Raw genomic sequence first — 66,402 nt, 5'->3', positions numbered from 1 at the left:
TATCCAGTTTATTTAGGAAACCCAACAACAGAGAACCAAAGACTGCGTCTGAAATAGAAGAAGACCTTCAGTATTGGCTCAGGTTCATAGTTTCCAACTCGAGAAGAGCAGTCCAACAATGCATGCTACCAAATGTAACTATTGTCCTCACACACTATGACAAAATCAACCAACCCTCCCAAAACTTGCAGGCTACTGTAAATTCAATCCAGAGACTGCGAGACAAGTTCCAGGGGTTTGTTGACTTCTATCCGACTGTATTCACAGTTGATGCAAGATCATCTGCATCAGTCAGTAAACTCACTCATCACCTTCGGAAGACTAGCAAGACGATTCTCCAAAGAGTCCCTCGAGTTTATCAACTTTGCAATGATCTGATACAGATTTTATCAGACTGGAGATCAGAGAACTACAATAAGCCAGCAATGAAGTGGAAAGAGTTTGATGAGCTATGCCAAGTTAAGGTTCCGTCATTAAGATATAGATCAAGACATGATAATAAAGAGAAGGTAGAAATGAGGAGGCGGGCTATTGCTACTTGTCTTCATCATATGGGAGAGGTCATTTATTTTGATGATCCCGGCTTTTTAATCTTAGATTGTGAGTGGTTCTGTGGTGAAGTGTTAGGCCAGATGATAAGATTAGATGTTAGAAGGCAAAGCTCTGTGGAGAATAATGGATTCATCAGCAGGAAAGAATTGGAGAAGATTCTAAGAGGAAATTTACAGAGCCAGATTCCTGGAATGGGTTCAAAGGTATTCGAGAACTTAGAGGCTAGTGACCTTGTGAGGATGATGCTGAAACTGGAACTCTGTTATGAACAAGATCCATCAGATCCAAATTCTCTGCTATTGATCCCCGCAATTCTGGAAGAAGGCAGAGAAAAGCCACAGAGATGGCAGTTAAGCACACCTGACTGCCTTTATGCAGGACGGCATCTTGAGTGTGATGATTCAAGCCACATGTTTCTCACACCAGGCTTCTTTCCTCGTTTACAGGCAAGAAAATCTCTCTCCATCACCACCCTTCTTTTTCTTTTTCATTTGTTACTTTACTTTTTTGTTTTAAAATTTTTCCTCAAACTATCTTTGTTTAATTCCTTCCGGTTATAGATTATGCATCAATCCATTGTTATGCGCTTTAGAGTAGGGAATATAATAGCTACAGACACACAGAAAAACTGAACCTTTTTCTCTAATGACTTCATTAGGAGTCTATTCTATGTCACTTTAAGAAAAAGGATTTATAGACTTTGGAGTTAAAAGTAAGACAATAAAGCAAATAAGACAGTTTTTAGATCATAGCAAAGCATCGATTGAATTTTGCTTTTAGATTGTTTCCCTTTTCCCTTTAGTATTGAATGAACACTTAGGTTTATGTACCATGAGAGAATCAATGAGATGAAATTCCCCATAATTATCTCATGGCTCGATTTTCTAATCAAAATTTATTTGTCGGAAACGCAGGTGCATCTCCACAACAAAATCATGGGGTTAAGGAACCAACATGGAGCAACTTACAGTCTTGAGAAGTACCTCATCTCAATAAGTATCAATGGTATCTACATCAGAGTAGAGCTCGGAGGAAAGTTGGGTTACTACATTGATGTCCTTGCATGCTCGACCAAGAACCTGACAGAAACCCTTAGACTCATCCAGCATCTAATAATTCCGGCAATTCAAAGCCTCTGCCATGGGATCACCTTGACTGAAAATGTCATGCGGCCGGAATGTGTGCAAAACCTGACACCCCCCAGATATAGGAAAACCCAATTTGCGTCTCTGCAACAATTGAAACAGGCACTACTCTCGGTTCCTGCAGACAGCATGTATGATTATCAACATACCTGGAGTTCAGTATCAGACTCGGGCAGACCTATTCTAAGAGAAGGTTTTGATTTGGCTAGAGAGTTATTATCAGATGATGACTTTCGGGAAGTACTGCATCGAAGATATCATGACCTACACAACCTTGCTGAGGAATTACAAGTCCTACCTGAAAACAACTCAGATGGACCAGATCATACTTTATCCACAAGTGATGAACCCGACAAAGTTGAACCAACATTTGGTGGTATTGCCAAGGGAGTGGAAGCAGTTCTGCAGAGACTGAAGATCATTGAACAAGAAATCAGAGATTTGAAGCAGGAGATCCAAGGGTTGAGATATTATGAGCACAGACTCCTCACTCACCTTCATCACAAAGTGAACTACCTAATTAACTACAATGTCCAAGTGGAAGAGAGGAAAGTACCCAACATGTTCTATTTTGTTAGAACAGAAAACTACTCAAGGAGATTGGTCACAAACATAATTTCTGGGATGAACGCACTCCGGCTTCACATGCTATGTGAGTTCCGACGAGAAATGCACGTTGTTGAAGATCAGATGGGCTGTGAACTGATGCAAGTTGATAACGTGGCAGTAAAGAGTTTGGCTCCATACATGAAAAAGTTCATGACACTGTTAACATTTGCTCTTAAGATAGGAGCCCATCTAGCAGCTGGTATGGGAGAAATGATACCCGATTTGAGCAGGGAAGTTGCCCACCTAGCTGACTCTTCCCTTCTTTATGGGGCAGCAGGAGCAGTTGCAACTGGGGCTGCAGGGGCTGCAGCTATGGGACGTGTGCAGGGGAGCCGGCATAGAGGCTCTAGGGGTATTCAGCAAGACCTAAGAACAGCACAGCAATGGGTCGTGGACTTTTTAAGGGACAGGAGGTGCTCAACTGGAAAGGACATTGTAGAGAAGTTTGGATTATATAGAGTAAGATACAGGGACGATGGCCAGATTGCTTGGATCTGTAGGAGGCATATGCACATCAGAGCAAATGAAATAATTGAAGTCCCCATTTGAAAGTACGCCAAAACCTTGAGTAGGATACGAAAGTGTTTATTTTCCTTTTCATTATCTGTGTTGTTCCCTATTGTAAAGAACTTACGATTGTAGAAGTGACTTCAATGCATTTTTAACGTGTATGGATCTTGGTTTGCAGTAGTGAACTTTCACCTTCGCAATTTTATCAGCCAACATTCAAAAGATAACATGATATTCTGTTTCTGGATAGACATATTTACATTTTATCAAAGATTAACAGAGCTGGTAAAAAATTGTGGAATTTCAAATATACACCGGCCAGTCAAACTCAGATGAAAATATGGATAGAGACTTACAAATATAATATGTTAAATGGCCGAAAGCAAAATCATGGATGCTTCGGCCTCGCTAACTTTTAGCTTTGAATCACCATGTGAATGTGGGACCAACACATCATTCTTGATGCAAATACATGATTAAACTATAGTTAGATGGAATTTGATTTCATAATAATTGGTAGTTGAGGAAGACAAAATCAGAATAGTTCATATATATGATAGCAGCTGCGATAGAACAAAGCTTCTAAAGGGGGTACAAAAGTGTCATGATTTCCTGCCATCTATTACATCTCAACATACAAAGGAAAACATCACATTACATAACACATTATTACACCTCAGTACTAGGTATTAGTCTTCAGTCTAAATCTAAAGTCACCTGTCTGTCTTCCTCCGCACCACTGTAACAAAAGCTTAGAAGAAAGCCCTACTGCCATAAAACACACGGGAACCAGTGTTCTTTGATGCCTGTAATTTCTGGTCAGAGCTTGAATTTCCTGAATTGGTTGGTCCATTGTCAAGGTCCAAAGGTAGCTTCATCTTTGCCAATGACTCAGTAAACTGCTGCATGCTTTTCATGTACATGTCCACTATGTCCTGCTGCACCACCTTTTGTTCTGGCTCAATATTGACTGCGACAACAGGCTTTGTTGGCACCCCACCAGAGGAATCACTCTCACCATCTTTAACATCTGCAGAACTCTCTTTTGGAGCAGAATCACGTTCCTGATTCGGAGATTTTGATGCTTCCAGAGCATCAGAAGACTCTGAGCTTGCAGGGTCCGAAGGAGAAGAAACCCCATTAGTTGACACACTGCTCGGAGGAGAATCAATCTTTGAATGCTGGATAGATTCAACTGTACCAGTTGAGAAGCTTTCTACAACATGAACACCCACCTCTGAACTGAGATGGTTTTCTGCATCAGAAGCTGCAAAGCTCTCAGAGCTCTCAGAGTCCAAACTGTTACATGGTAACGCAAAATACTCTGAAACCATCAACTGATCTTCATTATCAATCTTAGGATCTGGGAACTCAATCTTATCAAAATCACTTGGGAGTGACTCAGATATCTCCGTGTCCTGCTCAGTTGCATTCGTGGCCAAAGCAGTTGAAATTGCAGGAATAGCCATTACTTCCGGTGAAGCCCCACTATAGGAGAGAGACAACTGAACAAACCCCGCTGGGGAATGGAGCAGATCAGTTGAAGATAAAGAGAACTCTTTCTCCAATTTCCCATTCTTGAGAAGGACTTCAGATAACGGCACCAAAGCGAACCCCAACAACTGATCTTCAAGATAATTCCTGACCCTGCTCAACATCCATATCTCACATTTGAGCGAGGAATCAATAGTCCAAACATTGAGACGGACATTGTCGTTGAAGACTGGATTCCTCCCACCACCATTAATGGTTTTGGTGGAGACTGTGTTTTCAGGATCGCTAGTCAGGCAAAGCTTAGCATAAACATCTTGCTTGTGGTATATGCAGATGTTATGGATGTCCCTAGCCTGATGTACGTAGACATCAAGAACACCAATGCAGTCCTCTATGTTAGACACCAGAGCTTCCTTGCTGTTGACCTCCATTCCCTTTGATAAGGGACCAGGGCTCTGTATGAAGAAGTCGGATTTCCGCATCTCAGACTCGGCAACGAAGGAGTTCTTGAATGGTGACACAACAGATTGTGGGGAGTCCATGATATCTCACCCAGAAGTTAAACCTGGAAAAGCACAAGAAGATAAATTTGCAAAAGTAAACGACCTCAAATTAGACAAGTTAAGACTTTCCTAAACAGTCCCAAAGACAAAAAGCTCAATAGAAAACGAAAGTGAAGACAAATATTGATTCTTTGAACTGAAAACCAAAAGCAAAGAACCAATCACCAAATCAGAAACTCTTGATCTGGTGAAAACCTAGGACATCAGATCCTATACCTAAGCAAATTTGTGAACCGCCCTGATGACTAAAACTAAAAACCAAACCGAGAATTAAACAAAGTGACACCCAGCCTAAGCGAAAACAAGAGTAAATTCTCAAGCCCAGGAGCAAAAAATTTACAGAACAAGGCCTTTCACATGAACTACAAAACCTAGCCCGAGCTACAAAGAAAACAAAATTCTCAAACCACACGCCAAAACCCCACGATATGGGACCTTCAAGATGAACAACTTCAAAGCCTAGGCCCAACCTTAAATCAGACAAAAGCCAGTTCTGAAAGACAATCCCAAACCCAAAACCAAAATTGAGCTGAAACTTATAGCTGTTATCACAAAACCCCAAAACAAAGAACCCCAGAAGTGAAACTTTTACATCAATTACTTGAAAACCAAACCTCAAAGCAAAAAATCAAGCTTGAGCTCAAGAGAACCAAAATTACCAAAACCCCTAAAAACTGAGACTTTCCAGTGAGCAAGTTCAAAACCCAGACCCCCAAACTTTAAAATAAGCAAGACCCTTCAACAGTGATCCCCGCAGATATGAACAGTTTCCAATAAAGCTACCAACTTTTCCTCCACAGAAACACAATTAACCGGAATCCGAGGGAGTGAAACAAGGAGAGCAAAAAGAAAAAGCACAGTAACCCAGATCGTGTCAGAGAATTCTAAAACATACCCACTTGGAATTTCTCCTTCAACCCTCAACAACACAAGAAATACAAAGAAACGACAGGGACAAAAAAAATTAAAATCAACCGCACAAACAGATAAAAATAGAAAATAAAAATCTGAAATGGGTGTTGTCTTTTTCTTACCCTTGGCTCTAAAGTCAAACCGATTTGTCTACAACCTGTGGCTCTAAGCGAAGATCCGTTAACGACCCAGTTCGTAAATCGAGGTGGTGTTGGAGAGCTCAAACCGTGAACTGCTTGTGGACGGATGAATATAAAGAGAACAGCGCAAAAATCTATCACACTGAGAATTTCAGGTGCGTGTGCTGAACTTTGTCGGAAGGTGAGTATTAATATGAGTATCTGATGAATGCGTACGTCTATTTATGGGGATATTTTTGTGTGTGTGCTTTTCATGGAATGCTATCTCCGCCTTTTGGCTAAGATCAATCAGTGTGTGTGTTTAGTTTAATTGGGATATTTTTATTTGTTTTTGGGGATGGAGACGATGCGGTTGCAGATACACCGCCCCACGCGTTGGCCTCAGCCGGACCAATCAGATAGGCTGTTGGTGCGCTTTGTTGGTGGGACATGGAAACATGGGGTCACAGACACACACATGTACCGTTCCGACTCTGGAGTTTGTCATATTCTCAGCAGGCTATCCTTTTCAGGTTGTATTTTTGGGCTTGCAATCATGTCATGTGGACATTTTTGATCGGTTTCATGGGAAAACTACTTTTACTTTTCTGTTAATTCTCATGTTTATTTCAACAAAATTGAGTGAAATGGAATGGATTTGGCTCAAGGGTACTAGGACTCTTACCCTTATAAGTGGATGGACATTACCATTGAAATGTGATGTTCTTTGGACTTAATATTGCTCCTTAATAGTCCTTATTGTTTTTAAGATGACTTTGGTTTGTTTCATGTGTTGGTGTCACAAGACACAAGTTCGGGGTGTTATGCCTCTCGAAGATATATATATATCTTCTAATGGATACAGTTTTAGTCAAATTCTGTCTATTAAGCTTATATTTATCTTTAGAATATGTGATTTTTACATGCATTTTGTGAGAATCGTATGCTCTATGGATAGATTACAGTTTATAGGTTGAGTTGAGAATTTTCTTCAACATTCAAAATGCAGGTGAGAATCGGTGCTCTAAGAATATATGTTAATTTAATAAATTAGGTTGAGAATAATTAATTGAGATGAAACTTTGCCCTTTTCTAAAAGAAAGGTAAGAGATTTATCCATTATTTGCTCTCAACACATGGTTGGAGGAAAATGCTATTCAAGCTACATGAAGATTTGAACCAACGTAAGTACAAGCTGAATTCATAGAACAACCAATTCTTTTAAAGGTGTCATTGGAAATAGGAATGTATACGCGGGTGTGGTTATTGTCAATAATTATGTTCACATTCGCATTATGTGATTATCACTTTTAAGTATCTGCATCCGTATTATACGATTACTAGATGTTATCTGCACGATTATTGCTATTATTAACCTTGTCCGCATATTAGGCAATAAACATTTTGGGCCTATTTTAGTCTTTTAAGCTTTCTTTCTTTTCCCTTTTTTTTTTTTTTTTTTTTTTTTTCTTTTAAGCTCTATTACAGTGAAAAGTGAAGTGAAATGAGAGAGAAATGATAAAATATTCAATAGCTCATGAAATTTGTGAGCCAAATTTGGAGTGAAATTTTGACAAAAGACAATAAAGAAATTATAGAGAGTTTGTTGAAGTTGATTTTTTTAAGTTTTTCAACAAATTTTGGTAAAAATTTTGAAATGGAGAGCTCATTAGAAATGCTCTTAAGAGAGTTAACCTATTGTGTACAAATTCAAAAATGAAAAAGAAGAGATGGAGAGAGAGAGAACATACATTCACTTTTTCTTTATGGATTATGAGCCATAATCACTCTAATTTATGCCTATAATAGATCAAAAACTTGGATTGGTCGAAATAATAGTCACTCATTTTGTCCCACAACTCATATATATATATATATATATATATTATGATGAATTTGTTTATATATACCTTTAAACTGTTATCCGCATTTGCATATGCGGTTAGTGATTTTTACTATTCTTAAAACAGATAGCAGATAACAGTTATTAACAGTTAGTTGTTAGTTGCGATTACTATCCGTTCGCATGTAAGTCCTAATTAAAAATGGACCATTGAGGAAGTACTAGGAGTAGCCACACTCAATAGTCCTTATTGTTTTTAAAATGACTTTGGTTTGTTTCATGTGTCGGTGTACACAAGACACAAGTTCGGGGTGTTATTCCTCTCGAAGTGACATTTTCAACTTATATTACTTTAGTTTTTTTTAAAAAAAAAAAATAAATAAATAATATCTTCTAATGGACACAGTTTTACTCAAATTCTGTCTATTAAACTTATATTTATCTTTAGATATGTGATTTTTACATACATTTTGTGATAATCGTATGTTCTATGGATAGATTACAGTTTACATGTTGAGTTGAGAATTTTCTTCAACATTCAAAATGCAGGTGAGAATCCGTGCTCTAAGAATATATGTCAATTTAATAAATTAGGTTGAAAATAACTAATTGAGATGGAAACTTTGCCCTTTTCTAAAAGAAAGGTAAGAGATTTATCCATTATTTGCTCTCAACACATGGTTGGAGGAAAATACTATTCAAGCTACATGAAGATTTGAACCAACATAAGTACAAACTGAATTCATAGAACAACCAATTCTTTTAAAGGTGTCATTGGAAATATGAATGTATATGCGGGTGTGGTTATTGTCAATAATCATGTCCATATCCGCATTATGTGATTATCACTTTTAAGTATCTGCATACGCATTATACGATTACTAGCTGTTATCTGCAAGATTATTGCTATTATTAACCTTGTCCACATATTAGGCAATAAGCATTTTGGGCCTATTTTAGTCTTTTAAGCTTTCTTTTCTTTTCTTTTTCTTTTTTTTTTTTCTTTTTTTTTTTTTTTTTTTTTTTTTTTTCTTTTTTTTCTTTTAAGCTCTACTACAGTGAAAAGTGAAAAGTAAAAGGAGAAAGAAATGATAAAATATTCAATAGCTCATGAAATTTGTGAGCCAAATTTGAAGTGAAATTTTGACAATAGACAAAATAAAGAAATTATAGAGAGTTTATTGAAGTTGACTTTTTTGAGTTTTTCACCAAATTTTGGTGAAAATTTTGAAATGGAGAGCTCACTAGGAATGCTCTTAGGAGAGTTAATCTATTGTGTACAAATTCGAGAAGAGAGAGAGAGAGAGAGAGAACAAACATTCACTTTTTCTTTATGGATTATGAGCCATAATCACTCTAATTTATGCCTATAATAGATCTAAAACTTGAATAGGTCGAAACAATAGTCACTCATTTTGTCCCACAACTCATATATATATACATATTACAAATCCAAAACATAAATTAAGTCTAAATGTAACACATTCAAAATGATGTCATTTTGATGAATTTGTTTATATATACTTTTAAACTGTTATCCGCATCTGCATATGCGGATAGTGAATTTTACTATTCTTAAAACAGATAACGGATAACAGTTATTAACAGTTAGTTATTAATTGCGATTACTATCCGTCCACATGTAAGTCCTAATTAGAAATAGACCATTGAGGAAGTACTAGGAGTAGCCACACTTGTAGTATAATTCTTCATTTCTCTCTTCTTCTTTTTTTACTACTACTTAGTAAAAAATACCAAGGGCCTCTTGAAGAGTACAACACAATCAACTTAGCATGAAAATGCCTCATGTACTTTATTTGTGAATAGTAATGTATTATCAATATTTTCACATGTAATCCTTCATTTGATCATCATATATCACCCTAGGCATTTTTGTTCTTCAAAGAACACAGCTCTGTTATTGCCAAGATGAGTGGCATGAAGGGGTCAATTATTAGGTGGATCTAGACTATTCTATTCTAACTCTTCTTGAAATTTTGAAAAAAAAGAAGAGAAAAGAAGTAGCAAAATTGTACCCAACTGCCAAAAAGGCTCCGGTGGAGGAAAATTGCAAAAAGACAAATGCACTGGTGTTGAGACTTGAGAGATGGTTCATTTACCATCATTATGATAAGATGGTACCATACTTTTGTTAAAGCAATGTCTCCAACACATACTATATAGTAGTATATGCGTATTTTCCAAGGATTATCCTGATCATGACTTTACACAAAAAAACAAATTAATATATATAAATATATATTGCTGATTCTTCTCTCCTTTTCCCCATATGATAATTTTCTTGGCTCACCGACAGCAAGACAATTATTAGGAGGTTCTTTTTCTTTTTTTTTTTTCTTTTTTTTTTTAACAAAATTTAACTGTAAACATTGTAAAATTGATAGAGCTGACAATTATTCGAATTCGACACAAATTTGGTAGTGGGTTACGATTAAAGGGTTTGACCCGTTTAATTTAATGGGTCGAATTATAGTTGGCGTATATAATTTAATATTCATACGTCGACACCGTCCGAACCCGACACATGAACACAAATTACCACTCCTACTTAAGACAATCTTTGCCGTTAATTTGAACTTCTTTTTTTTTTTTTTTTTTTTGGAGGTAAGCCAAACTCATGTTATAATATATATTTGTTTAAAAAAGGTAGGCAGAATTTTAGATGCTAGTTTAATCAAGAGCACCTAAAAGAAAAGGAAAGGAACGTGGAACTTGGGAGAACTACCACTTTATATATAGTAGCAAAAAATTTCCACCACTAAAGAGGGTGAGAGCACTTAGCTTTATTTATTTATTTTTATTTTTGTTTTTATTTTTTATTTTTCCATTCTTTATAGTGGGGCCTATTGTGTGTTTCTTTCGAGGTATTGTTTGTACACTGTATTATTCAAACTAAAGTGAGGGTTCCAAAGCCAAATAATAGAAATAAAAGGCTAATAATATGGTGGGTCCTTGCTTTATTAATTCAAATATGACTTTGTAGGGTTTCACAACTTCACTATTCAATGATCTTAACTCCCTTTTGAAATCATACAATCCATCCAACAAAGTGGACTTTTGGGTTTTGAGGAGATGGCCTACAAAGAAGCCAAAAGGGACCCCCTTTCCCTTTTCTCAAGGTGAACCTTTGGCCGATCAGAGTCTCCCCCCATGAAAGGGAATAGGGATAGGGATGGGAGACTCTCCCTTTCTTCTTTGTTTCTTTTTCTTTATCTCTTTGTTGGGTGATGGAGAAGGATGAGGGCCATGAGGCCCAGATGGGAAGTATTTCACGAACAGCGATGCCGTAATTAGCGTATACTTTTGAAGACTGCGAAAAAAAGAAGAAGGAAATGTTGGTTTTAGGACAAAAATACCTTTGTGGGTGGCGGTAAGTTTCTTGGCGACCTGGCCCCACTCTTGTGGATGTGATTCATGGGGGCCCCTACCCCATAGAGGTCGTTACTGGGGGGGGGGGGGGGGGGGGGGGGGGTGTGTGAAAGATGGTGGGTCACGAGGACCCCCCACCCTGCGAGTAGGCCACCTTTGCAAGGTGGTCACGAGGGATCCTCCATCCTCGCGACCCACTTATAATTAAGGGGAGGAAGTAGTCACGAGCGTAGAAAAGTTCTTTGTGACCCATCGTAAAGAGTCAGAGGTGGGTCGCTGGGAACTTCCACACACCCTACGACCACGTCGTCAAGACATCAGGAGGTGGTCATAGAGATGAGGGGGTCTCCATGCATAAACCACCTCCATGAGGATAGCGTTGGGTTGTCCGGAATCCCACCATCGTCTACCGATGTGATTTTTCATACAACCATTCCTCTCTCTTTTCTTTTTCTTTTTTAAAATGATATATTGATGTGTTACATGGCTTTTTGTACATGTAACAAAAATTCTGTTGCTATTTTAGACGGCAGCACGATTATTAAATTTGTCACTTCTAAAAACTCATAAACTTTTTGATAAAATGATAAACGTACCACTTGGATCAAAATTATATTTAACCCAAGTATTAATTATTAATCCATCCACTAAACTAGTTTCCAAGTCTAGAAACGTATATGGTGTCCACTAAACTAGCTTTCAGTTGAGAAAACTATGATGTGGTCCTTTGAAAATTCCTTCTTAGCTTGGATGGTGGGGATTAGATTGTTGAAGATCAAAATGCTACTTATTTTTTATTCTATTTTCCACGTGATCTTAGAGAAAAAAAAAAAAAAACAAATAATCCAACTCATTGCAAACGTCAATGTTGATCATAAAATTGGTCCCTAAGCCGATTCTAGAACTATTGGGTAAAGTTTTTTAACAATTTTATTAATGAAATTGTTTAAAATTCGGACAACAAATTATTAGGTATCGGGATAATTCCAAGCCGTTTAATAATGGCTTTATTTGTTAAACTATTCTCATTTTTATTTTTATTTTTTGTTTTCAAAATAAAAACATTAGAGTAATGTTATTTACAACATTTTTTTCCCACAATTATTCTATAGTGTCGATGTGTCAATTCTAATCTACTAAAATATATTGTCGTATAATCATAATTGTAATCCTTGTTATTGATTATCAAATTATTGTGATTGTGGCAGTCCCAACCTGTTAGAATACATTTTATAGAAATATATTCTAACATAATTAACCCTTGATTATTATTATTATTATTATTATTTTAACAATGATTTATCTAAGGGTTGGTTGAGAAACGGCATTAACTGTTTGGTGCCATTTATATGGCCTAAAACGGCACTAAATGTAGTTTTATTATTATTATTATATTGCAATATTGTGAAATAGTGGTAAGATAAAATGTATTTTCTAGAATTATTCAAAACATTAACAAACAAACTAAAACATAAAACAGTCAAAATTATTTTTATGTTTATTTCACATCAATATATATATATATATATATATATATATATATATATATATATATATATATATATATATATATATATATATATATATATATATATATATATATATATATTTTGAAGAAAAAAAATTAACAAAAAGGATATGCATGGTTTTTGGACATAGCTGGTGATATTCATGGTCAAATTGAGATTTTTAAATTTTAGAAAAAAAAAATTCACAAATAATAATAATAATAATAATAATTAAAAAGAAAAAAGAAAAAAAGAAAAAAGGGAACATCGAGACAAATAATTGAATGGGAAATGTCAGCAAATCTTGACTCTTCATGAACTCGTTTCCCAGATGACACCTGGGAATCATGAGGTTTAATCCTATTTTTGGTGTTATTTAAATGGTGCCTTTGACTTATTTTACAGCCTTGCCTCCTTGATTAATTGTTCACCTAATCCCACATTCCCTGATCTTAACAGGCATATATATATATATATATATATATATATATATATATATATATACACGATTAAACAATTTTCAGATCATTCCATCACAATGCAAGCCCTTAAAAAGATTTAGAAAATCGTAATTGGGTTCTTTCATAAGTGGATGCCCCAATGAAACTCAAGACAATTAATACCAATAAGATTGAAATCCCTTAGCAGGAAATCTGCAAAAAGTTCCATATGGAGTGTCCCCTAAGCAAAACAGCGAATTAAACTTGCTCCACTATGCAAATTGAAATATGCCATATCTGTTGGAAAGAGACTTCCCTACTTTTCTATCCAATAAAAAGTGGAAAAGGATGTCACTGTTGAAGATGCTTATCCAATCTAGCAAATATATGACCCCTACCATGGAATAAATTATATTCCATTCGATCGAACATGCCAAAAATTTACCCCCCATTTTGTTTTTCGTCTTGTCTAAATAAGGTCGACGGTATTTGCAGAGAAATCTAGAAGAAATGAGAATCTTTCCGTTGAATACGGAGGGATGAGGATGAGATAATTATATGAGAAATATTATGTACACTCTAACGTGACAGTGAAAATCACTACTAAATAATATGCACTTGAGAGCTTAAAAATGGGTGTGTACCATTTCTCTAATCATATTGACAAACTCACAATGAGACAATGGGTTCAGGCCTAAAGTTGAGAGGCCGTGGATATGTTCTCCATACAACCATGAATTGGATCGAATTTCTTGAAAATTCTTGCAAGAGAGGGCTGGTGTGAGAGTTGAGTGCCTCAGACAAATGAACCCGGCATCATGGACTGCCCGGGGCATCTGGGCTCCGCGCTCATTTTCTATCATCTTGTTCGAATCACTTAAAATTCGGGCAAAAATTTCAAGAATCCTCATTCCTAATTCCTTGTTAGTGTTGCATGTAAATTCTAACATATCAAAAAGTGGACTCAAGATGGCTACAACTTCAAGATTTATGTACAAAGTCAGTCACTAGAAACTACACTAATTTATCCCCCCAAAATTTCCTTGTTATTTGAATTCATCTGCACAAGCATGAACAGCTTGAATAGTTCAAGAGAAGGAGTGAACAGAAAAGAAAAAGAAAAGAAAAGAAGAGGAAAGACAGCACATGTGAACAAACGCTTAAGACCGGCATTGAAAAGGTGGCATATAATATTTGGAGAAAAGGAAAATGGAGAACAGCTGGTGGGCTTTTTGAAGGTTCAACTGGCGAGGCTTGAAGAAACAGTGCAATAGACTCTTGTGGTGGTTGCTACTTGCTAGTATATGCTAGAAAGAGGAGCTTTTTGGCAGGATTAAGCAAGGGATTGCAGGGCCTACAATTTTAAAGATTTATAGAATTAAAGAATTAGTTAATCGCCCGCCAAATTTGAAGAGAAAATGACAGTTAAGCTTAAAGTGTTATGTTAGAGAGTCATTCGATGTTTAAATCAATGCCGGTTTCGAAAAGGCAACAAGCCAATAAAAATTGTAAAAAATTAAGTGTTTGGCTAGAATAATACGTATGTCGTGAGTGATCTCATTTGTCTCTCTTTATGACATGTCTTCTCATGCTTCGTCGATTAAGAAGAGGGGTTTATAGGGTAACTAATTTGATTCATTCACTTCATTACGCAAACATTTCTTTAGCCTTATAGAATGAAGGGGCGTTATCAATCTAGATGGCAATAGTCAGAATATTATAGATACGACTTCTCTTTATTATTTGTGCACCGGTCCATCTTGGCCTGATTGAGTTTGGTCTATCCATAAGACTTGTCATAAATGGGTTTTTTGGGCTAACCAAATGAGCTGAAGAGGCCTACTTATAGAGATTTATTATTGAGTACAGCGTAAATAGTAAAATAATAATAATAATATTAATAAAACGAAGCTAATTGGTTGTCGGAATTTTTATTTTTATTTTTATTTTTTAAAAAAAACAAAAACTCTATAATGACTGATATGTTAAATTTCTAGGGCAAATTGTGAAGGAATCCACATAGTTGGGTTCAAAGTTTGTCTCATCTCAACCTTTAGGAGGTAGGTTGCCTACCGTTGTGAGTTTATAGGGGCCCTCATGGATTCAGCCTGTTATCACCTAAATAAAGAGACAGCTGCGGTGAGCGTACCGTTAGATTAATTAATTAATAGTCGGCTCCGACTTTTGCCCCACCGGCCACAACGGCTAGTTTTTTTTTTTTTTTTTTTTTCTTTTTTTCTTTTTTTCTTTTTTTTTTCTTTTTTGAACGGAAACGGCTAGTTTTTTTTGAATCTTCTGGATGGACTAATTAATTTGTCACCGCCTCTGAACCACACATCGATAGCATGTAAACAATGTGAGTTCAGGTGAGATTTCAGAATATTTTTCTAATTTTATTATACCCAACAAAAACTATCAAAAGTGGTATATTATTATTATTATTATTATTATTATTATTATTATTATTATTATTGGGTTTCACATACCCCCACTAAAATAATTACAAGATAATTTTCAGTAATTTTTTTAACCGGAAGCAATCCAAAGCCATTATTACTCCTCTTCCTTTGTGTGAATGAGCTACATGTACTTAAACTTTTATAAAATGAGTCTTACTGACTGATGTTGAGCTTATGGAGATAATCAGAATAATTAATAAAAAGAAATGTTATGTGTACTAATGAATAAGCTCAACATCATCTTAATAAAGCTCAATTTGTAGTTTAAGTACATATAGCATTTCTTCAACCCATTAAGTGATGCTATTGTTTTGTGAAAGTGCATCCGTCAATTTTCAATATCAAGCTTGCATTATGTTGATTTTCAAGCACCTAAAGATGCTTAGAATTAAATTTTATTTGGGACGTGTTTGGTATTACGATTTTTCAGACAAAAAGTACGATTTTAAATCAAAGTATCAAACTACGTAAATATATCGTTTGGGAGGGCCATTTTTTTTAAAAAAAAAATATTAAAATTTGAAAAAATATATTTTTAAAAGAAAATTCTAATTTTATCGATAGCAGAAAAAGAAAAATCTTAATTTTTGAAACTTGAATGTTCAAGAATCAAGGAGCGAGGCCACTCCTGATACAGATGAAGTTTATCATACCTTGATCCACGTTGATCTGTGATCATATTAGTTTTGATGGGTTTGTTTTGGACATGACTCGAAATCACTTGGCAGTGTTACGAGATTAAGATGTAGGGTATCTTGAAAATTTTCATGTTTTCAGCTTAAAATTGTAAATTTTTAACTTTAAAGGTATGATTGCAAAAATATTAAAATACCATGAGTAAGTAAAATTTCCATAAACAACCCCATAAAAATTCAATTTTGATGCAAGAGAGGGCTCCAGAAATTTTCTTTTATATTGTGTAATTTTTCTAACATTGAATCATTTAATAAATAAAATTTTAATAACTCTATCATGAAGTTGAATTTCTGAAGACCTCTCAAATAAAGAAATCAAAATGAAAAGAAAAGAAAAAAGAGAGAGAAAGATGATAGCCATAGGTAGGGCATTTAAATCATTTCATAACATTTGAAAACCAATTTAGAGATTAAAAAGAATCCCAAATTCTCAACGGTCATATCAACATCCTCCTCCTCCAAAACGCTCATCTTCCATTTCCCTCTCAACCAACATTTGAATCCAAACTCCCTCTCTCTCTCTCTCTCTCTCTCTCTCTCTCGATCGCTCGCTCAGTGAAGCATGAGGCCCAATCAGAGCACAGAGGCCACGGAGAGTCGGTTCCTGGGGACCATATCGACCTCTTCGATCCGGAACCTGCTTCCCAGATCCATCTCCAAGCGCAAATCCAACTCGTCAAACCCTAAACTCTCCAAATACAACGCCGAGAACACTCCGCCAGCCGATCCGAACATCGGGACCACCGATCTCCAGGTCTCGCATTCGGTCACCAAATTGTCACCGTCCAAACTGCGAGAAGCTCCGGCGCCATCCGATCCGCCCGTGAAGGTAGAATTTTTGAAATCATATTATTTTGTATCCACAAAGAGGTATTTATTAAGAAATAGATATATAATCCTAAAAATAAAAAATTTCAGGATGAGATTGTAGGATCGGACAGTCAGTGTGAAGTATTGGCACCTCCGGAGCCACCGGTAAAGGTATGGGATCTGAGCTTTAGTCATGAAATTTTTATTTTCTTTTGAATTTTAATTTTAGTGCTGGGGATGATAGTGATATAATGTGATTATTGTTAAATTTTATTTATTTTTTTATTTTTTATTTTTTTTCTATTGTAGGTTGTAGTGAGAATCACACCTGTTAATGAGGGGGATCGGACAGTAAAGAAGATCTCTTCGGATACATTGTCTGTTGGGGAACGGAAATTTATTTTCGATTCAGTTATTGATTCCAATGCGAATCAGGTGTGCTACTTGATCCTGGTGTTTTTATTTAATATTTATATTGCATTTAACGTCGAGTAATGCCTTGCTTGAATCCTAACAAGATTTAGGAAATTTAGAGAAGTTTAAAGTCGTAATCTGAGATTATTTGTTATTGGAACACTTTGGGTTGAGAAATTTTGGATTGAGTAGTTGAAATTTTGGAAACTACACTGACATGAATTTGAGATATACAATTTGATTGTTCCTTTTGTTTTCCTTAGCTTTCTTCGTAACCAAATGAAGGGTAAGACCCTTTTTTTTATTTATAAGATTTTATTTTTTGGTTCAAACCAGGAAGATGTATTCCAGTTAGTTGGAGTCCCTTTGGTGAAAAATGCTTTAGCAGGTTACAACGCTGCAATTTTGTCATATGGACAGGTAATTTATAGAATGTGTTTCATCTTTTGACATTTTCATGAAGTAAATTAACTTACAATGTAACTAGCAATATAGTAACTTTTCTAGGGTTGCGTCCCTCTGCGCTTTTTATTGAATTCTTACTTACAAAAAAAAAAAGAAGTAACTTTTCTGAATTCTCACTAGACTGGAAGCGGAAAGACTTACACAATGTGGGGTCCGCCAAGCGCCATGGTTGAGGATCCCTCAAGCAGTAGTCACCAGGGCATTGTTCCTCGCATCTTCCAAATGTTATTCTCCGAGATTCAGAGAGTATGTTTTGCTTCTAAATTTGGTATTGCAAGTGAAAATAAGCAATGTTAATATTTGTTTCGTGACTGTTTGGTTTGAATTGTTATGTATAGGAGCAACAGAACTCAGAAGGGAAACAGATAAATTATCAGTGCCGTTGCTCTTTCCTTGAGGTATTTGCTTTTTCTGAAAATCTACAACTGGTATCTGCTCTTCTTCCCTCACTTACAGTAAGATGTTTTGTCTAATTGATTTGTTATCCACAGATATATAACGAACAAATTGGGGATTTACTAGACCCCACTCAGCGAAACCTTGAGGTGGAGACTTGCTATCCTTTATATTTTTAGATGTGTCGCTAATATTTGATTGTAATAATGGGTTTGGTAAAAAACTGTTCCAGATAAGTGATGATGCAAAAAATGGATTGTATGTTGAGAATTTGACTGAGGAATATGTGACTAGCTTCGAGGATGTAACACAAATCCTCATCAAGGTATGCAATACATTTTGAGAAGCCCGCGTCTCTTCTTGCAGTGAATATATTGGCATAATTCATTGTTTTACATGCTAAAAATGATTTTTCTTTCATGCTTTATTTGGTTAACGTGTCCATGTATGATGCAGGGGCTTTCAAGTAGAAAAGTTGGAGCCACTAGCTTAAATTCTAAGAGCTCGAGGTCCCATATTGTTTTTACTTTCATCATCGAGTCTTGGTGTAAGGTATCGTTGGATATTTCCGTCAGTTTTCAGTAAAATATTTAGATAATTGGGTTCACCTATCAAAAAGTTCGGTAAAATATTTTATTCTGCAAAAGAGATCGTTTGCTTGTGATATAACTGCCCACGAAATGACTATTCCTTAGGGCAGAAGGTGGTCTTAACATTTAATGGAACTATATGTATATATGCGTCATTGTACCCGTTATCCATGTTAGAGTCCTTGACTTGCTCTTACTGGCTGTCATTATCCCTTTATTAGTTCCATTTTACATGTGTTGTTTTATCAACTGATGCCACAGGGAACCTCATCGAAGTGTTTCAATAGTTCAAAAACAAGCAGAATCAGCCTTGTTGATCTTGCAGGACTTGATAGAAATAAAGTTGATGATGGGGATAGACAAATTGTAAGGGAAGGCAAACATTTGAAGAAGTCCTTGTCACAACTTGGGTATGATGATGCCACGAGCCTCAACTTAGAGATTTTTCTTTTTCATTAGAAGTGTTTTATGCAGATTACTGCTTAGATGGTGATTCTACCAGTGCAAATTAGTCTATTGCCCTTTTTACATTTTATGCCGAAAGTGTTAGTATGACTGGATAATACCTTATTTTCTAGTCATGCTGACACATCTGTACAATGAAACAATGAACACATGCTTGGTTTGAATTGCCAGAGTTTGTCAACTATTTATCTGTCACTTGGAGTAAACTACAGATGCTATCAAGATGTCAAGTACATAGGCATAGCCATGGTTCATAATCACTGTTTTCCTATATTGGTGCAGGCACTTAGTGAATATTCTTGCAAAAGGTGCTCAGTCTGGAAATTCGGAAGATATTTCATACAGAGGTTCCTGTTTAACTCATTTACTGCGAGAATCACTTGGCGGCAATGCCAAACTCACAGTTATTTGTGCCATCTCCCCAGAAAACAAGTATATGACTTGAACTACTCATTTTTTTTCTTTTTGTATCATAGAATCAACAATTATGTGAACCTTTACAATGTTAACAGTTTGATGCTACATACTTATCATTATGAGATTGAATTATTTTCATATCATAGTAATTTTAGAACATATTTTTAACATTCTCTTGAAACAATAATTGAGATTTTGGTTTTTTTTTTTCCAGAAATAAAGATTCCGCTTTTTTATTGCAGAAATAGCGGTGATACACTGAGAACTCTCAGATTCGGACAGCGAGTAAAATTTATTAGAAATGAGCCAGTAATAAATGAAATCAGAGAGGACGATGTTAATGATTTGAGCGATCAAATTCGTCAGTTGAAGGTATTAAGTTTTCCTGCAGGAGTTATAACTGAAATCTTATTTCAGAGACTGTTGCTATCAGCAAGCTGAGGTTTAAGAAATTTTTGTTTTTTCGGTTTCAGGAGGAACTTATAAGAGCGAGGTCTAATGTCTGTACATCATCAGGAAGCCAAAATGGATATTTTCAAGGACGAAATGTACGTGAAAGCTTGAATCAATTGAGAGTAAGCCTTAACCGATCTTTGATTCTAACCCCCACAGATAATGATTCTGATGAAGAGGTAAATGTTGATCAAGATGATGTAAGGGAACTTTGTCAGCATCTAGATAAGTTGCATAGTTCTGAGGAGAATATTACAGACACATCTGTTAATAGGGATTCCATCCAGTTTTATTCAATGGAGGAAAGTTGTGAGACAGACTTGATGAGTTCAGAAAGTGAGTTTGAAGAAATCAGTGTGGGAAAACCTTGGAATGAACTTCCTGATAAGGCCAATGATGCGTTAGAAGATAATTTTGTGAGTGCTCTTAACACCTTAACAGCTGTTGATCATGCATCCAGAAGGAGCATTTCAATTAGCTCGTGCTGTCAGTCTCCAATTCTCCAAGACCCACCATTGTCTGAATCTCCAAAAATTGGAAATATACAAAGGAAAAGCATGAATATGCCAAGTCATTTAGCAAGTCTGACCAGTGTGTCTGAAAGTTCCAAGTTCAACTTGGATGTGTTAAGACAATCACTTAAACAGAGCGAGCACATCCGATCTTCTTTGCGGTCAAGCAAGACGTTTACAGGCCCCACTGAGACCTTGGCTGCTAGCCTTCACAGAGGCTTACAGATCATTGACCATCATCAGCGGAACTCGGCACCAAATAAATCTTCAGTTTCCTTCTCCTTTGAGCACTTGACATTGAAACCTTGTTCAGAAGTTGATAAGGCCAATGCTTCTATTCAGACACTACCAGAAGAGAAACCATCTTCAAATGGACCATCCGCTTCTTTCCTATGTGCATCTTGCCGACAAATAATATCTGAGAAGGATTCCAATGACGCCCAGGATAGCTTGAAGACATGGGTTTTAGCAGTCAATGAGGCAGAGAATCCTACCCAACGGATGGACGAAGTGCCTAAAGTATGGCAAGACGTAATTTCCACTAAAGTGTAATTAACTCTAATCCATTTCTGCTTTGTAATTAGTTTTATGTTTCTGCTATTTCAGGAAACCTGGAATGCTATGATAAAAACAATTAAGCGAGAGGAGCTTGAAAATGTTTGCATGGAGCAAGCTGCCAAAATTGAGCAGTTGAATCGACTGGTAATTAGAGTTTTCTGACCTCTATAAGTTCTTGGGATCTTTATAATGTGGGTTTCGTTATTGACAATTTGAGATTGCCACAGGTAGAGCAATGCAAACTCGAGAAGGAAGAAATGCACGATGAAGAAAGCAAAACATTTTGTCTTGAGGCTTCAAAGAATGAAATAGTGTCATATAAGGATCCCAAAAATGATGATTACCGTTTACTGAAGGATGACAAGGTCAGTAACTATTTTCCCCTGTCAAATCTTTCATTTCAAAATGTTGGGAAATTCTTTCTTACTTTCTTCCTGGTCTGGTGGTTTGTGCAGCTTGTGAGGTGCAATTCTATTGAGAATAATCAGCCAGAGATGATAAAGGAAAAATGTGAAGTAAAGGAAGTCGTGGAACCTGGGTTTGGGAACAGATATATTGATCTAAATGAGAAGGAAGCACTTCTTAAGGAAATTGAAGGGTTAAAAAACAAGTTGCAGTCATATTCTGATGCTTCTCATAACAAATCTGTTGAAAAACTCAGATCTTCTTTGTTGTCCCGATCAATCCAATTACGAAAAAGTGGTGTAGATCATCTAGATAATAGCAAGGAAGAACTAGAGAGCGAAAGACAGAGATGGACAGAAATGGAGAGTGACTGGATTTCCTTAACTGATGAACTGAGAATTGATCTCCAATCCCACCGCCGACGTGCAGAGAAGGTCGAGATGGAGTTGACATTAGAGAAGAAGTGCACCGAAGAGTTGGATGATGCACTTCACAGAGCAGTCCTTGGGCATGCTAGAATGATCGAACACTATGCTGAACTGCAAGAGAAGTATAATGACTTGGCTGGAAAGCATCGTGCAATCATGGAAGGGATAGCGGAGGTGAAGAAGGCAGGAAAAAAGGGTCATGGCTCTCGTTTTGCCAAATCCCTTGCTGCAGAGCTTTCTGCATTGAGAGTGGAGAGGGAGAGGGAGAGAGAACTGTTGAAAAAGGAGAACAAGAGTCTTAGAACTCAACTTAGAGACACTGCAGAAGCTGTTCATGCAGCTGGAGAACTCCTTGTTAGGCTGAGAGAAGCTGAACAAACTGCATCCGTTGCAGAGGTAGCTCCTTTTTCGCTTATACAAAAGATATTTCTTAATATTTTTCTAACTTACCTGTGTTTAACCGAGTTTCTTTTAAGGACTATTCTGTCTAGATTAGCTTCACAGTCTGACTAGTCATTGGTGTTTTCTATGCTACCTTTGTTTGGTGCTACCTCAAATAAAGGTCTTGTCTCTTGGTCAGGGCTTGCTTGTGCAGTGCACATGGGAAGCAAGCTGGGGCTGTCACATGTCTCCAATTACTGATGTGGCACCCTTAGCTTGAGTCTTATGCGCACGACACAAGACGCAAGCCTTACTTCACAATGTTAAACGCTTAGTCCTGAACCACGTCCTACTATAAGCGATCATTGTCAATTTTATTGATGAATACAGAAGGAAGGGATAAAGTGTAGATAGTTTCTGATTCATTGCTCATGCTTATGATTTTCACATCAATGCAGGAGAACTTTGCAAAGGTTCAAGAAGACAACGAAAAGTTAAAGAAGCAAACGGACAAGCTTAAAAGAAAACACAAGATGGAGATGATCACCATGAAGCAATATCTTGCAGAGAGCAGATTGCCTGGATCTGCATTGCAGCCACTATACCGCGAGGAGGATTCCGACATAGCACACAACAACCCAACAACCCCATATTCAGATGATGATCAGGCATGGAGAGCAGAATTTGGAGCAATATATCAAGATCACTACTGATTCTCCTTTTGAAGTTCAAATCAGCTACTGAGAGAGTTGGAGGTGGATGAGCATTCTTGTGTGATGGATGGCTTGAATCAGACCCTACTCGGGTCCAGGGATTATTTGTTGTCGTATAACATTTCCTCTGTGCTTTGTATGTTTGGTATGCGATTGAATATTCATTCTTTACTCATGATTGTGGATGCTTCTTTGGCTACTCATGATTGATTATTCATTCTTTACTCATACAATATATGTGGAGTGCAGTTACTTGATTGCTAAACCTGAGTAAGCTGATTACGTTTGCAACCTACTTGATAGGATTTCTTAAATTTTAGTCATTATTTTTAGGGTTAAATACCTTTTTAGTCCCTGAGTTTTGACAACTTTATTTTTTAGTCCTTGAGTTTTAATTCGCATCACAAATGATACATTAATTTTAGGAAATGACCAAATTAGTACCTCGGTTAACTTCTTCGTCCAAAAATTAACGGTCCGCCACGTGTCAACCTCAGAAGTTGACACGTGGCACTATATAAAAAAATAAAAATTAATTAAAAATTAAAAAAAAAATTGAAAAAACTAAAAAAAAAAAATTCGGGTTTAGGGTTTGTCCTTGGGGGTGGAGGGGCACGGGGGTGGTTCGGCCACCCCCAAGGGCAAAACCCTAAACCCGAATATTTTTTTTTTTTTTTCTTTTCTGTCCAGGGGGTGGCCGAACCACCACATGCCCAGACCGACCGGCCACCTCCCTGGCCAAAATGGGGGGGCATGGTGGCCAAGCCACCCCTTTTTTTTTTTTTTTAGTTTTTTTAGTTTTTTTTAGTTTTTTTTTAATTAATTTTTAATTTTTTTATATAGTGCCACGTGTCAACCTCAGAAGTTGACATGTGGCGGTCCGTTAATTTTTGGACGGAGAAGTTAACCGAGGTACTAATTTGGTCATTTCCCAAAATTGATGTATCATCTGTGATGCAAATTGAAACTCAGGGACTAAAAAATAAAGTTGTCAAAACTCAGGGACCTTAGAGGTATTTAACCCTTATTTTTAAATGAGTAATGCGAGAAACCACACTTTTATTTCACAACTATCTTAGTATATTGACGTGGCAGTGCCAATCAGCCCTTATTAAAAGAGTAATACTAAAAACAACACTTTTATCTCAATCCCATTCCCATATTGGCACCCTACTTATGTGGCAGTGTCAACAAATCATTAGCTTAATTAATATATATTTTTTAATAATGGCCGATCTAAAAGTTGATGTGTGTGATAAAATTATGGTTGCTAGAATTACTCTTAACTCAATGGCTGATTGACACATCATGTTAACAAGATGAAATAATTGTATGATAAAAATGTGATTTCTAATTCTAGAGTTTGTTTGGAAAATAGAGCTTTTTTAAAACTTTTTTTAAAAAGTTTCATTTTTAAACTTTTTTCGAAAGTGCGTTTTAGCCATTTTTAAAGCAAAAAAGTCAAATAAGTGCGTTTGGAATTTTTTTTACCAAACAGACAAGCTTTTTATTTGACACAACTTTTTAACTAAAAAATATTTTTTAAGCTCTCTAACGCAATCTCAAACATGCTTTTAGTCTTTTTAAATTAAATGGTTCAAAGTATGCGCCTCAAATATACTTGCAACTTAGCTGGTAAAATATATATAGCTTCACCATAATACTTTTGATTACTTAAACATTCTCTTAAGGCGACAATGTACGACTCGATCGCCTAAACAACTTAATTAATTAAGTAATAAACTCTGTCTCATTTTTACTTAATCATTAGATGACACATAAACTCATATAAATTCATCATAAAATTAGTGAGTTATGATTGATGAGTCTCACCCGTTTAATCAAATAGGTTGAGTTAAAGTTAACTTTGTAATCTTGTACTCATATTTTAATACAACCTGAACCTGAACGTGATAAAAACCGTCAATTTTTAACGTGACTTGCAAACCCGACTTATCTTATGCACGTGTTTCACACGACCGAACCTAATATGTATTTGCCAACCCTTTGGGCTTACAGTCAGTCCGTCACCCACCAGGCTGACCATACGACGTCGTGTGTAAGATATCTAAAACTAAAAGATTCTATACAAATCAGATTCGATACTATTATACAGTCTGCACAGGGATAGAGAGCAATACACACACGGGGGGAGAGAGAGAGAGAGAGAGTGCCATGGCAACGATGGATTCTTCGAAGAATGATTCCGATACGGAGGTGGAGACCAATCCAAACCCTAATCCTGATGCTTCAGACGCATTGGTACCAGCCCCTAACACTGCCTCTGTCTGCCTCGTTAGGTTCGCCAGCGATTCCATCGGTGGAGCCTTTATGGGCTCCATTTTCGGATACGGTCTGTCTGTCTCTCTCTCTCTCTCTAATCTTGTGGGGTTTTTGTATGGAATTTTGGGTTTAGGAAGTTTTTTTTTTTTGATTAATTAATTGGGAAATGGAATTAATTTGGTCTCATTGCTGATAGAGCTTAAATTTATGCGCTTTAAGTGGATATAATTGAAATTTTGAACATCAGTTTGTGATTTCCTTTATGATGGAATTTGATATTTCTTTTGATCAATATTAGGGTTGGTGTAGTTCTTGCAGACGGACTTTTGAGTGTGTTAGAGACATATCTGAGCTGTTAATTTTTTTTTAGCTATTATAGTTTTAGTTTCTTTAGGTTAACTTGAAGAATGATGATACGTAATTTGGCAATTGTGTGAATTATGTCACAAGTTCACACTCTGAGAAGGGTCAATGGGCACATGTAATTCTATGCAAACTTAGGTTGCAGATGCTGTGGGGGAGAGAAACGGGCCAGATTGTGAAGGGGAGTAGTTATAGTTGCGGTTAAGTTCCTGATGCGGATGTAAATATGGGATTCTTCTTTCTAGTATTGGGTTCTGGGCTACATTAACAAGATGTTGGAAGAGGGGGTGGTTATGGTGAAGGCAGATAGCCTTATTGGTTTGTGGTCTTTTGCTATGATCAAGGCTTAGTTGTTGATCAGTTTCGTGTGTAATAAGACATTTTTTATTCTCTAAATATGTCACATAGAAGTTTAGAACCTTTTGTTTTAACTTATATGAAAGAGATGATATATGCTCCAGGTGCGGGACTGGTTCAGAAGAAAGGCTTCAAAGGATCCTTTGCAGAGGCGGGATCTTCCGCTAAGGTATGAAATCTCAGAATTTTACTATAATTTGATTAACTTGATGGAATTGTTGGATATTTTTCTACTTTGCTTATGACTTATACTCTGAATTTGTACTAAGGCTTCTATTTTCTGCCCTTGTCCTTCTCAGACATTTGCAGTTTTGTCGGGAGTACATAGTTTGGTTGTCTGCATTTTGAAGAGGCTCCGAGGAAAGGATGACAGTATGGTACCAAATAACTTGTACTTTCACGTTATACATTCATTTTTCATCTAATCATGTACTATTTATCTACAGTTATTAATGCTGGAGTAGCAGGATGTTGCACTGGTCTTGCTCTAAGTTTTCCAGGTATCCAATATCCATTGTATGCATTAATTAACAATACAGCTTGAATATTTAGTTTCAAGCAGGTCATCCTCCCCTCTAAAAAATGAACTTAGCTTTATATTGGATAGAGTCTTGAATCATAATTGATTTTTATGAAGCATACTTGGCCGTATTTCATCTAGTATCATAGACATTGTATTTGTGTTTTTTTTTTTTTTTTGGATGAATCACATTGTATTTATGTTGCTGAATACTTCCTCTTTCTAATTTGCTTATATTGTACCTTTCCTTTTGAAAGAGGGCTGTGTTGTTGTTGTTGCTGGCCCTGCCGGGGGGGGGGGGGGGGGGGGGGGTCCTTTATGCACCTTTGTGTCCTCATCTTGTCAACCTCTCTATTTCAAATTTTCCTTGTTGCTGTACCTACAAGTTAGAATTTCTTAGCTATGAATGGTTGGCTAGTGAGTGTTAAATAGATTGCTGTTAGCTAGGGGTGGTTACCGACCCCTTGGGGTCAGAGATTCATCATAAAATAGACTAACAGTGTTGGCGTATGCAAATTTATATAATTCCTATGTACAATTTAATGTATGTGTAAGGTAGTAATTGAGCCTTGTTTCCACTCTATATGATTCTGCAGGCGCTCCCCAGGCTCTTCTACAAAGCTGCCTCACTTTTGGGGCGTTCTCATTTGTCCTTGAAGGGCTTAACAAGCAGCAGCCAGCCCTTGCACAACCATTTCCCTTAAGAAAGAAGAGTGAGCATTATGGTGTACGTCCACCTTTGTCACTTCCCCTTCAACTTCAGCTCCCTCTTCCAGATGAAATGAAAGTGGCCTTCTCTGCATTTTGCACATCCTTGAAGAACCGGAAGAGGAGCGCTTTTCCCACGGCTCACTAAGAAATTTTGGGAATTTTTTTTTTTTTGATCTTCTACATATCTTTGGGTGTCACCGAAAGACGTGGTTATGATTTAGCCTGTAGATTTGTAGTTGCAATTCTAATGTTCGTTGCAAGTTCAGTTATAAATTGTTGCTTAGCTCATCTGACTTAGTTCTCGATTTGGTGGTTCAAGTAAAATGGAGATGAATATTATTTTGTTTTATTATATCTAGCAGTATACATTTTAAATTTTAAGGTTTTGTTTTGTTCGCGGAATAAATCTCCGGAATGGAATAATTATTCTCATGGAATAGTTATTCATTTATTTGGTAGAGATCTATTCGATAGAATAATTATTAATTCATATTTGAATAACTATTTTTTTATGAAGAGGAATACATATTCCTCTAAAAGCTATTTAAAAAAAAAATTGGACTACATTTTTCAGAAATGGTACGAGCTATTCTGTGGGTGGTCAGTAACTACCACTTTTTACGTTTTCTCCTCTCTTTTTTTTCTTTTTTTCTTTTTAATTTGATGAATAAAACAAATAATGTTGAGATTTTCTAGTAATTTTGATTCGAGTCCAATTAAAATATATGCGTTGTCTTCAAATTAAGGAGTATGAATAACTATTCTATATTTCACTCTCTTTCATTCCAAATAATAACTCTTTTCAAAAAAAAAAGTTAATAACTATTCCCTTTTCCCGATTGAAGATTCATTCTGCAAACTAAATGAGACTTAAATTAAATGATGCGACAACAAACATATTATTATATCTATGAAATTTAATATAAACCATAAAATAAAGATCAAGTAAAATAGAGAGGGTCCATTTCACATATCTTTATATGTTGACATGTTATTTAAAAATTTTAAATAACATGATATTATATATACCATTAAATGCAACAAAACAAAATATAAACAGTAAAATAGATCCCGCTGTATTTCACCTATTCTTAAATGGAGAGGATCCTTATACAGGAATTTATATCGAGAATGTCCCACAAATTCTTCCATAGCAATATGTTAAATTTGTCATTGAAATTTTCCTTTTTGTCATTGACTTTCCAGGATTAATACCAAATCTAAAAGTTTCCATAGTTGGTCCTAAAATGAACGCAAGCTATCACGCTGGCCCATATAACATATTGCTCAGGAAGAATCTGTGGGTTTAGATGGTTTATAGGTCCATTTATTTGAGTCCAGCCCAAACTTGACTCCTATATTTGCCTATCGCCCAACTTCAATGGCGAATAGGGCTGGTATTGAACGGAGCCGAGGTATAAAATATGTGTTCAATTTCGGCTCGTTGGAAGTTTAGGCAAGCTCAAGCTTGTTGAAAATATCATTTCAGGCCGAGCCAGAGGAGGATTAGCTTGGTTCAACTCGAGCTCGAGTTAGGCTATTAAATTTTTTAATGTGTGATTCGATAAGCTCGAGTTTGTGACCAACATCTATACATTACCTATAGTATAAATATATAATTGTAATCGAGTTCGAATTGAATTTAAACGAGTATCGAGCGGGTTGTTGAACATACTGATTTATTTATAGTTATAATAACGAATAACACATGGTCGGTAAGAGAAAATAAGAATTAGTCATTGGTTTTTTACCTGTTTAAAAATCAGCAAGAGTATGTAGTATGGTCTAGTAGTAATTGGATCATCCATATATATATATATATATTAAAGGTATATTAGACCTTGCTACATCAACTATGATATATAGTAATATTACTCTTCTAACAAAGACTGATTTAAGGGTCATGACAACCCTATCAACATTGTGAGATTATTATATAATAAAAATGTAGTTTTTAGCATTATTTTTTCTTTTATTTTTTAGGACGAGCTGCTGTTTAAGGTTGAAATTGGATATGATTTATGGCAGTTGTTTACTGACAATTGAAGAATTTTGTTTTGCCTTTTCATTTGTTTTATATATGTTTGTTGTATTTTTTTTATTTTTTTTTTTTACCTGTTTTAGTGATTTGTGGATGATGACAATTAAATATAACTTTCAGATCAAAAGAGAATTTGTCAGCTTGCAACAATAATAAAGATTTTATTTTAATTATTTATAATAATACGAAAAAGTAAAATACTCCATCTTTTGTCTTTTTATCTATCACAAGTCTATAAAAGAGTAAATAACTCTTTTTATAGGGATCATCCAATGTAAAATAGTGTCCTATATACATATAGTATCTCAGCAATCAATATGCCTTTTCTTTTTTTTCTTTTTTCTTTTTAAAGGGCTGCAAATGCAAATTGTCCCACATTATATAGGATACAATTTTTCTCTAAACTGGGTCTGAATTAAAATAAATTCCTTCAATTTATTCTATTAAACTCACACATATTTTTTAGAGGATGTGATTTTCAATACATTTTAATAGGGTTATTAAATCTGAAGGAAGCAAATAAAAACTACATCAGAGATTGTAAAGGTGGTAAAGAGGCCCACCTCTCGTTCGGACACGATTAAAGTATTTGTTGTTCAAAAAACTTAAGTTAATTAATACTTTAACACTCCCTTTATATGTGGGTCGAAATTTTTTCTTAGCAAGCGAGACCAACACAGAGAATTTTTCATTAAAAATAAAAAATGAATTACGAAAATAAAATTCAAACTCCTAACTTTTTATGTGCACCCAAGCTAAATTAATATAGGAATGTCAATTGGTGGTCCTTTTCCTAGGAGTTTTTCTCGGACAAGGCTTTTTATGGTAATTGAATATTCACATTAATTTCTTGTTAATCCAACTCCACCAATCACAAAACACCAAAAAAAATAAAAAATAAAAAAAGGAAAGATTTGTGGAGGATGAGATTGGTTGAAAAGCTTGATTCTTCCAATATACTGATTTTCAGAACGATCTCCACACCAAATGAATGCCCATGCAATCCTTAAAAGATTACACTGCAGAAATGGAAAATATTATATATATATCTATGATCATATGCAATCTTTTTAGATATATTGGTCACTCTGAAAGTTCCATTTTATTCTTCAACAAGCAACGCCATTTTCTTGATTAGGGTTTTGGATCAAAGAGCGAGACACACATATTTTTTGTTTAGTGTTCTCAGCCAAAGTTTGATTCAATGGAGTCCTCGTCATTTGTGGTACTAGTTTTCATGGTTTAATGGTTTATTGCCTTCTTTCTAGCTACTCTTTTTGATTCCCTTCTCTATTTTTATTTTTATTTTTATTTTTTTTTGTTAATTTTTAAACAGAGGTGTGCTTTGAAGGTGGATACCCAGTCTGATGGATGGCAAAAGTCAATGGACAATGTGTTGAGTAGCATAGAAGGTATTTTATCATTCTCCATTTTCATCATGCATGTTATGCTAGGGCTTCATTTGCTAAGAAGTCGAGTGTCTGGTTAGTTTAGTAGTTTTAAAATGTATGGTTTGAAGACAAACGTTATTATTGATTACGTATGCTCCTTGCTTCGAACCGTATTTTTTTCAAACGCACTCTCAAACGAGATACTTTAGCTTACAAAATCAAAATCACGTTTTTACCTAACACTTGACTGTGTTTTTTAAAATCAAAATCACGTTTTCATTAACTGCGTTTCGAAATCGTGCTGTATGTTTTGAAACCGCTAAACCAAACAGACACTCAATTATTATTGTGTATAACATACACACCTGACACCCCCTTGCCTTGAACAATCAATTTTTTTTCAAACGCAATCCTAAACAAAATACTTTAGGCTGCAAAATCACGGGCCGAAACACACACTAAATTAATATATTTATAATGTAACCAAAGATGGTGTAAATTAATATATTTATATTATTCTTTTTATTAGGTGTATCCTTCAACATTGATTCCCAAGAAGGAATTGCATATGTATCGGGTAATATAGACGCAGGCAGGCTTATGAGAAGGCTATCAAAAGCAAAACATGCAGAACTCTGTTGGGTTGATTCTAGACGTCAAAATAAGAACAATCCTGTAATGCAAGGAGATGGTTACTACGATGAATATGGTCAATATAGAAGACTAGGCTATGACTATGTAAATGGCTATAGTCTAAATCATCAATATGGAGCTCTGGGCTATGGCTATGGAAATAATCAGTATGGAAGGCTGGCCTATGTGGATGAAAACTGCCAACGCTCTGAGATGGTGGCTCAATCCTCTCCGCATGCGTCGTTGCCGGTGGTTGATAGACAAACACTACCACCACCTCCGGCGGCGGCGGCGGCTCTCAAAAAGAGTGAAGAAAAGCGGATTCAATATTGCTGCATGATGTGAAATGTTGGAGTATGCTTGTCTTCCGTTTGTGTTTTTTGATCAATCGGGGGTCATGGTATATGATGCACATGTTAGGCACTCATCTTGTAGTTCGTTATTTTGTTGTAATCTTTATATTTCAGTTGGGTTGCAATCTTCATATTATTGTCTAAGTAAGAGTCTAGTTTACCAAGTATCTAATTGTCAAGTAGGAGTCTCAATTGCTGTTGAACTCTTACTTTACAACGTGTGTAAGATGAGTGCAGAAGGAATAAAGAAATGATTTTTTTTTATTTATTTATTTATAATAGAGGATGTTATTCTCACGTGAAATCACATGCATTTCGAACATATATTGGTTTAATAGGCTAAATTCAAGAAAATTCTTCCAATTCAATTTAGAGAAAAACTTCGGCCGATCGAATTTTAAATATTCTGATGAAGTCTTTTTGACAAAATGAATTGTCTGCAAAAATATATATCTCCTTGTGAGTTGGTGTCACCTTGTGGTGCACTTATCCAATACCAATTCACTCATTGAAGGAGAGAGATATACGAATCCTAAGACACATTTTATTTCACCTTTATCCCATGTTGCTGATGTGACACTAATTAGCCTTTAAATCAACCGTTTTTTTTTAAAAAAAAAAAATCCAATGACTAATTGATAGTGCCACATCAGCAAAGTAAGATAAAAGTGCGATAAAAGTAGTGGCATTACTCTCTTTAGAAAACTTAACCACCTTGCAGAATTTCTCTTGAAAAAAATAACTATCAACCGAAGTATATGCATATAAATTAGAAAACCAGAAACAGGCATTTTCTGGGTGAGCTACACTTCTTTAACTTGTAGTTTATTCTTTACCATAATTATAGAATTACTTGTGAGCTACATTTATTTTTTCTTTGTAAGCAGATTCTGCAAACTGATTCCAACCAAATTATCACAAAGTATAGAACATGAATCATGTCTTTATGATAGCTTTTTCCCATTGCAGTCTGCAGAGGTACATAAAAACTTCCATGCCTAAATTTTTAAATGATTATTAGTGAAAAAGGAATCTCATAAAAATTAGTTCATCATCAAACCCAAAAGTTATGAAGAAACTGACCCACGTGGACTTTGCAGTTCAGTCCCATGCTTGCATTTGTCACTAAGGGGGAGACTATAAAATTCTGCCAAATAAGCCAAAGCCTCTGAGTTATTGCTGCAGACCTTCCATAGTGATGCAACCTCTCCTTTGGACACAGTACCCCAACCCTCACAATCATCGAGAAAGTCTAATAGCTTCGAATAGAATGAGTCATAGTTCACTAAAAGGAAGGGAACAGGAAGCTGTGATCCAATCCTTTCCAGTTGAATTAATGCTAATATCTCAAACACCTCGTCTAGAGTACCAATACCTCCAGGGAGAGCAACAACAGCAGTTCTATCAGAACAACTGCCCCTAACTGCAGCATCCACCAACCCATGCTTCCTCGCAGAAAAAAACCTGCAGTATTAAAACACAGTTCATTCAACTGAGAAGCATCAAAATATGATGACAAGGTGGCAAGTTCGTTAGGTAAGACTTTTTAGAGAGCCCCCTTTTTTTTTTTTGGTTGTGATGTGACATAAACCGGTAAAAGTGAAAGTAGTTTTGAGATTTTTGTGTTTTGAATTGTTTGTTAATGCTTTTGTTTTTTTGCTAAAAAGCAAAAGCTGCCATCAAAAGTATATTACCTGCAAGTAAGGTAAGCTTCTGAGGGAAGATATGAATGAAAGTTTGACGATGTCCATTCGCCAGCTTCTTTACCTATCTTAAACCCACCAACTGGTCTTCCTGCTTGTAAAGCACCTTTAGTAGCAGCATCCATTAGCCCGGGACCAGCCCCTGACCATGAAGTGCAGCCCAAAAGGTTGGCAATCTGTTCTATGGAAGGTGGAAGAAGCTCAGTCAATATGAAAATTGTACTTCCAGGATGCAATCTGTGGTTGTGTGCTGCTAAGTCTCAACAGTATTCTTGGTGCATGTAAATATATGCCTGATTCAGATACAAATATCTACAAGCATGTGTGATATAGAAAAGCAAAGGAAGCAATATATAAAGTCACTTGCCTCTCTGCCCAACTCTAGTGCTTGCTTGTAATGTGAATGACCAGTTCCCATCCTGGAAGAACCCAAATACACAACTCCCCTCCCAAGTCTGTGTATGAGTTCATAGCATTGTTCTATCTCTTTTCTGACCTTTCAAACAATTAAAACAAGCTAGCTAGTAAGCCCTTTCAAGCATTCATAAAAATTGCAAAGCATTTGAGATTCACAATATTCACAATTTTTGCAGCAGTGCACAAAACTCTCGGATTAAAGAAAATGGCTGCAACCAATAAGAAGTTCCAAATCCTGGCATCAAGATCCATAAATTACATAGTCCACTTTCACTTCTCCAACACCCCACCCCCAAACAAAACTCACCCCTCAAATCGGTTGAGTTTGGCAAGAAAGTAACAATTGCACTAAGATATCCCTCAGATTTGCCCTTACCACCAGCCAGAACAGAAACAGATATACCAACCTCCCTAATAGTAGGAAATACAAGCTCTTGACATTAACCGGTCTCAGATAGCTGAGTATGAACTGGAGATAAAAAGGAATTCAAAGCTCTTATTTTTTGTGTATAAGAATGCTATTTGTGTGTAGCTAGACAAGCTGTTTATCTGCTTTGCAAGAAATATTAGGAGATTGAAGTCATATGTTAGGAATTCAAACTCATATGTTAAGAGGTTAAGAGATTGAACTTCTATTTGTTTTGGTACAAATCAAAAGTAGGAAATGCAATGCATCCACTTATGAGCTGAAAGAGAGCTTGTTTATCCGTCTCACACCCAAAAAGGGAAGCTATTCTATCTTTCCTATGAAATGAAAAAGAATTTCATCAACAAAGTAGCAACATGTTTCTACTTTTTTAAGTTCACCGCACCCACCAGATCCTGCTCCTTCCTATGATCTCATAATAATTCTTTTATTCAAACAGCTGTGTAGCATTTCACTGAAAAGATGTGTCTAAGTAGAAGCACATGCTGCAGAACGGGCATCTAAAAACTCAACAAGTGGTTGGAATACATTTCTGTTTTCTTAAACTTTAACATGCTGCCATTTCTCACCAAGCATAGACATCCCCTTCATTTTAGAGGGCAACCATTACTTCTGCTTCTCATTCTTTTTTGCTTTTTTATTGGAAAAAATAAAATTTGTTCCTGGCGCATGAAAGATTTCAATATAGTCCAGATAACAACCCATCTCACTTATTTTGTTGTGCACGCATCTGTAAGAATTAATCTAGACAATAACGGCGTGTTTGTGAACCTATACATATACAATTACGAACTCACTTGTTTCTGTGTCAAACACCAAACAGAACCAATTATTACTACTGCTATTGATTGGAATGTCAAGAAACATTCATTAATGTCACCAATATCTTATTTTTCAGACTTATTCAGCATAGTCACTCCATCAAAGCAGTCAATAGAAAGCTGTACTTTTCCAACAGATTTGGTGTTCCTCTAATTCTATCAAATGGCAATCAAAATCTACAAGCTCAGATAGAACCCCCAAAAGAAAGAAAAAAATGAAGGAGAACTAGAAAGTGGGTTAATCTCAAATTCTCAATGAGGTTTGTTGACTGTTGTCCTCTGGAACACCAATTAATTCACACTGGCAGAATAACGAGTACTTCAAAAAATTCATAACAAAGAAAAAAGAAAAAAAGAAGAAGAGAAAATTCCACACTCCACAGCTAAACATTAGAGAAGATCAAAAGGGGGTACCTCATTTGGGCTTGTTCTCTCCTCAAATTCAATTGCTTCACGCTTGCTCAACAAAACCTTTGCTGGATGAGACTTGAAAGTTATGGTATGTGTTGCTCTTTCACTAAAAGATTGAAACTTTAACCTCCTTCGATGAGAATTTCTCACCGAGATTTGAGAACCCAATGAACCCACCATTGAGAACCCCATCGTCAAATCCTCCAAATGTGTCGAAGACTGGGACTTTGCACGAATGGGCTGCGATTCCGAAGTGGGTAAGTGGCATTAACTGCAATAATCAGCTTGGTGTGAGACCGAACAAGCTGCGCTCTCACATTTGCACAAATTGTAAGGAGAATTATTGATCAGGATTAGGGAATAGGATCCACCAGCTTCATTCTGAACCAATAAAAGTTACTGAAAGTCTGACACTTAGATGTTTACGTTTACAAGCGGCCAGGGCTACACACTTCACATTATGGGCTTGCCTTTGTTTTTGTGAAGTGTTCTTTCTTGGATTAGCAATTTTTTGCTCAATTTATGGACATGTTCTTTTACAATTGACTCTATGATTGTTCTTTAATGTACTTCATTGGATGTCTTGTGATGCTCTACTTTCCCACATATTTATCTGTTGGTTTAATCTCAGTATTTGAATTTATTTTGCATCCCTTTGTTATTTATTTCATTCAATTCATTTTATTTTATTTTATTTTATTTCATGTTCAACTTTTCTGGCTTGCATCCGTTAGATTGTGCCACCCAATTTTAATTGCTGGATAAAAACTGGTAAAAATTGAAATGTTCATGTTGTTTCTAATGTTTCGTTTGTTTCGACCTAAAATAGTTTCTGAAAAATAATTTCGACATTTTTCGGTGTTTGGTACGGACGAAAGTAATGGTCAACCAAAAAATAATTTCCGTTTGACCAAAAATACTTAGTAAATTTTAGAAAATGATTTACGCTTTTTAAATGCGTAAATCATTTTTCGTTGATGACAGATGCAGTCGACCCTCTTTTAAACGACACAGTCGACCTTTATGTTCAACTAGTTGACTATCGCTGGATTTCGACAAGCCAAATTCCGGCACCGGTCGATGCCGGAATCTGAAAAATTATGCCAGAATCTAGCGACATCCGGCTACCGTCGCTGGATTCCTGCAGTATTGTGCCAAATTTCGGTCGAGATCCGTCTGTTCTGGTCGAATCCCCGAAAGTCTAGCTGGGATCCTGCCGGATACGGCTGTTATGGTCGAGATACTCCCAGAACAGCAGATCCCAGCCAGCTGGCCAGGATGGCCGGCTTCCGATCAACTGGTCGGGATTGTCGGAATCCAGTACAAATGGCCAGATTCCGACCACTTTTGCCAAAATCCGTATGCGCCAAATATATATATATTTGTATTATTTTATATTAATATATTTTTATGTTGTGAATAAAATTTATTTTTTTTAAATTAATATGATTGAATAAAAATATAAAAAAATATTTGTAATTTTCCGTACGCGCCAAACACCGGAAAATAATTTCGACAAAAAACATTTTTCTAAAAAATTACTTCCCTGAAAATATTTTACGACGAAAACCATTTCACAGCGAAACAAACATAGCATAAATGGAAAACTAGCAACTAAAATATGGAAAATTCAAAACCCTACTCCATTAAATACCTTTTTTTTTTTTTTTTTTTTTTTTGACATGTCCACATTAGAGTGGGAGGGAAGATTCCAACTAGTAACCTCCACTTCATGAGGCGTAGCCCCCAGCCGATTGAGCAACCTTTGGGGACTACTCCATTAAATACCTGCATATAATTATTTGTATTTTAATGTCACTCTATGCCTGAAGCATAAACGAGCAATAGTAAAAATAGCCAAAGTTTAAGGAAAAAAAAGAGAACAAATAAAACTGATTTTAAATTTCATCATAAAATTAAATTACCTTGCACTTCTAGATTTTTCTGAGAGCCACTATGGAATTATAGCTTTTATTATAAATTTTTTACAAACTGATGTGACAGTTCGTTTATCATTTATCACATTAACTACCAAACAATTAAATTTTTCTGTTAATTTTATTGCATAATTTTTTACCCAAACATTTTCCAAAGTTCGTTTCAACTAAAAGCCACGGCTTTGAACAAATTTTAGGGTTAAATACATTTTTACCCATTGAAATTTAACAACTATATTTTTCCTCCTCTCGATTTCACTTTCGATCACAGATGATAACACTCCTATAGGCATATACCCAAATAGTACCTTAGTCCATCTGCCATCAAGAAAACTAACAAAATTTCACGTTAAACCAATCAAAACTTAATGTGTGTCATATACTTTATTAAAAAAAAATAATAAAATTTAAAAATTTAAAAAACTTCTATTTAAAAATCAAGAAAAAAAAAGAAAAGAAAAGAACAGAAACAGGTGGTTCGAGCCACTCCTTTGAGCCAATGCCACCTCCATTTTGACTGATGAGGATGGTCAGCTACCCCTATTTTGGCCTATAGGGGCAGTGAGTCACCTTTAGGGCCAATTTGGGCGTGACAATACTACCTCAAAGGGCCTTAGGGTGGTTGAACCATCCTTATGGCCATGAGGTGGTTCGGCTGCCCCCATATAAGTCTTAGGAGGTACTCGAAACTACCTCCAAGCCAAATGAGGGTGGCCGCGCTACCCCCAAATCAATCCTAAAGGTGGCTCAGTCACTCCTATAGGTTAAAAATAGTGGCCACATTTTTTTTTTCTTGATTTTTAAATTTAAGTTTTTAAAATTTTATTACTTTATTATTATTTTTTTAATAAGGTTAATGAAATGTGTCAAATTTGATTAGTTTGATAGAATTTTGTTAGATTTTTTGATGGCAGATAGACGAATGTACTATATTGTGTATATGCCCATAAGCGATATACCATATGTGATTCAAAGTGAAACAGAAAGAAAAAAAAATAAAAATAAAGTTGTTCAAACCCACCGAATAACAAGTTATTTAAGACTTTTAGCTTTAATTTTTATTTTATTTTTTTGAAAAGAAACTTTTGTCTTTAAGTTGTTGTATGTAATTAGATAATATTATTTATATTGACTTTATAAAATTATATAATATGACGTGTTTTAAATGAAAAGTCACTTAAAACACGTTACATTAGTATGGGTAAGATGAATGTAAGAGCATTCACAGTGGGTTATGTAAAACTCACTATAAATCTATAATACATAAGCAAACCACAAAAACACCCCTCCATCGGCTTCTCTATCCCAACGCCAATTTAGATTTGTTGAACATCTGTGAACAGTGCAATGCCGCATGAGGCGTTGCACTGTTCACAGATCCATCGATGTGTTTTTTTTTTTTTTTTTTTTTTTTTTTAATGATTGTTTCTCTCACTTTCTTCTTCTTTCTTCCGCTTGCCGGCAGTCTCTCCAGGAAGTACAAGCAAGCTCATCGTCGTTGGCTCGGGGGTTAGAGATCTCGACAGTGACGACTGTCGAATTGCCGGGCTGGTACATGTCCTTGTTCGTTTGGAGATTTAGAGTCGGCTAGAGTTGGAGCAATCTAGCGAGCTCATCGTTGTTGGCTTGGGGGTTGGAGATCTTGACGGTGACGACTACCAGATCACAGGGCTGGTCTTCAAAGTCGGTCGGAGCTGGAGCGATCTCGCTTCGACGCGATATGGCGAGCTCATCTTTGCTGGCTCGGGGGTTGGAGATCTCGACGGTGACGACTACCGGATTGCCGGGCTGGTCTTCAAAGTCGGCCGGAGCTGGTGCGATCTGGCAAGCTCATCGTTGCTGGCTTGGAGTTCTTGACGGTGACTGAAGCTCAGTCCTCCGTTTCTTTGTCCTGATCACGATTTTAACAAAAATAATAATAATAAATTTAAAAATAATTATTTTAATAAAATAGATAAAAATCTAGATAATCGGATGGATGATAGTTTTGAAAGTGGTTAGCTAAACTAGCAAAAAAATAAATTTTAATTATCTAGAATAGATAAAAATTTGCATCTTCGGATTGGAATGCTCTAAATTAACTCTACTTTGTATTATCACTAAAAAATAAGCAATTGATAGACCTAAAATACTCAGCCCAGTCTGTTCCTAAGGGCCTAATATGTAGGCCCAAGAATGCCCTGTAAATCACAACCGTTAAAGTGCTAACATGCCACGTAATCAAACGTTCTATATTTTATTTCCACAAACAGCTGGATCTTCACTCTCTTGCCCTCAATACCTAAAAGACATCAAGGACACAATAGTAATTTTAAAACTAGGGTTTAGAGATAAACCTAGCTCGCCTCCCTTCTCATTTTCTTCTTCGAAGACCCTAGCTTTTCAGCAGAGATTTGGGGGCTTGTGGGAGACAGAAACCGTAGAACTCCCACTCAGCCAAAATGGGTATCTCTCAATTTACTCTAATTTTTTAAATCTCCTTTCAGTTTTTGGTCTTTGGTCTCAATGTTTTGATTCTAATTTGGAGAGATGATGTGGATTTGTAGGTATTTCTCGTGATTCCATGCACAAGAGACGTGCTACTGGTGGCAAGAAGAAGGCCTGGAGGAAGAAGCGCAAGTAACTTTGAAATCCCATATACTTCCTAAATTTTGTTCAAATTCTTTTTCTCGTTCATTTATGGTATTGTTTGGTATGTGAAAAAATTTGGAGAGAAAATTGAAAGGACGCTGTTAAAACCTTTGATTTATGTTATTTTTGTATGGAGGAGAAATTAGTTTGATTGTTGTACTTGGATAATCTTGGTTTTAAATTTCTCTTATTTTCCTGTGTTTCTTAGGTATCCAAGGATAATTCAATAGTATATCCTTAAACTTTAAGCGCTTTAGATGAGGCTAATTAGTTTCCATGTTTTTTTTTTGGTATGATTTTTGGGTACGGTTTGTTTCGGATAGAAAGTAACACTAAAAATCCATAAGCGTCCAAGGCTTATCAGTTCGTCTTCGTTTCTGCTCTGATTGGTGGATTTGTTTTATATCTGAAGGAAAGTTATCCCCATCTCCCTGTATGCCAGAATCTCTTGAAACTGTAATATATTTTACTCTCCTGATCAACAGGGTTGTCTTATTTTTGATCTATAGTTCACAAAATCTCTCTTACTTTGGACATATTACCATAATTGCCTAGACCTTAATCTATATAACCTTGTTTGTTGCTTTTCCATTATACTCTTAAGTTGAAATGTAAAAACCACAACTTTCTGTTTTGTAACCAGTCCTTTTTCTCTGTAATTAGGGTCCATCTTATGTTTGCATTTTGAAGGAAAAATAACATCTCTATTTGTAATGTTCTCATTATTATCGTGGTAAATGGGTTTGTCTTTTTTCTTTAAAGGTACGAGCTCGGAAGGCAGCCTGCAAACACAAAGCTGTCAAGCAACAAGACGGTTAGGAGGATTAGGGTCCGAGGTGGGAATGTGAAGTGGCGTGCGCTGAGGCTTGACACTGGAAACTACTCGTGGGGTAGCGAGACAGTGACCCGGAAGACGCGTATTCTTGATGTGGTCTACAATGCATCTAACAACGAGCTGGTTCGTACCCAGACTTTGGTGAAGGGTGCTATTGTTCAGGTTGATGTAGCACCATTCAAGCAGTGGTATCTCCAGCACTATGGAGTTGAAATTGGTCGCAAGAAGAAGACTACAGCTTCCACCAAGAAAGAAGGGGAGGTAGGCAATATTTTTCTTCTGTTTTGTTACCTTTTCATATTATTTGTTGGATTTTTGTCTTTAAAATGGTGGGCATGCACCATTTTCTATGGTTGGCTTTAGACGCTGTGTGGTGGAAGTTGTTATGAATGGATATTTTACATTTTCAGTGGTAGATATATTTTGTATGGGTTTTTCCCCTTTTTTAGGTCTGAGCAATTGATGTCATATAAAAGTTTGTTATTTCTTGGTTTGAACTGGTTCTATTTGATTATTCTTTGGATGAGAATGGGTTGCCGTCAAAGACTGACAAAATGTATGAATAAATCTTATGTATTACACTCTTTTAATTGCTTTATCAGAGTGTGTGTTTTCTGAGACCAGTGATGGCAAACAACATGTCAATCTGATTTGCTCATATCATTTGTATATTTTTATGTATCTACAGTATGAATTGTGCTAGTAGATGTGGATTGTTCTTGTTTATCATGTCTTATGATTGTATGCTATGACCTTGAGTGGAAACGGATATTGAAGGCTAGGAAAATAGATAACTTAGTTTAGCGAACTTCGAACGTATTATAAGATGATGTGACCATGGGTTTTGCCATGATATCTGTTTTTGGATATCCACTTTATATGAGAAAATATATTTTTTGAAGAGAAAAAAAAAAAAAAAAAAAAGGTCCAGTAAGCTTTGGTCTATATAACAACAGCTCATTTGGTTGGTCATGTTATTTTTTTATTTTTTTGAACAAAATTCGAAATTGTCTTATTGACATAGGGCAGTAATGTCTTCCTTTTTTTGACATTGTTCCAATTGCTTGATAGGAGGGTGATGCTGCTGCTACTGAGGAGGTGAAGAAAAGCAACCATGTCCAGAGAAAGTTGGAGAAGCGTATACAGAATCGCAAGCTTGACCCACACGTTGAAGATCAATTTGCTAGTGGTCGTCTATTAGCCTGTATCTCATCACGACCTGGCCAATGTGGCCGTTCTGATGGGTATGTCACTTTTCTACACTTGTATCTTTTTAGTTACAGAGGTATTGTAAGTCATATTCTTTAGAGGTTTCTTGTGGCTGTTATCTTGTTTAAGGGGTGTCTGCAGATTCACAATTTCATCCGTCCATTTACAAAGGCTTATGGACTATACCTTTCCCCACAATGTTTTATTTCATATATTATATAAGTCCTGTTTTTTATGGCCCCAAATGCTGTTCTTCCCCGTTTAAATGCAATTAGGTGTATGAAAAACTAGTTGTAACCTCCAAAGATAGATACGAGTTATATTTTATGATATGTTGATGAGAGCTTTAATTTGCTGTTTAAATTTTCTTGGATATGTATGGCAGTATTTACTTTTGTTTTGTTTTGTTGTATTAAACATCAAGTACTTAACTGTTATGTGAAATGGATTTGCAACAGATATATCTTGGAAGGCAAAGAGCTCGAGTTCTACATGAAGAAGATCCAGAGAAAGAAGGGCAAAGGAGCTGGCGCTGCCTAAATTTTTTGAATCTCATTCTTGCATTATCTGAATTTCATTTTTGATGACCTTTGTTTCCTCTCCAGTAGACATTGAGATTAAGCTAAGACGAACAATTTTACCCGAAGTTTTTTTCTTGTTTTATGTATGACTTCTTAATCGGAAAATTATTATAGCCTTTTGTTGTGATTAATGAACGTAATATTATTATTAGTTTACTTGATATTTATTTTCAACAACTACCACCTTTTAATGTATGTCCTGAATGTGTTTGGGAGCTTTCCATCCAAAGAAGTTGGATAGTAGTGGGCGGATGTATTGTGCCCGGAGGGAGAAGTGGAGGGGGAAGGGAAAGGAGGGGTCAATCTTCCCGCTTTGTTTTACGAGATGTAAGAAAAGAGAAGGGAAGAAAAATGTTGGGCTATCCTTCATATTGTTGCCTGATTTAAAAGGTTGAAGAGAGAAATCATAAATTATCTGAACAATTAAGACCCAAGAAAATAATTTGAGTCTCTATTTGCTACCTTTCGGGGAATTGATTTTGGTGAATATGGAGTCTTGATTGGGGCGTGTCACCCTTGCAAAGGGGCTTTGATAAAGGGATTGGGATTTTCAGCAACTTGGGCGTCCTTATCCCTTCATAAGCTGCATACTTAAGGCAGTGTTTAGGATGTCTGCACTATTTGTGGCCAGGAGGAGGAAACTGATCCAATGGAGATATTTCCTCCTTTTTTTTGGCCTATTTTCTGAGCAAATACGGCATTTTCTTTACACGAGTCTCCCATGAATGTGCGCAAAAGCTGGGAAGATACAATTGATTGGATGAATCAGAAATTTAAAACCAATTTGGAAGGGAAGCGACTCGAGGATCTTTCAGGATAAGGCTATGAATGTTTGTAAGTTGGAACATATGCCATGATATTACATATTGCATCGGATTTAATTGTAACGCCTCTCATGATCAAACGGTTTCTCAATAGAATATATGATTGCCAAACAATTTAATTAGGGTTAGACCTCTCAATCATAGTCAACTAATTTTGTGTTCGGTTCGTGTTGGGTTTATTAATCATGTCAAAAATTGACCGGCCTATATATATATATATATATCCTAATCTGACCCAACTAATTAAACGAGTCAAATCTTTCAATCTTAACCTGTTAAATTCGTATTGAGTTCGCGTCAGTTTTGTGAGTTGGGTAAAAAATTATGTGTCCTATTTTCAATTGACAAGAAAATCAACTGCTGAATGACTTTTATATAAGAAGAGATTAACATGATAATTCTGTGAGAGCCATGGAATCTGTCTGCGTGCAATTCAATCACGGCCAAAATCATTGCCTTCCATCAACAATCATTACAACGTTCGTCACCTCTCAGACCTTTCCTCTAATCGCACCGCCCGCATAGTTGAGCCACTGGAAGTTTAAAATGGGTTATGTGGGTGTACCGTACTTCTTTCTCAATCGTTCTTTGACAAAATCGTTCCGAGCTTTAGTTCGAGCTTGCTGCGGGGCGACGTTGACATAAGAGAGATACACACCGACGGCAAAAAGAGCAGCACCAGAGGCGAAGCAAGCCACAGTCATCGCCAATTTCTTGGGCGTTGAAGGAAAGCACAGCACCATCTGCTAAATTTCGTACAGGCAAAAGGAGAAAGATTTTATCAAAGATAACCAATCCCAAATTCGATGCAACAAATATATATATATATATATGTGTGTGTGTGTGTGTGTGTGTGAAAAAACCATATCATTTCCTTGAATGGTTTGAATAAACATGTATATTAACTACGTAATAACATATTCGTCGCAGAAACTACCAAATACAAAACGGATTCATTTGAAACAATATAATATGAACGAGTGGAAATTGACCAAGAGAGCTCAAAAAGTTCACAAGTGCCCATTCATAGCTCCACCGGTCAAAACCCATATGGAATGAAACATTATAATGGAAGAAAAAAGACAAGAACTTCTAAGCGGATTTTAATCAAACACATAGCAAGCAATTTTTTGTTTTGTTCTAGAATATCTTAAAGTAGTCGAACCTATTATGATTCCAGAATTATCAGTTAAAGGTAGAAACGTTATTGAAGTTGAAGTGGATCGATAAGGTAAGTGGCGAAAAAATATATCCATGTACATGTACATATACACAAAGCAGCCAAGGAAGAACTGGAAGGTAATACCTTAGAGAAGAAGAGATGAAGACAGGTTTTGTTGAAGTTGGCGGAGATTGGCTTGAGTGGGCGAGTATTTTGTTTAGGCGGTTTGAGACTTTTGAGTCCTCGGATCGGGAAAAAGGATCCTTTCCGGTCCGGTTAGTGTTTTCTTAGGGATAATTTGAAAATTAATGGAGCCAAATACCCGGATAGGAGGAAAACGATTCATTAAAGCGGACCCATTTGGTAAAGTCTTGAAAAGTGTTAGGTTTTGAGTTTTGACCAAAAAAAAAAAAAAAAAAAAAAGAAAAGTAAAACGTAAAAATTGAAAGTTGATTTGGTGCATCAATATTTGAAAAAAAAATTGAGATATATTTGTACAAAAGAAAAAAGAAATAAAAAAAATGTTGCTTCACGACGGCGGCAGCCACCACCGAGCTGCCATTATGGCGGTGATATGGTGGCCACTACGCAATCGCCAAATCTATCTGATGGCCACAATACCATCTCAATTTTTTTTTAATTTTATTATTTTTATTTGTTATACATATAATCAACACTCCCTACACCTGAAGAAAAAAAAAAAATTGTACATGAACAATCTCCTCACTAAAATAAATATATATATTATTAATTATGTTTCGTAATTTATTTTTTGAAAAGTGTTTTGTAGTTTTTAAAAAAAGTTTTATAGTTTGTTTTGAAAAGTAAGTCAAGTTTGAAAGAGTAATACTTCATACATAATTTTCATTGCACTTATATTACTGGGCTGATGTGACAGTATCCATCAGCCTTTAAATAATATTAAAAAAGAGAAACGCTAAGTTGTACACTCATTTACTAATGCTATCCAATCCATCGTACGTGAATATCTTTAATTTATTATTTTATCGCCCGTACCCAATTAAATTCTAAATTTTTTTGCAGCAGTATCGTAATAAAGTATGGTAACAATGGTCTTTTATTTTTTGTTTAATTAAATGATAGAATAATTTAATATTAGAAAGGGAAATCACAGTTTTTAATTTAATAAATCTAAGACATAAGTTTGAGTCCACTCTAAATTTGAGAGCTACGTCAATATTTCTATTAAATAGATAATAAGAATAATTTTATACAGGAAAAAGAAATTCCGAACAAGTAGCTGTGGAGGTGACTTGTCAACAAGGGACCGCCATGAACGATACATACTGCAGTAGTCACAGATTCACAAAGATTAAGAATATCCAGTTCTGCAGTGTACAATTAAGAACAGTAAACTGTAAAAAAAAATAAAAACCCATATAGAAAGAAACACTGGAATCCGAAAAGAAAGACAAGAACGCCTAAGCGGCTTTCGATCAAACAGATAGAGTGCAGTTATTTTCGAAAGCCTCGAAGTGGTTATAGCTATTACGAAAACAAATATGCGTACTATAATTGCGTTGTGAACTGTTGGTACAATAAATATAGTATATGACTGCTACATATGTAAAACAGTCAGACAGCTTCAGTTCATGATCACGACGTAGCGAGCAGAATGCCTCTCATGTTAAAAGATGGCACTCTCCAAAGATCACTTTTTCTTCAGTTTATGTATTTAAGGATCGGAGTGTTTTCCATCCTCCGAGAACCAGAAGTTTTCTGATGATCATTTTTTTTTTTTTTTTTTTTTGTTTTGCAGGAAGTTTGAAAATTGCTATTACATGAACCATCGGTGGCGTGGAACATCGTGACACAGAAAAAAGTGAGGGAACCGACGGATGGTTTTATTTGCCATGTCGTATACCCCAAAATCATCTGCGCGTCTTGGCTGTTTGAGTATATGCAATAGCAATACATCATCTGTGAAATAGATGCAATTCTGCCTGTATACGGTAGATTCACCAGCTCGCATGCACACAGATTCATTATGAGCCAAGAAAATTGCTTCATCACCCAAGCTCGTGATCTCGTCCCACTCCAGCCTCTCCGAATCCAATCTGTAAACCTTAAACTCCTGTGGGTAGAAACATCTATGAACCATCAACAGATCCCCACACATCGATTCCACCAGATAGGAAGATGCATGATAAAAAAGGTTCGCACTGTTATTAATAGTATTCCTTGTTGGAATTTCTTTGGCAAGAGGAAAAGGACTCAACTCAAATTGTGTAACGTTCCCGGAGAAGTCCATTGAACAGAATCCACCCTTGTAGCTTATAATATCAACAACCCACGTCGGCTTCTCAAAAGGATTAACAATGGGTGTCCACTCCTCATCTCCTGGTTTCCAAAACATCAATGTTTCCTTAAGAAATTGGCTTCGACGAACAGCTAAAGCATTAATTGAACTTGGACTTGTGTGTTTAGATGACAAAAGGAACTTGATATCATGGGTATCTACAGAGTGGTCAAGTGTGAGCGTCGGGAGCCGAATCCGAGCTCTTGAGAATGGGTTACAGAGAAAGATATGATGATCGTGATTCTTGCGATGATCAGATGTGGTCATGCAATCCATTGCCAGCCAACCATGCCAGGAGTAGACGCTTCTGGGTAACAAGGGCTGCCCATCACGAGTCTTGAACTCCGGAATTTTACACGAGCTCGATTCGCCAGTGAAAATATTGAACAACCGTACGCATTCTATACTCTTTTCGTAGACGAATAGGTGTGGAGGTGACGACGCCAACAGCTTGTCGGCAACGGACCGCCATGAACGACACACGTCGCGGTAGTGGTAAAGATTAACAACATGCGTTGGCTGCCTCAAGATCATCTCTAGCAGCTCTTCTGGGAGGTCAGACCAGGACATTAATGGAGCCATCGATTGGTGGAAAAGCAATATGAAAATTTTGTGTCATTCACGTACGTACTCTGCAATCCCTATATATGTATATATATATATATATATGAATTTGTTGTACTAGGAATACTGTTCGGACTTGGAAAATTAGTGAGTTATTCTAATCCTAGTTGAACTCTAGGAAAACCGTTCTATTCCATCACGTACCACCCGCCTTTAAGATAACTTTTCTGATCAGGAAACAATTTAAGATTACAATTCTTAGTTTACCGCTTTTTATTTTTTATATGTAAAAATCCGATCAAGAATGCAACATTACTATTATTTTTTTTCTTTTTGCGTAACTTAAGGTGATAATTCGTATTCGCATGTTAGGTTCAAACCATATCATGTCGATACATATGTATTAGGCTATATATATATATATATGAATTTGTTGTACTAGGAATATTGTTCGGACTTGGAAAATTAGTGAGTTATTCTAATCCTAGTTGAACTCTAGGAAAACCGTTCCATTCCATCACGTACCACCCGCCTTTAAGATAACTTTTCTGATCAGGAAACAATTTAAGATTACAATTCTTAGTTTACCGCTTTTTATTTTTTATATGTAAAAATCCGATCAAGAATGCAACATTGCTATTATTTTTTTTTCTTTTTGCGTAACTTAAGGTGATAATTCGTATTCGCATGTTAGGTTCAAACCATATCATGTCGATACATATGTATTAGGCTATATATATATATATATATGAATTTGTTGTACTAGGAATATTGTTCGGACTTGGAAAATTAGTGAGTTATTCTAATCCTAGTTGAACTCTAGGAAAACCGTTCCATTCCATCACGTACCACCCGCCTTTAAGATAACTTTTCTGATCAGGAAACAATTTAAGATTACAATTCCTAGTTTATCGCTTTTTATTTTTTATATGAAAAAATCCAATCAAGAATGCAACATTGCTATTATTTTTTTTCCTTTTGCGTAACTTAGGGTGATAATTCGTGTTCGCATGTTAGGTTCAAATCATATCGTGTTGATACATATGTATTAGGCTATATATATATATATATATGAATTTGTTGTACTAGGAATATTGTTCGGACTTGGAAAATTAGTGAGTTATTCTAATCCTAGTTGAACTCTAGGAAAACCGTTCCATTCCATCACGTACCACCCGCCTTTAAGATAACTTTTCTAATCAGGAAACAATTTAAGATTACAATTCCTAGTTTACCGCTTTTTATTTTTTATATGAAAAAATCCGATCAAGAATGCAACATTGCTATTATTTTTTTTTCCTTTTGCGTAATTTAGGGTGATAATTCGTGTTCGCATGTTAGATTCAAACCATATTCTGTCGATACATATGTATTAGGCTATATATATATATATATGAATTTGTTGTACTAGGAATATTGTTCGGACTTGGAAAATTAGTGAGTTATTCTAATCCTAGTTGAACTCTAGGAAAACCGTTCCATTCCATCACGTACCACCCGCCTTTAAGATAACTTTTCTGATCAGGAAACAATTTAAGATTACAATTCCTAGTTTATCGCTTTTTATTTTTTATATAAAAAAATCCGATCAAGAATGCAACATTGCTATTATTTTTTTTCATTTTGCATAACTTAGTGTGATAATTCGTGTTCGCATGTTAGGTTCAAACCATATCGTGTCGATACATATGTATTAGGCTATATATTTATGAATTTGTTGTACTAGGAATATTGTTCGGACTTGGAAAATTAGTGAGTTATTCTAATCCTAGTTGAACTCTAGGAAAACCGTTCCATTCCATCACGTACCACCCGCCTTTAAGATAACTTTTCTAATCAGGAAACAGTTTAAGATTACAATTCCTAGTTTACTGTTTTTTATTTTTTATATGAAAAAATCCGATCAAGAATGCAAAATTGCTATTATTTTTTTTCCTTTTGCGTAACTTAGGGTGATAATTCGTGTTCGCATGTTAGGTTCAAATCATATCGTGTTGATACATATGTATTAGGCTATATATATATATATATATATATATATATATGAATTTGTTGTACTAGGAATATTGTTCGGACTTGGAAAATTAGTGAGTTATTCTAATCCTAGTTGAACTCTAGGAAAACCGTTCCATTCCATCACGTACCACCCGCCTTTAAGATAACTTTTCTAATCAGGAAACAATTTAAGATTACAATTCCTAGTTTACCGCTTTTTATTTTTTATATGAAAAAATCCGATCAAGAATGCAACATTGCTATTATTTTTTTTCCTTTTGCGTAACTTAGGGTGATAATTCGTGTTCGCATGTTAGGTTCAAACCATATCGTGTCGATACATATGTATTAGGCTATATATATATATATATATGAATTTGATGTACTAGGAATATTGTTCAGACTTGGAAAATTAGTGAGTTATTCTAATCCTAGTTGAACTCTAGGAAAACCGTTCCATTCCATCACGTACCACCCGCCTTTAAGATAACTTTTCTAATCAGGAAACAATTTAAGATTACAATTCCTAGTTTATCGCTTTTTATTTTTTATATAAAAAAATCCGATCAAGAATGCAACATTGCTATTATTTTTTTTCATTTTGCATAACTTAGTGTGATAATTCGTGTTCGCATGTTAGGTTCAAACCATATCGTGTCGATACATATGTATTAGGCTATATATATATGAATTTGTTGTACTAGGAATATTGTTCGGACTTGGAAAATTAGTGAGTTATTCTAATCCTAGTTGAACTCTAGGAAAACCGTTCCATTCCATCACGTACCACCCGCCTTTAAGATAACTTTTCTGATCAGGAAACAGTTTAAGATTACAATTCCTAGTTTACTGCTTTTTATTTTTTATATGAAAAAATCCGATCAAGAATGCAACATTGCTATTATTTTTTTTCCTTTTGCGTAACTTAGGGTGATAATTCGTGTTCGCATGTTAGGTTCAAATCATATCGTATTGATACATATGTATTAGGCTATATATATATATATATATATGAATTTGTTGTACTAGGAATATTGTTCGGACTTGGAAAATTAGTGAGTTATTCTAATCCTAGTTGAACTCTAGGAAAACCGTTTCATTCCATCACGTACCACCCGCCTTTAAGATAACTTTTCTAATCAGGAAACAATTTAAGATTACAATTCCTAGTTTACCGCTTTTTATTTTTTATATGAAAAAATCCGATCAAGAATGCAACATTGCTATTATTTTTTTTTCCTTTTGCGTAACTTAGGGTGATAATTCGTGTTCGCATGTTAGGTTCAAATCATATCGTGTTGATACATATGTATTAGGCTATATATATATATATATATATATATATGAATTTGTTGTACTAGGAATATTGTTCGGACTTGGAAAATTAGTGAGTTATTCTAATCCTAGTTGAACTCTAGGAAAACCGTTTCATTCCATCACGTACCACCCGCCTTTAAGATAACTTTTCTAATCAGGAAACAATTTAAGATTACAATTCCTAGTTTACCGCTTTTTATTTTTTATATGAAAAAATCCGATCAAGAATGCAACATTGCTATTTTTTTTTTTTCCTTTTGCGTAACTTAGGGTGATAATTCGTGTTCGCATGTTAGGTTCAAACCATATCGTGTCGATACATATGTATTAGGCTATATATATATATATATATATACATGAATTTGTTGTACTAGGAATATTGTTCGGACTTGGAAAATTAGTGAGTTATTCTAATCCTAGTTGAACTCTAGGAAAACCGTTCCATTCCATCACGTACCACCCGCCTTTAAGATAACTTCTCCAATCAGGAAACAATTTAAGAATACAATTCCTAGTTTACCGCTTTTTATTTTTTATATGAAAAAATCTGATCAAGAATGCAACATTGCTATTATTTTTTTTCCTTTTGCGTAACTTAGGGTGATAATTCGTGTTCGCATGTTAGGTTCAAACAATATCGTGTCGATACATATGTATTATATATATATATACATGAATTTGTTGTACTAGGAATATTGTTCGGACTTGGAAAATTAGTGAGTTATTCTAATCCTAGTTGAACTCTAGGAAAACCGTTCCATTCCATCACGTACCACCCGCCTTTAAGATAACTTTTCTGATCAGGAAACAATTTAAGATTACAATTCCTAGTTTACCGTTTTTTATTTTTTATATGAAAAAATCCGATCAAGAATGCAACATTGCTATTATTTTTTTTCCTTTTGCGTAACTTAGGGTGATAATTCGTGTTCGCATGTTAGGTTCAAACCATATCGTGTCGATACATATGTATTAGGCTATATATATATATATATATATATATATATATATATATATATATATATATATATATATATATATATATATATATATATATATATATATATATATATGAATTTGTTGTACTAGGAATATTGTTCGGACTTGGAAAATTAGTGAGTTATTCTAATCCTAGTTGAACTCTAGGAAAACCGTTCCATTCCATCACGTACCACCCGCCCTTAAGATAACTTTTATGATCAGGAAACAATTTAAGATTACAATTCCTAGTTTACCGCTTTTTATTTTTTATATGAAAAAATCTGATCAAGAATGCAACATTGCTATTATTTTTTTCTCCTTTTGCGTAACTTAGGGTGATAATTCGTGTTCGCATGTTAGGTTCAAACCATATCGTGTCGATACATATGTATTAGACTATATAGATTAACCCTAATTTAACCAATTTAATTAAACGAGTCAAACTTCTCAATTCTAAATTTTGAATTTTGTATTGAGTTCATGTCGAGTTCGTAGGTCATGTTAAAAATTGCATGTGTGGGTTCGTGTTATGTTGAAGCATAGATATAAGACTATTTGATCAACCTTAATCCGACTCATTTAATTAAACAGCTCAAACTCATTAACCCTTACCCTTTAATTTAATTTGTGTTGAGTTCGTATCGAATTTGTGAGTCGTATTAAAAATGCCAGCACTAAAATAAAGCGAAAAAAAAAAAACAACATTGTTTGATAATGCATTTGGGTTTTTTTTTTTTTAATTTTTTTTTATTTATATTTAAAAAGTATTTTGGTGTCACATAAAAAAAATAGTTGTTTTTAGAAGTGTATTTTATCGAGATTTACATATGAGAAAATAATTATATAGCAACACATATCACCTATAATAAAAAATATATATATAAAGTTAAAACTAAAAACAAACAAAAAATAAAAATAAATAGAGCATTCACACCCTGTTAGCGGGATACAAATTTGGGTAAAAATCACCCACATCTGGTTAACTAGATTAGTAAAAAAATTGGTGACCTAATTTGATGAACACTGTAGATTCGTTAAAAAAAAAAAAAAAGTTTTTATTCTACCATTCTCTCTCATCTCAATAAATAAGAATACAAGAATACAAGAATCACCGAGAAAAATATTTAAATAGAGTAGTAAAAGTATATAGTTAAAATAGATAGTGAAATGTAAGTGCATTATAAAAGTGGGTAGCTAAAATTGTTTATTTATTTATTTTTATTTTTTGAAAGGAAGATAAATTTTTAAAGCTAGAGAATGGTAGGGGTCGATCAAAACCATCGCCAAATGCAGACCAATATTGCCATCGAATCATGTGACATCTCAATTGATGAATATTGCTAGAAAAATACATACAATATTCTCAATTCGAAGTACGTAAACATTATCCTTGTTTCAAAGAATTCTGATACAAACCTTATGTTATTCTAAAGCATACGCTTCTCTCTTGGTAGAGTTTTGTTTTGTTTTTTTTTTTTTTTTTTTGAAAATTATATAAAACAAAATCTAAATAAATTAAAAAATGAAAAACCTTTGTTTTTTTTTTTTGTTTTTTTTTTTTCTAAAAAAATAATTTTTTGTTTTGTTTTGTTTTATATAATTTTATGAAGGGTGTTTTTGTCATTGGAGAGAGACATTGACCCAATTAGAAGTTTGTGAGGCACATTAACAATTTGGTGGTAGTTTAAGGGAGGAGGGTATATGTACTTTTCTTTTCTTTTTTTTTTCCTCCTTGTGAGGTCTTCCTCCACTGTTGGTATTGTTTTTAAGGGATGATGGATAGATTTTTAGGAAGTATTATCTATTAGGTTATTTGGTTCATTAGTGTTTTATTGTTTTACCTAATTGTTCAGTACATTAATTGTTTTATCGTGTTATTATATATTGTTGTGTGGGTAGGACTCTTAGTGTCAAGAGTGAGTGTTAGTAAGAATAAATTTAATTATGTTAGTAGTTGAGTTATAGTCCACGTTGAAGACAGTTTCTCATGGGACTCTTTCATTGTATTTTGTTATTTAAGTATTGCATTGCTATGGAATAAGAGATCAATCAAGTAAATTATCAAACATTGTATTTGTCAGTTGAGAGCACATCTAATTACTGATAGAAGGTTTAGAATTCATCGAAAATCCTACAAATCTATCTTTCTCGTTAGTTTCTCATCTCAGCAACAAGACAATCGAATTCAGCATCCAGGCTCCTCATTATGCTGCTAAGCTTGTCTCCCCAAGAAGAGGAAGAGTATATTTCTTCAAACCCACAGAACAAGCTGCAAAAACCCATTAACCCAACCCACGATACATCCTGCTAAAAGCACATAGGATGATTCATCTCAGTTCAAAGCAAGAAAACATTATAGCTGTTTCAAAAGAATCTTGTAAGAGTAGCAGAAGCAAATAAGGCTCATTTTCTAAGAAAGAGGAATGATGGCATATTGGCATACAAACAGACGCAGAAAGCTGAGAAAGTTGTTCCCTGTCACTTCCTACTTACAGGCAACAACATAAATCGAATTCAGACCAAACAGTTTTGAACATTCACATATTATGCTGCTAAGCTTGTAAATGACAATTGCTGCATTTAAAGAAACTATACTGGAGATGATAATTAAACTAGCAAGATAACAGAGTTCTTTCAAAGTGCCCAGCCTAAGCACCAGAGACGAAAGACAATAGCTGTTGTCTTTGCCGCTTTCAATCAAATACTTAGAATGCAATTCGTTTTTGAAAACCCTGAAGGAGTTACAGCTACAAGTGCATTGCGAACCATCGGTGGCGTAGACTAACGTGACACGGAAAATAGTAAGGGAACCGATGGAGGGTTTTATTTGCCATGTCGTATACCCCAAATTTCTCTTTGCGCCTTGAGTCTTTGAAGATATCCAATGCCACCGCATCATCTGTGAAATAGATGCAATTGGGTCTGTATACGGTAGATTCACCAGCTCGTATGCACACAGATTCATTACGAGCCAAGAAAATTGCTTCATCACCCAAGCTCGTGATCTCATCCCACTCCATCCTCTCCCAATCCAATTTGCAAACCTGGAAGCTCAAAGCTTTACGAACCATCAACAGATCCCCAGATAGCGATTCCACCAGATAGCCAAAAAGAAGCGTCTCGCCATTTTTATTACGAGTTGGAATTTTTGTGGCACGAGGAACAGGACTCAACTCGAATTGCGTAACGTTCCCGTAGAAGTCAATTGCACAGAATCCACCCTTGAAGCTTATAATATCACCAACCCACATCCGCTTCTTGCAAGAATTATCAATGGGTGTCCATTCCTCGTCTCCTGGTTTCCAAAACATGAATTTTTCATGAAGACATTGCCCCTGACGAATAGCTAAAGCAATTGAACTTGGCTGTGTCTGTTTAGCTGATAGAACAAGTTTGATTTCCCGGGTATCTAGAGAGTGGTCAAATATGAACGGAGGGAGCTGAATCCGAGCCCTTGAGAATGGGTTGTAGAGACAGATATCATGGGCGTGATTCATGCATGCTGTGCAATCCATTAGCAGCCAACCATGGCAGGAGTAGACGCTTGTGGGCAACAAGGGCTGCCCATCACCAGTCTTGAACTCGGGAATTTCACAAATGCTCGAGTCGCCGGTGAAAATATTTAACAACCGTACGCGTTCTATAGTGTTGTCAATTCGCTTTTCATAGACAAGTAGGTGTGGAGCCGGAGGTGAAGACTGTAACAGCTTGTCGACAACCGACCGCCATGAACGACACACGTCGCGGTAGTGGTAAAGACTAACCACGTCTGTTGGCTGCCTCAAGATCATCTGAAGCAGGCCCTCTGGGAGGTCATCAGACCAAGACACCGGAGCCATTGATCGGTGCCAGTGGAAAAGCAATATTATGAAAATTTTCCAGGGAGCAAATTCTAATGGTGATTGGACTGCTTACTACTTCTAGGATTCTTAACTGCAACCAAATTCTAAAACTAGCTTTGAGGCACTTTTCCCGGCATATATACGAAAAACGTACAAATCCAGGATGAAGGCTTTCAAAAGACTAAAACAAACCCATTCACGTCCACTACTGATATGGATTCAAATTTCATATCCTCACTTATCTGATATATCCGCACCTCAACAAGATCACGCCACCCTTCGATCATCAACCGCATCATAACATATTTGAATTTATCAAGGGTTGTAAACTTGTAGTCTATTAATCCAAACTCTCAATTATAATGCATTCCAACAAATCTCCCGGTACTCATCCACCTTTTCTGTTCTTACATTCTTTTAGGGAGATTTATGTAATTTCATTAGCCATGGGCAATAATTTTTTCTTTTAGAGAACAAAATTTTAAATTTCATTAATTCCTCAAAATATTAACCACTGATTAATTAAATGACAAAGGAAAATTTTAGAAGCTGCATTTAAAGAATTTTAATACGGTATCACAATTTAATATTTTTCTCAAAATCTATAAAAGAGACAATATTTATTTTAAATAGAAATTCCGGACATTTACGAAATTTTACCCATTATTATTATTTTAGTTTAAGTATATTAAAATACCCCCTCTTTGCATCTAAAGCCATCGGCCTCTCTTATTCCCTCATAAATTTCTCAACCGTCTCTCTCTCTCTCTCTCTCTCTCAAGAAATTTTTGTAACCTTTGTCTCCCTCAAAAACACTGCAGGTATGTCAGCATCTCACCATGTATTAATGTCCTTTTGTTTCTTTTCTTTTTTTCTCTGTTTACCGTTGCCTTTCACATCGTGATTAGCCTCGATTATTTTCTTCTTTTCTTTTGTTCCTACTTTCTTGATAGCAAGTCAATGGATGGATAATTTTGTTAATTCTTTTCTTTTTTGTCTCTCTCCTTCCTTCCTCTTACATGTAGTTGATAATTTCCTATTGTAATTTTATGGAGCTACTTTAAAGTATATTAATTTTAACATCTTTTCTCCTGATTTTAATTTGAACTAATAATATTTCTAAGAACATATTTTTTTAAAGTGGACAAATATCATGTTTTATGAATACAATATAAGAATTTGCATGAAACCTAAAACACGCACTCAAATATCGTTTAATAAATTTCTAATAATAATAAAACGCATATAATCATGATATAGGTAGAGACCAGGAAGCCGGGATGTGTTAGATCCAATTCTATTTAGGAGGTGTATTCTAGCCTAAGGCTGACATAGTTAAGTTTTATCAATTCAGGTAGTTGTTATTTCAGAGCAGTCTTTTCAGTAGCAGTATCGAGGTAAGGGATCCTCTACCCCTTCTCAAATTGTTTTATGTCATATTACTTTATCATTTTATTAGCATATTTGAAATAAATTGTTTTTGTTCCGTATTTCAAATTATATTAATGCATGAATGACTGTTTTAAAAATAATTTTGAAATAAAAGTTGTTGGTATAAACCGAAATCACAGTTTTAAGAGAAACTTTGGTTATAAAGAATTTTCTAATTATTAGTAAATTGCTTAGTTAGTTCTCGAGACGGGAAATTACAGCTTTTTGAAATTAATGAGAAAAGGAGAGCAAAAACTCTCCCCACACGTTGCCTTCAGAGTTATCAAAGGAATAAGAATAATTTATGAGGATGAGATTTTTTTTACAAATGAGGCACGTGTGTGGAGAAGATTATTATTTTGGCCCCAGAGATATTCACAAAGATTTTCAGAGTTTTAGCTCGGTACCGTTGCTTGGATGGAAGCGTAACCGCTCAAGGACTTAGAGAAAGCGGATCCATCCCTATGTCATGCTAAGTGCACTTCAATTAATTAGCTGACGGGGTAGGGCCTGTGGCCACAGTTTCCCTGCCTAAGGTCGCAGTAGACCGCGCAACCCTAGTACACAGGGCGTAATAGTGTACATGCGCCCTACATATGAGAAATTTATTTATCAACCAGTAATTTTATGTGTTAAGTAAAATGCTGAATTTATTATTTGTATTCTAGAAATTTAGATTTCAAGTGTGTTTTAATAATTGTTTTAAAGAAAATGAAGTTAACTCAACCGTTTTATGGTTGAGGGTTACCTTACTGAGCATTTCTCGCTCACCTCTTATTTTGTTTTGTTTTCAGGATATAAACAGAGAGACCTAGGCGGCTGGGATGAGATCTAGGCTAACAGTAGGATATTATTTTTCTGTTACCTTAATAAGTGCACTTGCACAATAAATCCAGTTCCTTTGCATTTCAATTATTGTATTAAACATTATTACTCTTTTCGAAATAATCGTTTCCGCATTTATTGAAGCTCTGAATTTTAAAATTATTTTCTAGTAATTTACTTAATTCAACATATTAGCTAGGTTACTTAGTAGAGCTTATGAATCTTTGCAGATTGGTGTTTGAAAATGGACGAATCTAACCCTTAGCGGTTTGGGGGCGTTACAATCGACCTACTCCAAGAAAAAAAAAAAAAAAGTGTCAAATCCATCGCCAAATGCAGACCAATATCAATTGCCATTGAATCGTGTGATACAGTAAAATTAGCATAACAAAAATGCTAAGCACTTTACTACATCTCAATTGATGAATATTGCTAGAAAAATACAGAGAATATTCATCTCGATTCGAAGCAGTAAACACCATTGCTGTTTCAAAGAATTCTGATTTAAATTAGGTAGTGAATCGATCTATTGTACAAGAAGACACTCGTGTCAGTAACAAAGAATTAGTTTACAAGAAAAATTATGACTCCTATCAGCTTCTTACCCAAAGGCATGGAAAAATTGACCGAAACAAGAATCATGGCTTCGAAGATGACATACCACTGTGCCAGACCTTCAGTGTATAATCCAGCCACCTCTCAATGATAAGTGTGCTTTGAATTGCAAAGGGAAAAACTAAAAAAAAAACTGCCCTCTTTTGAGTTGACCACAGATTGCATCTAACCATTAGAAAGTAAATCCAATTTTCTGTCTCTTCATCATTTCTCTAGGAAACAGGAATGATGGCGTTCAAATAGACACCGAATCAGAGAATGTTTCCTATCACCTCCAACAAGATAAATCGAATTCAGCCAAAACCAAACACATTTCAGCATCCCAGGCTCCTCATTCTGCTGCTAAGCTTGTCAATGACAGTTGGTGGATTGGCATATGATCCGTCAAGATGAATTGCATGATATTCCAACCCTTTCCACCGGGCTATCAAAGCAAAATGTGGCCGTCTATATTGGCTGCTAATAATCTCCAGAATCACAGTTTTTGGCAATGCAGATACTATGTGAGTCAGACCTGCACCATGAGCACCAATAATAACTGAAGCATCTTGAATGGCTCGAACTTGCTCCTTCATGGACATGTGTGCAAACAATCCATTGACAAGGTTTATATTGCACACTTTATGGTTCGATGCCCAGGCCTTTAAGGAATCAAACACTTCTTCTTCGTTGCTAAGCCTTGATTCAACTTTACCACCATGACGAGGATGAGCTAAATAATCTTCACGTCGAACAAAGAGGACATTATGACCTGAGACTGAGACTGGCTTTTCAGCATGGTGTCTATTTACAGAAAACCCAAAAGCAGCTCTAATCATTTCCCCAAATTCAGATAATCGAGCAGTTTTCTGGTTGTCAGGGTTTTGCCACAGGTCATGTGCAGATGCTCCATGACAATTTATTTCTTGAGTAAGCCCTTTAAATAGTGCAGTCTCATATCCCAAAGGTGAAAGAATAGCATGGCGAAAACAAACTGGACCACTAAAGTTTTTAGCATATCGAAGACTAGAAAACAATGCTTTCCATGTTTCTTCCAAGGGTGCCTGATTATTTCCACCAAAAGAGAGATATCAGTGATATTCGGATAATTAAACATGGCCAAGCACATAAAACAGGATAAAAAAACGAGCAGAATGGCAGAATATTCACACAAAACACAGACACGAAATTCACCCATTGGAACTATAAGAAGAAGATAATGATAAGCATACACTCTTCCAACAAATTGATGGAAGATCATTCATGTTTAAGAGGCTAACTGAAAACAACATAAGCTTCTCTTCCCTCAACAGGAAACTGTTCCGCCTGCTGGAAAAAACCACCAGTTTCAGAAAGGTTGAATGTAAGAATAACATTAGCTGGTACACAATTATGCACCCTTGTCGTAATTATTTCTCAAAAATCCTAGCACTTCCATTTCTCCTTTAGTGATATCTATAATTATAGCATCCTATTGCTCGTAATCATTGACACCCCACAAAATGTCGATCATCAATCACTCGGGTCCAGAAGGTTGTGTTTTTTATTTGAAGAGAATGGTTGACAGGTTCTGAGATTGAGCATTGGAGAAGGCAGGAAACAAATACTCACTGGATGTTGAGCATTAAATATTTACATACATATAAATACATATATATACACACACAGTAAAATTGCAATTACTTATCATAAAAAAAAGATATATACACACACTCAGCAATTTGCACAACAGCAAAAAAAAAGGGGGAGGGTGGGGGGGATCTACTGGATCTTTAAATGTGCTTGTTTAACATAAATAGATAAAGAAATGTACTCAAATAATGGTCTATAAGTAAAATGTAAATTTCTGGCTTAATGAAAATTCTTTTACAAACTTAATCACACTCATCATGTATACCATTTATACTTCTCTAAACATGCATGGGTATAAATACCTATACTACTGTTAACGTTCTAAGAATATGCATATGAGAAGTCCATAGAAGTTGGATCCATGTCCTATTTTTGCCTTGCAAAATTAAAACTTTATAGTGCCGTCCATCCGATACAAGATTTCTGCACTAAAATCCATGAGATGAATTCCATCAAATTTTATTGCTCAAGAACCTCCATCATCTTCGTTCTGCAAAAGTTCGCTACTTCCTATTTGTACAACACTAAAACTTAAAGCTCCTGTCTTTCTTTCTTATTATTCTCCACTCCCCCACTGACTCAACCACAAATAACAAGCTGACAAAAGTCAGAACTAAGTATTCGTATGAGCATTATCAAGTATTCTTAAACAATACAAATGAAACCGACATACTACAAAAGAAAGAAGCTATGCAGAATCGACCACACATACCATACAGTGGCCATCCACAAAAACCAACTTAGGTCGATTAGGCAACCCAGTAACTCTTGAAGATACGTATGCACTGTACCAATCTGTAATAGTGTGGAAAAGGTTTGCATACTCAAAGCGCGTCACCAAAAGCGTAGGCTCCTCAACCCACTGCAAGTGAAGAGAGAGAGAGAGAGAGAGAGAGAGAGAGAGAAAACCAAAAAAAGAAACAAATTTGATAATTAGATTCATTTGCCCTACATAAAGTTTAACAGCCGTAGATTTAGGTCATACTTAATCTTAGTCTTTTTTCTTTGGAAACTTCCAATTTTTGGATGATTCACAATTGGGTATTCAAAACCGCATTACATCACTTACACATCAATCCAGAAGAAAATCAAGCATTAATTTCTTAAAACAACATTAGCATTTAATCCAACACGAGATCATTAAAAACCCATCAGAATCTTCACGATCAACGCTTCCATATACCCAAAAAAAACTGACAAATCAAAACTAACCAAACCAGCGCCAACACTCAAAGATGGAAACTTTATCCCCAAACCCACCCAGCCAATGATTAATTCCCAAATCAGCGACCAAATCCATAAATGAAATCAAAAGCCCTCGCTAATCAACTTTAATCCACGAATAGAAACTCAAATTCCAAAAGCCAGCAAACAAAAGAAAAAACACTGACTAAACCCCCAAACCTCGTGGCACTGAAACTCGCCCGGCCCGACGACCTGGACGGACCGGATCAGATCCCGCATGGTGTGCTTGACGATCTGCCCCTCCGGCACGTACCGGTCCAGGAACTCACCGTCCACGAGGCCACGCGGCGGACCCAGAAACCCAACACCGCCGTCGACCTCGAACGCCCCGTTCTGGAACTCCGGAAGCTCCTCCTCCTCTCCCCGCCCTATCACCTCCCCCAACCCCTCCCCTCCCCTGGACACCTTGATCCTCTCGGGGACCATCCGGACCGACCCACCCTCACAAATGGAGCTCTGCAGGGTCTCGCTGTGCCAGCACCTGAACCATCCCCTGGGATGCTCGTCAGGATTTGTGGGGGGGAGAGGGTCGAGGCGGCGAGAGAAGCCGTTTCCGAAGAAGGCCTCGCAGGAGCGTGGGGCCGGGGGGGAGTGGTGGGACCAGGGGAGGTAGGAAGGGAGGATGGGCCATGGCTTGAGATTGGCGCCGGAACGGTTGCGACGGTTGGGGTAGTTAAGGCCGTGGTTGGGGGAGGGCGATGAATTTTTGAAGGTAAACTGGTAGAGGCAGAGGGAGACGGAGTTGAGTGCGAAGAGGAAGACGACGATCTTCGCCAGCAGAACGTTCGTCTTGTTCTTCATCGTATTTCTTTTCTTTTGTATTGTGTTTTCGTGTGTCTGCTGTTGTTGTTGTTGTTGCGGTGGTGGTTTGTTGAAGACGTGGAGTTCCAATTAGTATATTTTTAATTTTTTAGGGGTAAAACTGTACATTCACATTTTTATGGAATATGAAAGTACATTTTTATCCCTAAAAATGTTCTAACTACTAAAACCGGAGAGGATCCAAATGGGAAATTGAAAAAGGTCAAAGGAGAGAATATATGCTTCAGCAAATCGGAAACTGACACATAATGGGAGTGGGTGAGTGGGCCATGTTTTCTCTCTCTCTCTTTACTCTTTTTGTTAAGCTGTGAATTTTTTTTTCTCTAGTTTTCGTGTGATATGGGTCAGGTAATTCAGAAGCTTCACTGGCTTCATATCGGTATGTTTTAATTGGGTTTTTTTTTTTTAAATTAAAAAAAAAAAAAATTATTCTTAAAAGTCACTTAAAACTGTAAGTATAATATAAAAAAGGGGTGGAGGAGAGGTTTAGGGGGTGTCCGGCGAGCCATTCCAATTTTTAGTTGTTTGAAGGAGTTGATATTAAAAATAGGGAGTTTGGAGGATTACTGTTTGGTTTGAAATTTTTTTAATATTCTAATTAGGTTTTATTCAAAAATTCGAAAACCCACGTCCAACCCGAATAAAACCCGAATTTAAATATTCAAATGTCGATATTCAAATGTCATGATTATTTCAATTATTACCAACATTAATTTTCATAACACTAATCATTACACACAACTTTTTATACAATCCAATCATTTTCTATCATTAAAAAATATTTTTTTTCAATCTCAAAAATATTTAAGGGATAATTGCACCATTGATCCCTAGAGTATGCCATAATTACAAATCACTCTCTATGATTTAAAAAGTTCATGGAAAGTCGTTGTGATAAACTATAATTACAAATCAATCTCTGAAGTCAAATTCTGTTAAAAAATCAATGTTACTTATTTAAATTGTTTCAATAAAAATGAGAAAATGTGGTGGAAAGAGATCTGGTATGATGAAAACGAACAAAAAAAAAGGAGGAAGCAAACGTGCATACATTTATACATGGAGTTTAATCTAATGGAAAGGAGCACATCAAAATAAGTGGTGGTAACTTAAAAGAGTTTTTCTGATCAAATTTTGAGATATATTGTGATTTACTATAACTTAACCGAATCATAAGTTTTCCGAAACAAATTTTGTTAAAAAATATATATTTATTTCTTATTTTGTGTCACACCCTCATTTATTCTAAAAAGTTAAACGGATAGAAAATAGCGAATTTAACACTTTAATTAATATTATAATATTTTTCTCACGCATAGACTCAAACTTTCTTTTAATAATTAAGGTCCAAAATGTGTAATATTTAATTGAGATAGCAGGTGAAATTCAAAGCTTACTATGATATTGTGCATGTCAATCTACTATTTATCCTAAAATTAAACTTAAACAAATAAAAAATAGTGAATTTAATCATTTAATTAATACTTTTTAACACCGGCCAATAAACTCCAAAGAAACCTGGGCTAAATATCAAAGACTAAAAAGGGTATTTGATAAGGTCATCAAAATGGTGGATTGGTTTATCAAAAAAAATGGTGGATTGGTGGTGATAAAATTTTCTTATACAAATTTTGAGAAACAACATTTTATTTCCTTACTACTCCATATGGAATCTACCAAGAAATTCCAAAGAAGGCAATTTAGAGCTACATTTCAAGACTGAGCGCGCTTTCTGATCTCCAATGCCTTGCTTTCTCAAATCCATTGACGCAATTCTCAAAGTCATCAATGGTTTTGTCGATCTCTTCCTGGGTGTTCATCACAAAGGGACCATACTGCACCAGTGGCTCTCCCAACGGTTCACCCCCAACTAAAATGAATCTGAGGGGTTTGGAGGAGTTGTTCCACGCCTCCAAGCCATCCCCTGTTCCCAGAAGAAGAAGGTGGTGGGCTGAGGCAGCCGAAGATTTCAGATTTCCAAACACGCCTTCGCCCTCCAACACATACACAAACGCATTCCATGATGTTGGGACTGGTTGCTGCAGGTGATTTCCTGGTTTGAGGGTGAAGTCCAAGTACATTGTTGGGGTTCTTGTGTAGATTGGTGATTTTGTTCCCAAGGCCTCGCCGGCTATAACTCTAACCTTGATCCCATCTTCGACAGCTTCAGCAATGTTTTTACTCGGCACTTCTTGGTACCTTGGTTCAATCCTGTGATCAGACCAAAAACAGAACTCAATCAGATGAAGTTTTGGACAATTGGGTACCTCTAAATTCCCCAAAAAAACAACACAAGCCGACTGTTATATATAGTACTTGTGTTCATTTCTTTTAGCAAAAAATCAAGCAAAGTTTGGACTTTGAAAGCCATGAAAGGACCTTCAAGATGTTATAGTAACGGAAAAAGGGTCATTAATTCCCAAGGGTGGTTATAAACTTATATGACAGAAGTTCAAAGCTAGTATCTATCATGACAGAAGTCCACTTCTTCATAATGGGATATGAGTATAAAGGCACCGTGTTCAGGTTGGCCATTTCTGGCTGGTATGCACACACGCAATATGGTCCATATGGTGGTTCATTCAAATTTCAAAAGCAACTTTGGAAAAGGTTCCATGATGACCAATGATCGCTGTGGTATGTGACAACTGCATATTCTCCTTAGAAAATTTTAAAACTATTCTGACTTTTTCGGATACCGATTCTCAACAACTTGCTACTCAGAGTTAGTATAATGCCCACCTGTCCAAGCATGGCAACAGCTTCCCTTAGATTTTTCTTTAAATTTAAGGAACTAATATACTTTTTACTTCTCTATTCAAATAAACCTCACCATAGCTTTTCTTATCATTTTTCTATATCATTTAAATATTTTTTCGAACTAATGCTAGAGGAAAGACAAAGCCTTTATTTTTTATTTTTTAATAAAATAAGAATAAAGCTAGCTAAAGTTCTATCCAAGTTTAGTTAGAAAACAACAAGAGAGTTTGCTGCTAGTATTCTTAGCTCTCTCATATTTATTGTGCAGATTGTTGGCGATCTCTGTATGACTTTTTCATTGACAGCACATGAATACCATTGTGCTTTAGAATTACAACATAGTGACATCAAACATATGTCATATATGTGTGTCAAGGGGGGGTCAATTACTTACATTTTATGCTTGGAGGAGAGGTTGATCCACAACTGTAAGCCCTTTTGAGTTCCCTGGGCGGCAGGCATTTCTGAGTGGACAATCCCTCTTCCTGCAGTCATCCACTGCAAGTCACCGGCTCCTATTGTCCCCTTATGCCCTTCAAAATCTTCATGTGCGACCGATCCCTGATGACTCAAACAATTGTTTTCAATTAAGGCAAGTGCAACCCACCTCTAAAACTACAAGTTTTAATTAATTAATTAATTAAAGACCCACTGAAAAACAAAAAGAAAAAATAGTTGTCACTACTCATGCTTTGTCTTTCTTGTCTGTTTTAACATATTTCCTGCCAACTACATGGTCCCGACTCCGCAACAAAGGTCAGGTCAACCCTGTACAGTTGTGTGATTAGGATAGCGCATGTGTTGGGTCTCATTAGCTGACCTATTACAGATACATTGCCAGCCAGCTGCTATTAGATTGGATTCCAACACCCATCCCGTCTTCTAAATTAGATTGGAAGAATTTCTTCAATTCAGCCTCGTAAACTGACTTATATCTAAAATATATGCGATTTTTACTTTTTGATAATAACGAGTATTTTGATGCATGTCAGTTTAGTAGACTGAAATGGAGGAAATTTGTCCAGCTTTGATGAAAACTTTGTCCCATGAAAATGGTTGAAGATGGTTGGAAATACATTTTTTTTTTCTTCTCTTTATCTATCTCATGATTTATATAATAACCGAGTGTTCCGACCATTTTAATGTAAAATCTTGACCAACTTTGTGGTGGGTATTTATTTGTTTCTTTTTTTTATGTACCATATATGAAAAGAAAAG

At 35.7% G+C, this 66,402-nt stretch overlaps 10 protein-coding genes and 1 long non-coding RNA gene across 13 annotated transcripts in view; 4 read left to right on the top strand and 7 right to left on the bottom strand.

Moving 5' to 3' along the window:
- The window catches only part of LOC133875186 (protein TORNADO 1), a 4,916-nt gene extending 1,845 nt beyond the window's left edge, over nt 1-3,071 (top strand). The window contains exons 2-3 of the mRNA XM_062313221.1: nt 1-998; nt 1,467-3,071. The exon at nt 1-998 is cut by the window's left edge and continues 241 nt beyond it. Of these exons, the coding sequence (XP_062169205.1) occupies nt 1-998; nt 1,467-2,855 (2,387 nt within the window). The 3' untranslated portion in view covers nt 2,856-3,071. The remainder of the gene's footprint in view (nt 999-1,466) is intronic.
- Nucleotides 3,072-3,336: 265 nt separating this feature from the next.
- On the bottom strand, nt 3,337-6,215 carry LOC133874826 (uncharacterized). 3 transcript variants are annotated; one of them, XM_062312691.1, is made up of 2 exons: nt 5,908-6,215; nt 3,337-4,875 (listed from the first exon to the last, which is right to left on the bottom strand). In XM_062312691.1, exon 2 carries the CDS (start codon nt 4,850-4,852, stop codon nt 3,569-3,571), a length of 1,284 nt encoding a protein of 427 aa, XP_062168675.1. In that variant the 5' UTR covers nt 4,853-4,875; nt 5,908-6,215; the 3' UTR covers nt 3,337-3,568. The 3 variants fall into 3 exon arrangements, with proteins under 3 accessions (XP_062168675.1, XP_062168678.1, XP_062168677.1); XM_062312694.1 differs by lacking the exon at nt 5,908-6,215 and adding an exon at nt 5,769-5,789; XM_062312693.1 differs by lacking the exon at nt 5,908-6,215 and adding an exon at nt 5,533-5,761.
- A 10,444-nt stretch (nt 6,216-16,659) lies between these two features.
- LOC133875738 (kinesin-like protein KIN-12F) lies at nt 16,660-23,507 on the top strand. Its single transcript, XM_062313959.1, has 17 exons — nt 16,660-17,068; nt 17,158-17,220; nt 17,359-17,484; nt 17,800-17,883; nt 18,049-18,174; nt 18,267-18,326; nt 18,420-18,473; nt 18,557-18,649; nt 18,781-18,876; nt 19,176-19,324; nt 19,662-19,811; nt 20,039-20,168; nt 20,270-21,280; nt 21,368-21,463; nt 21,547-21,684; nt 21,775-22,548; nt 22,992-23,507. The coding sequence occupies exons 1-17, from the start codon at nt 16,802-16,804 to the stop codon at nt 23,244-23,246; spliced, it is 3,672 nt and encodes a 1,223-aa protein (XP_062169943.1). The 5' UTR covers nt 16,660-16,801; the 3' UTR covers nt 23,247-23,507.
- A 1,842-nt stretch (nt 23,508-25,349) lies between these two features.
- On the top strand, nt 25,350-27,832 carry LOC133875260 (mitochondrial import inner membrane translocase subunit TIM22-3). Its single transcript, XM_062313325.1, has 5 exons — nt 25,350-25,599; nt 26,354-26,418; nt 26,549-26,621; nt 26,696-26,749; nt 27,366-27,832. Exons 1-5 carry the CDS (start codon nt 25,422-25,424, stop codon nt 27,623-27,625), a joined length of 630 nt encoding a protein of 209 aa, XP_062169309.1. The 5' UTR covers nt 25,350-25,421; the 3' UTR covers nt 27,626-27,832.
- Nucleotides 27,833-32,825: 4,993 nt separating this feature from the next.
- On the bottom strand, nt 32,826-36,167 carry LOC133874671 (probable cytokinin riboside 5'-monophosphate phosphoribohydrolase LOGL9). Its single transcript, XM_062312545.1, has 4 exons — nt 35,681-36,167; nt 33,969-34,097; nt 33,593-33,777; nt 32,826-33,362 (listed from the first exon to the last, which is right to left on the bottom strand). Exons 1-4 carry the CDS (start codon nt 35,867-35,869, stop codon nt 32,966-32,968), a joined length of 900 nt encoding a protein of 299 aa, XP_062168529.1. The 5' UTR covers nt 35,870-36,167; the 3' UTR covers nt 32,826-32,965.
- A 3,743-nt stretch (nt 36,168-39,910) lies between these two features.
- On the top strand, nt 39,911-43,001 carry LOC133876028 (small ribosomal subunit protein eS8y-like). The gene is made up of 5 exons (XM_062314332.1): nt 39,911-40,059; nt 40,161-40,233; nt 41,008-41,341; nt 42,152-42,324; nt 42,748-43,001. The coding sequence occupies exons 1-5, from the start codon at nt 40,056-40,058 to the stop codon at nt 42,827-42,829; spliced, it is 666 nt and encodes a 221-aa protein (XP_062170316.1). The 5' UTR covers nt 39,911-40,055; the 3' UTR covers nt 42,830-43,001.
- Nucleotides 43,002-44,041: 1,040 nt separating this feature from the next.
- On the bottom strand, nt 44,042-45,212 carry LOC133876371 (uncharacterized). The gene is made up of 2 exons (XR_009901525.1): nt 45,001-45,212; nt 44,042-44,437 (listed from the first exon to the last, which is right to left on the bottom strand). It is a non-coding gene; the product is annotated as an uncharacterized LOC133876371 (long non-coding RNA).
- Nucleotides 45,213-46,654: 1,442 nt separating this feature from the next.
- Nucleotides 46,655-47,758, bottom strand: LOC133876338 (F-box protein At2g26160-like). The gene has a single exon (XM_062314607.1). The coding sequence runs from the start codon at nt 47,756-47,758 to the stop codon at nt 46,655-46,657; it is 1,104 nt and encodes a 367-aa protein (XP_062170591.1).
- Nucleotides 47,759-54,422: 6,664 nt separating this feature from the next.
- Nucleotides 54,423-56,250, bottom strand: LOC133876365 (F-box protein At2g26160-like). The gene has a single exon (XM_062314634.1). The coding sequence runs from the start codon at nt 55,870-55,872 to the stop codon at nt 54,781-54,783; it is 1,092 nt and encodes a 363-aa protein (XP_062170618.1). The 5' UTR covers nt 55,873-56,250; the 3' UTR covers nt 54,423-54,780.
- Nucleotides 56,251-58,617: 2,367 nt separating this feature from the next.
- Nucleotides 58,618-62,449, bottom strand: LOC133875311 (beta-1,2-xylosyltransferase). The gene is made up of 3 exons (XM_062313406.1): nt 61,762-62,449; nt 61,070-61,219; nt 58,618-59,789 (listed from the first exon to the last, which is right to left on the bottom strand). The coding sequence occupies exons 1-3, from the start codon at nt 62,401-62,403 to the stop codon at nt 59,061-59,063; spliced, it is 1,521 nt and encodes a 506-aa protein (XP_062169390.1). The 5' UTR covers nt 62,404-62,449; the 3' UTR covers nt 58,618-59,060.
- A 1,604-nt stretch (nt 62,450-64,053) lies between these two features.
- LOC133875706 (pirin-like protein) overlaps nt 64,054-66,402 on the bottom strand; it is a 3,015-nt gene continuing 666 nt past the window's right edge. Inside the window, exons 5-6 of the mRNA XM_062313912.1 lie at nt 65,579-65,745; nt 64,054-64,635 (exon numbers count right to left, since the gene is read on the bottom strand). Of these exons, the coding sequence (XP_062169896.1) occupies nt 64,131-64,635; nt 65,579-65,745 (672 nt within the window). The 3' untranslated portion in view covers nt 64,054-64,130. The remainder of the gene's footprint in view (nt 64,636-65,578; nt 65,746-66,402) is intronic.

This window comes from Alnus glutinosa, chromosome 8 (genome assembly GCF_958979055.1).
Source record: "Alnus glutinosa chromosome 8, dhAlnGlut1.1, whole genome shotgun sequence".
Lineage (NCBI taxonomy): Eukaryota > Viridiplantae > Streptophyta > Magnoliopsida > Fagales > Betulaceae > Alnus > Alnus glutinosa.
The sequence above is the reverse complement of the archived record's forward strand: the minus strand, read 5'-3'. Positions and strand labels throughout refer to the sequence as shown.

Coding starts and splice junctions, on each gene's coding strand:
- LOC133874826 (XM_062312691.1), bottom strand. CDS start 4,852: ATGGACTCCCCACAATCTGTTGTGTCACCATTCAAGAACTCCTTCGTT.
- LOC133875738 (XM_062313959.1), top strand. CDS start 16,802: ATGAGGCCCAATCAGAGCACAGAGGCCACGGAGAGTCGGTTCCTGGGG. Junction 20,169..20,269: donor ATCAAATTCGTCAGTTGAAG/GTATTAAGTTTT, acceptor TTTCGGTTTCAG/GAGGAACTTATAAGAGCGAG. Junction 21,685..21,774: donor GTTTACTGAAGGATGACAAG/GTCAGTAACTAT, acceptor TGGTTTGTGCAG/CTTGTGAGGTGCAATTCTAT.
- LOC133875260 (XM_062313325.1), top strand. CDS start 25,422: ATGGCAACGATGGATTCTTCGAAGAATGATTCCGATACGGAGGTGGAG. Junction 25,600..26,353: donor GGGCTCCATTTTCGGATACG/GTCTGTCTGTCT, acceptor TATATGCTCCAG/GTGCGGGACTGGTTCAGAAG. Junction 26,750..27,365: donor TCTTGCTCTAAGTTTTCCAG/GTATCCAATATC, acceptor ATGATTCTGCAG/GCGCTCCCCAGGCTCTTCTA.
- LOC133874671 (XM_062312545.1), bottom strand. CDS start 35,869: ATGGGGTTCTCAATGGTGGGTTCATTGGGTTCTCAAATCTCGGTGAGA. Junction 34,098..35,680: donor AGAGAACAAGCCCAAATGAG/GTACCCCCTTTT, acceptor ATTGTTTGAAAG/GTCAGAAAAGAGATAGAACA. Junction 33,363..33,592: donor GAAGCTTACCTTACTTGCAG/GTAATATACTTT, acceptor TTAATACTGCAG/GTTTTTTTCTGCGAGGAAGC.
- LOC133876028 (XM_062314332.1), top strand. Junction 41,342..42,151: donor CCACCAAGAAAGAAGGGGAG/GTAGGCAATATT, acceptor ATTGCTTGATAG/GAGGGTGATGCTGCTGCTAC. Junction 42,325..42,747: donor CAATGTGGCCGTTCTGATGG/GTATGTCACTTT, acceptor GATTTGCAACAG/ATATATCTTGGAAGGCAAAG.
- LOC133876338 (XM_062314607.1), bottom strand. CDS start 47,758: ATGGCTCCATTAATGTCCTGGTCTGACCTCCCAGAAGAGCTGCTAGAG.
- LOC133876365 (XM_062314634.1), bottom strand. CDS start 55,872: ATGGCTCCGGTGTCTTGGTCTGATGACCTCCCAGAGGGCCTGCTTCAG.
- LOC133875311 (XM_062313406.1), bottom strand. CDS start 62,403: ATGAAGAACAAGACGAACGTTCTGCTGGCGAAGATCGTCGTCTTCCTC. Junction 61,220..61,761: donor GCGAGTTTCAGTGCCACGAG/GTTTGGGGGTTT, acceptor CTTCACTTGCAG/TGGGTTGAGGAGCCTACGCT. Junction 59,790..61,069: donor TTGTGGATGGCCACTGTATG/GTATGTGTGGTC, acceptor GGAAATAATCAG/GCACCCTTGGAAGAAACATG.